Source organism: Phaseolus vulgaris, chromosome 9 (assembly GCF_051622355.1).
Source record: "Phaseolus vulgaris cultivar YP4 chromosome 9, ASM5162235v1, whole genome shotgun sequence".
Classification (NCBI taxonomy): domain Eukaryota; kingdom Viridiplantae; phylum Streptophyta; class Magnoliopsida; order Fabales; family Fabaceae; genus Phaseolus; species Phaseolus vulgaris.
In genome coordinates, this window is record NC_143506.1 from 4,048,590 (window position 1) to 4,109,537 (window position 60,948).

Genomic DNA, 60,948 nt, shown 5'->3' on the forward strand with positions numbered 1-60,948 from the left:
GTGTCAAGGTGTGACTTTTATCTTGTCCTTTATAATCCAAATTTTGTTGTCTCTAAATAACTTCCTAATATCAAACTTGGTAGCCATAATTCAATTCTTAATTTTTATGACATGACTATCTTTCATCTCTCCACAGATATGACATACAAGATAAACTCATTAAAAACATTAAGAGAAACTCAACGTTAAGGGAAACTCATTAAAAACATTGCACTATTTACTATCTATACATCACTAAACAGTACATTTAGTAAATGATAGACATAGACAATCTAATAGTTGACGTTCCTAAACTTTTCTTCAAATAATCTGATCTAAAGTCATTCTCACTTAAAAATGATGTTGAAATTAATTTTCTTCTGAGTCAAATGGCTTGCAATTCGAATTGAACTTCAAGTTTAACTAATGTAATAGATATATCAAATCAGAAATTAATTTTGAATGGTGAGATTGCTAATCAATCCTTAAATATAATAGACAAACTAAATAAGAAGTGTGAGAAAAATAAACTATAAACACAAATATATACTCAGATTTATTCATATTTTGAAAACCATTTTTTTTTAAATTACATTATGTCATAATATATAGGGTTCAGATATTTCTCTTAAATGGTGTGTCCGTATTAAACATATGTATCGGATACCGACACTCGTACGATACATATTGATGAAGTATCTAATTCAAAAAAATATTTGTTAAATTTCCAACAATTCTAACATGGTTCTAACATAATTTAAAAAAAAAAAAACATTAATTTTTTAAAAATTTAAATTTATTGTATGTATAATTTTTTATTAAGATTATAAAAATAAGGAACAAATTCTTTTGAATCTATGAAAAACATCTTTTTTTTCAAAAAAAAATTAAAACATATAATTCATAATTATATAATATATAATATTTAAAACATATTTATGCACATTTTAAAGTATTAATGTGTATTTGTGTCAGTGTTGGTGCTACATAACTCATATAATGAGAAATTTGTTTTTAAAATCACAACTTTTTAAGATAAAAATAAAATAAAATAATATATATATATATATATATATATATATATCCCTCATAGAACTATTCTTCTAAATATTATCTTAATAACTTTAATTAACATTTTGTATGTAAAAAATCTGAGACAAGAATTTTTCTTATTCCCATCATCACTGGAAACTTCAACATTATATCAAGCAAGAAGCTCAAGAAAGACATTAAAAACACCACACTTCAACACTGAACTGTGTATGAGTGGTGTTAACTTTGCAAATACTAGATTATAAAAAATTATAACTGTAAAGATTTAATTCAAAAAATTTAAACTAAAAATACTTCTAAGAAAAAAATACATATATAGACACTCAACTAAAAAGTTAATAAAACTATGACCTATATATTAAATTAACACTTTAATTTGGTTTTCCACAAACTTTCATATTACCTGACATACAAGATATTATTAAATAGGTACAAAGTAATAATGATACACAAGTTAGGGTGGGGATATGTCAAAATTGGTGTATTTCCTGTCTTCTGTTTCGCCTATAAAATTCTGTACTTTACAGATGCTTCTGCATTGCTAGCGGGCAACCCATCATTTTACTGCTGTGAAGATGTTGATGAACGATTTTCCCCTTGCTCAGTGATTGAACATCTTGAAGGTGGACCAAAGATGCTTAATACCACCTGCAGCACAAGGGGAAGAAAGGCATAAAAATATATTTCCAGTATCTAGAATGAAGTTCAAATATTATGAGATAAATTTAATGAAATCCTGGGAATTCAGTATAGCTGGGCACCTTGGCATCGATTTTCTGACAGAAATGTTAACTGTTATTTTTTTAGGTACAAGTATCTTATGAGTTGTGGAACGTTTTTTGGTTGTTAATTTCACACCTAGCGCTTGGCGTCCATCAAGAATAAACAATTGGTCCTTAACAAAATGGATTGAGATCGTATAGAGCACTCGTTGCATTTTAGAGAAGTAAAGGACAATAACTAAGTAGTGATAAAGCTCCATGCTTTAGAATTTTATAAATCACAAGCACCTGAATAAGACTATAAACACTAAATTAAAAAAGAACGAATCACTTCAGGCGTCGGTATCCTTTCACTATTAGTAAACAGGACAAATTGAGAAGACAATAATTGAAAAAAGGACGAATCAAGAATACATCACTGACCGGCAAAAAGACAAGTCCGTGCAAGAAACCAAGCAGCACCAACGACAAGTACATCCGAAAGTAATAAATCTGCAAAATGAAAAAGTTAGTTTTGCAAATATAACATACACAAAAAGAAAAGTAATAGAAAATATAACAGTCAGGCCATAAATTCATAATACCACAAATACTTCTGTTCTTGAGAAGCAAAGAACAATAACTCCAACCAGCTTTGTTAGAGTGATGCCACTGCAATCGCATGAAGAAGTAAATCTTGGGCAGAAAATAAAAATACAGCACATGAATTTAAGAACAATATGTGGATGCAGATGCTGACGTAGCACAATCACCGTGAAATTGGTGTTGCAAACAGCACAAGTTTATCATTCAAATATGTTGAGAAGCAAACTGGAAGGAATAAACTATGCACGATTTTGTAAAAAGGATCACTGCATCCCATAAGTCTAGATTAAGAATATGTTCATTATTTGATTTATTTCCTTCACTAATTACACTGAAGGACAGAGGGTGAAGAATGACGACTTCATTGTACGCATGCATGCGTGCAATTCAAGAAATTGAGCAATTCTAAAAAACCTAGCACCAAATCACCTGAACACTGAAGCACCCATTGTACTCAAAGCTTCCTTGGCACGTTGATCTCTGTCTCCACTTGCTACCTGAAATAACAAGATTTGGTCCTGTGAAACTGATAAAAACTAGTTCATAGAAAACATGATAATGACATGTAGCTCAGTATTACAGAATTCACAGCTTTTACTAATACTATTATTACTTAAAAATTACAGTAGTCATATAAGCACTTTTATCCTTCTACCACCTACAATTATGAGATCAAGTTTTAAGGGAAGACTAGAGGGGAAGGGACAAAAATATATAAAACAGAGAATGATGAGTTACAAAATTATTTCTCACTCAAATTCCAATGAAATCAAGGGAAGAAATTATAGATTTAAATTTTTAGATGATGACATAGGTATAGGTGCATCAAGCGTGCAATGTAAAAGGGAAAGCTGAGTAAGTAATACTAACAGTGAAAGAATGAGTCATATGCACACAAAACTCAACAGCAATGCCGACTGACATAACAAGGTTGACCACCGAGAGGGCATTCAACTGGATATTCAGAATAGTCATCACTCCCTACAAAGCATAATCTTGTAATTAAACAAAATAACTAGGTGATTCAAAATTCCAGATATCAAGCACCAGCATAAATGCTGGTATGAAAAATAACTATATCACTTGTCAATTAGCATGAAAGTGAAAAATAAAATAGCAGTTAAAACAAAGGTAAAATACCATAAGATCAACGACAACCATTGCCAAGATTAACAAAATGATTGATGAACTCCATAAACTGCATAAAAGTTGAAAACAAAAGAGGATAAAACCAATATTTGATTAATTCATTAAACAAGAACTTTGGTACCTCTATCTAATTCAGGAAGTTAAAAGTAAAAAACAGTTTAAACCATTTTGCAAAAATAAATTCATGCTCACCTGCCCGTGATAACCAAGCACACGATAAAAACTGCACCTGTTATATCATTGTATGATTAAGATAATGTTTTATAGGCTAAATATCAACATGCATAATAAATAAATTACAGTCAGTAACAATGTACAGCAACGACAATGCACAATAATATACATGCACAGAATTCTGATCAGACCACTTTGAGAATGCCACTCAAGTCTCAATACTAACCAATAGCTATAGCAAGGTTGACCAGTGCAGTCTTCCATATATGAAGGTATTGCTCAAAAAACATATAAAACACTGAATATGGAAAGATCTCAATCTGCATCAGAAAAGGAATGTTAGTTTGGATATAGAAAATGTGGTAAGGATCTAAATCTGCCACTTGACACTTTAGTTCAATCTAATTGTAATATCTTCAGTTTCTACATTATGTAAATGGCCAAAAATATTTTATTCAGATGGTAACATTACCTTTAAAGAATCAGAAACTCTTGAACTGAACTCTCGAGCAGCCCTCATAGAATTAACGTAGTCAATCTGAAACAGATTTACAGTTAAACATGGAATCCTTTGATACAGATGTAAATAACTAATTATAGAACAAGTAACATAGAAATAAAACCTGCTTGTTAAGTGGGGTATGATATGTACGAAATGATGAGGCTGGAATAATGCTATTGTTGTAGCCTGACAACCAAAACAGTCAAATAATTCATGTCATATTACACATTATACTGATTCAGACTTCAGGACTTCAGAACAGAATTTGAACCAGACTTAAAAAGTGAATAAAGTTTCTTTAAATCAATGAACCTTTCAGTTCAACACTGCTGGTGTATGCTCCATGACCACCTTTTGCACAATCAGCAGATGGCAGAGAACTAAGGAACCATGGCAGTTTCTCCCTAAATTGAGTTGTAGATGGCCGATCATTCTGGAGATCTGAGTGACGGAAACACTGCACAGTTTACAAAGTGCTGTAGTAAGGTCTCAGAACAGAAAAAGTAAGGTATTCAACAGAAAAAAAATAAAGAGGTTAAAAAACATATGTTCAGTTACCGTTGTGCAATCTTTACATGTTCCAACTGAATCACAGGAGCTGTCCCCAGGAGCACAGCAAGGAGGCTAGAAAGAAGAAAAAAAAAAACCTGTCAGCTACAATAAAGTTATTGTATGCTTTGACTGCTTTAGAAAAAAAATTATCCTCAATCTACATCTTTTATCTCAATCTTTTGTGCAGATTTTTTTTTTTAACCTAGCACCATTTCTTTGCAAATATTAATTTTTCATTTAAAAGTATTCTTAGCAAGAAATTAAACTCTAGCACATTGAGTAAATAATTAATCTTCATGCACTAGTGAGTACATTCCCTCTGATCAAGACAAGTTATCTATTAATTCATCGTGAACATTTTCATAGCAATCCTAACACAAAGTACAAGAAAACATATATTATAAAAGAATTAAGATTTTACACATTAATCACTAGCTTACTATCATGTGCACCTGACCTGATCATCAGGAGGGCAATAACTCCCATTTGTAAACTTCCTGCAGCACCCAAATGCTTCTGGAGATACCCACACTAGAAAATCATCAAGCCACGAGGCAGCTGGCTTGGCAATATAACTTGTGTCTGGAACTAGGGCCGCTTTAGCAATCTACAAGGTAAGGAGACATCATCCATTACAGGGAGTATCCAAGTTATCACATGTAGGAAAAGATCAACAATTAAATTGGCAAACAAGTAGATGGATAGCATGGCCTAGCCACTCATTACAGGCAAAAATAACTGCAAAAGGCCTCATTAAGAAATGATGGATTTGTAATAACAAATGTGGTGCTAACAACCAAAAGCATGGTTACATAAACACCCACACACATATGGAGCAAATAAGTCAAATATGCAGAATGATCAGAGTCACATAAGCCATCTGCTACAGGTTTATACCTCATTTAAAAGAGAGTCTGAATTGCATCGGCTAATGGAGCAAAGCTGATTCGTTTGTGGTGATTCTGAGCTGAGTTGAGGAAAATAGTATTAGAACAAATCATCCTTAACATCAGACATACTTAGCAAGGGTAAGCATCTGCATTCCTCATCCAGTGATATATTCACATAAATTCAACTTAAGTTGTTGAAATACTAATAGCAAATCTCTATTCATAAAACCATTGTTGGGGAAAACAACTTGTGATCAATACCACCTCGTAACCAAGGAAGAGATGAATTTAGAAAAGCACAAATTTCTATGATTCATGATATGGTAACAGTAGTTTTTTTATTATTCATGTATAAAGCCTATAAGCAAGAAATAAATATTACAAAAATAAAGCATTAAACAATAGATTAGAAGATGACAAATAGTCTATAATATGACTAGATGCAGAACTTGAAAGCATAACATTACATTATATCATGATTTAAGAAATTTATCCATTAGTAAGTTTGGGCCAAGACTGGCAGTTATCTATATTGGTAGTACAACTAAAACTAAAGGGTGCGAACATATACAAAATAACCATGCATTAATAATCCTACCACTTGCCTCCCTGCAAATTAACAAACTCTGCAAATATTAATTTTCTATGCACAACAGTGGATGGAGAACAAAACAAGATAGGTCCAGATTACCTGTAATTATAGTTTTTCACAACAAAATACAAAGGAGGTCCAATTCTGAGATATTCTGAAACATTACTGAAATAACCCTGCAGAAAGATAAATATACTATTGGATTGGAACACATGCACGTAGATAAAAATTCAAAGGAAACATGAAGTCTGAGGCAAACTTTAAACCTGAAGATATGAATCTCGAGGAAGAACAATCTCTTGCTCTAAACCAGGTTCAACTCTAGTGCTCAATGCCTTTGTAGTTCAGATATAGATAAAATAAAAGGGAGGCATAAGAAAAAGAAAGCAATACATTAGAAGCACAGATGTATAGTTTAACTAATTTCAAAAACTGTAGAAACATATACAAATACTTACAATACTAGCAAAAGTAAATCCCACAAAAATAGCAATGACAACTATTTTTACACCCCAAATACTCAGAATGGGAGCATGAACCTCCTGAAAGAGAAAATGAACAAGCAGGATAAGAAACTAAGTTAACTAATTGTCATTGAATTCAAAAGACGTGTAAAAACGCTAAAAATGACTAAATAAACTCAATTTTGACAAGATTTACAGTCTTTCATTCTACAAGATTACCAAAATGTTTAAAATGTCAAATTAGTATAGTAGTCCCTAAACTGTTCAGAAATTTTTAAATAGGTCCTTATATTTTTAATCATTTTATATTTAATATTTTAATTTAGAACCCCATACTTACAAAACATTCCTAATCGGGTTCCTAGTTAGTAGCTATGGTTTCATTAAGTACAAGGGACCTAACTAAAAATCTTAAATATTTTAAAGACCAATTCACTAGTTTAATTATTAAGTTCTTGAACTATTTGAGAATTTTCAATCAGGTCCTAGTAATTACCAAAAACCTTAACAGAAAGTTAGCTACAGAGCCATTAAAAATTATTTATAAGTTCAGGGACCTAATTACAAACTATGAAGGTAACCTAATTAAAAAATTTCAAACAGTTCAAGGACTAAAAGATTAATTCAGCATAATAAAATGTATGTCGATCACATTTGAATCCCAAGAAAGGATGTTAGCATACCAATTACTCTCTTAATATGGTTGTACAATTTATTATTATAGCTAGATTAAAAGTAAATCCTATAAATGTACTTCACGAAAACAATGTCAGATATGCTTAGTCCCCTCACAAGTATCACCAAACATTATTGCTGACAAAGATAATGATAATTACCTTCATATATCGAGTCAATAAGCCAGGTTTTCTTTGTCCAATTCCTGATAAGTTATGAAAAACACAAACTTCAATGAAATTGACCAAAACTTCCAATTTTTGAAAAGTAGAGTACCGTATTGTTCATCCAAAGATATAGTTATCAAACAGGAAAGTGGGAAAGCTTACGATAAAATAAAAATATGCAGTGATAAAACATAGAAGTCATCTTAGATTAAAATTTTAGTTATACCTATATCAGGGTCTGCACGTACTTTTATGCATGGAAAACAATCAACCCTCTTATCCTCTGCTCGCAAAGAGTCAAGAACTATCAAAGCTACAAAAGCAGTAACTTGCAGGAGAAAGTCCAAAAGAACAGCCAATGCTGTGAATGAAAGTGAGAAGGGAAGCTAAGGATTAGCATTAGACACGAAAGAAAGAACTGTGACAGTAGAAAAGGTATAGATTTCAAAAGAGGATAAAAACTTACCAGCAAACATGGAAAACACACGGATTGCAGGCATGGAAATAAAACTCCCAACTGCAAATGCTAAAACCTCTGAAACACTGGCCAATGTTATTGATGGTCCAACTTCAATAAGTGCATTGCTTACTCGTCCTTCTAAGGGCAACTCCAGTGGTTGTCTTTTTACAGCATGAACTAGTATACACATATTATCCACCCCAACCTAAGAGATTCAAAAAGAAAAACAGGAAGTGAAGAATGGTAAACAAAAAAGTTGGTAAATTGTAATATAATATCCGGATTTAACAGATCCTGACACTGGGTAATATATTGTTCTGCTAGAACACATCCATTTCTATAACTTAAATGATGACACAAATGCACTGTAGCCAATCAAATGACACGTTGGAATAGACAGGAAAACAATCATTTGAAGAAAAGTCTGAGTTTCATTAATGTTGTTTATTTGGCTTGAACAAAAGAATCATATATTATAGGAAAAGAGAGCATGATTAATTATCTTTGTACTCATAAAGATAATTCTTGGTAGCATTCTATATGGTGAATTTGTCTCATGTTCTAAATCCAACAATATGCACTTTACTTCAAATTCTGTCTCTAAACATTAAGGAAGCCTCACTATGTTGTCAACTTGTAGTTTGATTCCTCGTTTTCTACTCATATTATACAAAAAGAAATTCCTTTCAACATCATGAAACTTGCTTAAACTTAAACTGAAAGTTAGCAGTTACATTCTTGATAACATCAATTAATCAAGGAAAATACTCTATAGGCTTTTGTTAATGAAAATCAAATGACACACGAATCATTTAAACTATCATATCCAGCTAAATCAAACAGATCTAATTATGAGCAGATAAATAATAACTTCTAAAAAATAATGACAAAGCAACGCAAATACCATAAACTACAAAAATAATTACAAATATATATTTCATTAATAGCTATCATTTCATAACTTTGTAAGCAAAACAAAACTTACAGCTAGGACAAGAAAAGGGATAACTTCCATGATGATCAGAGTAGATTTTACACCAAGCACACTAAAAAATCCAACCGACCCAAGGACAGACAACATAACAAGAATGACTCCAGAAAGACCAAGTAACACCTGTAATAAAAAATTATTCAATAGATATTAAAATCAGAAATAATTTTCCATAAGTAAATACTAATGAAGGATTAGGGAGGAGGAAAGATAAAGACAAAAAAATAAAAAAAATAGAAGGGGGAGGAAAGATGGTTTGATGTTGTGGTTGAGACAGCACCTTTGAAGAAATATAGAAAAATGAAGGGTGCAGTGTATCCCCTAACGTAAGTGATATATAAGCAAACATCACAAGATAGCTGACCTGCAATAAAATAAGGTACAACAGAAATTAGACAAATTAAACCTACGAAAAGAAAATATTAATTTGGAAATACATGACATGGAACTTGTTCAGATAAATCCATAATCAGGCCTCACGCAAAAGAAAAATTCAAGTACTTAGGACAAGCATGTGTCAACAATAGAAAGCATAATATTACCAATATAGTAATAGCATCTGCAGTACTTTCTCTTTTCAACTCTTCTTCAACAGAGCTTTCAGATGAAAAAGCCAGTGTCAAATTTCTTGATTGTACCATTGGTAACAGTTCATCCTATCATAAAGGACACCATAGATGCAGGAAATCAGGAAAACTAGGATGAGTGAAATAGTAATGGCCTGATCCCGTTATACATGACCATATAACATCACAAAGGACAAACAAGCAGATTACTAAAACATTTAATGCACCTTTGTACTTTCCACAAAGGAAGACTTTGGACCCAGTTATGGAATGTGTCAACTAAACTACAAGTGCGAACACTAATACTCATTGGGAATCACACCCTGATAAAGTATTTCCTAGGAATGGATGAAATTGCAGCAACCTAAAGCAGTTATTTTCTGCTGATGCAAATTGGCAACCAAAGCTTTAAAATATACAGTTGACTGTTTGACTAACTAGGTGGGACTAGTGGTGCCTAACTGCAGCCCATATACAGGATACTAACCTTCACCAGCTGAATAAAGGTCTTCTCCCAAGCAACTGCCTTTCTTGTTCCATTACCTTCGTTATCAACAGCATTATTGACCGGATAAGTTACAACGAATGCAGATGCCTGTCTTGAATAAATCATATTATAGTTATCATATGCTCAACAGAATCCCAGTCATTCACAACATAGAAGAAAAGAGAGAGTACCCCAGAATAGTCATTTCCAGAAAAGCCTCCTAATACAGTGCTTGGATCAAGAGGAGCTTTAAATGCACTCATACATTGGTCTGCTGAGGAATAATGCTGAACGAACACAACATTAGAAAATAATTAGGCTATTTTGAAATTATATTATACAGACTTGACTCCTCTAAAACAAGGAAGTCAATTTTAGATAATAGTGCATTTATAATCATTGATCAGAAAATCAAGGATTGAGATTTAATAATTTCGAACTTTGTGATACTTCTATTTTATCATAATCTCAACAAATAATATTCTAATCAATCGTATAAATATACTTTTATCGTGTAAAGTCACTTTAGAGGAGTCAAATCCATAATATTTACACATCACCATTACTATATGAATCAAGGATAAATCTTCTAGATTGCAAGAACGAAAAAAATACCACTTATTATTATTCATATCAGACAGAAAGGTCTTTCCCTTGTTATTAGTCTGAAACTTCAGAGAGATCTGATGCAATATGTAGTGTAAAATGAAGTACAAGTTATCCAATCATGACCATCCACTTCCCCCAAATTCCAGAGAGAAAAAATTTCATAACATTCAACAGGATTTTAAATGACATTCACAGCAACAAGTTTATCAACCACTGATTTTCCTGTGTGACATTAAAATTTAGTACAATGCACCAAGAAGGTATTCCCAGTAGTTGTCATGGTTCTACTTCTCTAATTGCTCTACGCAAGAAATTAAAGCGTACTGAAAACGACTGCTGAATTTAATGGTATACAGCAGGAGGTCTTTCAAGTGAACACACAAAACAAACAGTAGAATTAAGAATATCTAAAGCTACAACCAACTTGAAGATGTAAAGTTAACATTTGGTACCTCGAAACAGTAATTGAGATGCTCAACTCCCCCGTAATCATCAAAATTTTTGGGATCCATTTTGAAGTACTGTCAATAAGGAGGGAGAAAAATGCTATTCATAAATTTTAAAATGCAAAATTGATTACCACAAAAATTATGAAACATTATAGTTCTGTGGCTGAAAATCAATAATTATACCTGCAGTACACTTTGAGTGGCACAATCTTTGTCTAGGGGCTTCATACAGATGTCTTGCAGAGATACCATCGAGCCAGAATAATTAGCACGAATTGCATCAACCTGAAAGCAAATCCCTCAATGCAACATAATGATCAAAATATTTCAGCAGTACTATAAGATGGAACACATACCTTTTTCTGTATTTCAAAAAGAAACCTAATGTTGTCCTCTGACACAATTCTTGGTGACGTACTATTCACACGATCTGGAACTGTTGCCAGTATGAGCTGTAAACAAAAAGTGGCAAGTGGCTGTCATTCATTAAGATAAATTAGCAAAAGTCTAGCCTGAAGATTATTTCAAATTGGCTCGTGTTGCAGAATGCAGACTAGTGTTGACTTATTATTGGGAAGATGAAATTGATATCAACATTAAGCTATAAAAGGAAAAATGACAAAGCTCTTAAGAGCGGATTACAATTATACTATTATACAGTTTCATCACCTCATGCCCTTTGATAAAGAATGCGTGTAGGGTAAAGCTTTAATAGAGAAAAAGGAGTTTTTGTTTCCTTACAACAAGTTTGTCTTTCAGTAAATGTTATTCACTGAAAATGCATGTAAGGAAGTTGAAAGCAAAATAAATAAGAAATACACATCTTTCTTTTTTCATGAGAGAAGCAAAGAATTAACTGAATAAAATAAAATTAGCAAAACTTTCACAGGGTGGAGTTGTTGCATATTGTACTGATAAACAAGCTTGCCTTTTGGTACAGGCCATCCTCTGAAAATGCATGTAAGGAATCTAAAAGCCAAATAAGTTAGAAATATACATATTTTTTTCCATAAGAGAAAAAAAAAGTAACTATAAAATAAAATTAGCAAAACATTCACAAGGAGGAGTTGTTGCATATTATACTGATAATGTAAAGGGGGTCAAAACAAGAACCTGTTCAATTCTGTAAAATGGAGCAAGATGAGTGTCAAAAAACTGCTTCTCTTGGGCTGCTTTGCTTCCAGGTCCTACCCACAGCTAAAAAGTGAAGGAGTTATTTTTCCAAATCCGAGTAATGTAAAGAAATATATCAAGAAGATAAAAAAAAAAAATCAGACAGTAAACCACAACACATGATAATAGTATGTTAAAGCTACTTCTTTCCAGCCTATATATATTTTTTATTACACCAGACTTCAAAATTTTAATGGTTCAGTTTTCTTCTTTATGCTCAAGCAAAACAACTTTTCAATGACCCCCCTCCCCCCAATTTCCATTTGAATTAAAAATTGCAATCAGTCATCAGATTTCTTGATACTCTTACTAGAAAAAATTTCAACCAAAAACGATAGTGGAAACTCAAGTTGAGCCAACAAGACAAAAAAGACCAGCAAAAGAGTTCTGCTACATGTACAAATAGCACTGAAAATCAATAAATAAAAAACAGTGTTTTTTTAACCTGAGACAGCTAGTTGCTTATAAGCTTCAGAAGTGAGGTGAAAAGATTCATTCACTAAATATGGAAATCAATTGCAGTTGTATCATTTAACAAAACCCAACAGAAAAAGCTTGTTCAGAAAGATAACAAAATGAGACAGCATTTTAAACAAAAGAGTAGCAACTACGTTATATTTACCTTCTCAGGTCGTGTCTCAACCTTGAACTGGATTAGACCAACACAGAGGAGAAGAACTATAACCACGGATGCAGCCAACACCATAATCGGATGTCTAGCTACATACAATCCATATTTCCTATTTGCAAAAGTGAGGTCAGATGACACTCTACATCAAATGATATATGTTGAAGCATAGAAAGTACCTGTAAAAGTTTGCCATATATCCCTGCACAGCAGAGAGCTGGACTTTATTTCTGTTTTCTTGGGCATCTTCCATCATCTTATAATCAACATCGGTTAAAACAAAGTTAGAATTGGAGAAACATGCATAAGGAAAAGAAGCAAAACTTATCCTTTTAAGTTATAAAAAAAGGAAGACAAACATGCTAAGATTAAGAAATAGCATACTAACATGAATCTGCATTGGGAGGTTCTCATCCTTCTCTCTGTTACGAGTATATAGTGCACCATCACTAATGACAGTAGACACTGATTTAGTTCTGTATGTAGGTTTTCTTTCTCTAATCCGATGATACAATCCCCAACCCAAGAATACACAAATCAGTATAATGTATAAGACTGCCAAAATCAAGTCAACACACTTAACCTGCAGATGCCAAAGGTTAAAAACCATGTTAGTTAATAATACACAGTAGCCTCCACAAACCACAATTCATTCATCATTATGCACAGCAAGCTAATACATCTGGTAAATATCATAAAAATTATAATATGCTCCCTTACGATTAAAGTCCCAACTTTCACGGAGCATGAATCCTTCTTATTGGTGGTAGTTGAAGATGAAATGGAGCATACTGAAGAGGAAGGACAGTCACCACAAGAACAGCCAAGAGAAATATCACCACATGAATAAGTTGAAACATTCATAGGTTTCATGCCAGATGACTCAGTTGCACTTGACCTGAATGTAATTGCATATGGTGAACCAAGACCGCGGGGGACTGCTTTTCTACCAATAAACGCAAACCAATCTGGCAAAAGTAATCTGAGTATAAGCATCAAACTCTCAAGCAATGAACTAAAAAATAATTTTACACAACTAATTCCCTATCAAAAAGAACCTTTATGTTGCTAGTATCACATGTCACAAATTACCATAATGATAGTCATAAAAGTTTTTTTCTGCATAGACAAGACTATACGAGGGTATCAAATTATGTTCAAGAGGAAGATCCTGCAAGGTCACTTTGAAAATAAAATATAACAAAAAACAAAAACAAATGTACACTACAACAAGTAAGATGCAAAGTTTGTTTCCACCATTGCATGTATGTTAGAGATACAAAAAATAACAAAGAATCACAAACCAATAACTCTAATGCATCAATGCATGCCAGTTTACACAGAGAGATCAAGAGAATAATTAAGGAGAGGTCCTGTGCATATATTGCAATAATATCTTTGGTACACCACATGCAGAGTATACAAAACACATTATACAAGTAAATTCAGTGACAGGCTTTAACATCTTCAGAAGAACTATTCCCTCCTTTCCATTTCTTGCATGTTTTACCCTTATATTTTTTTTCTCAGTTTTCTCAATTAAAAACTCTCTGAATTATTATAAATTTATGTGTCTTATGTTTACAAGAAAGTGGAATGCATAGAGCACACCATAACTATTTACAACACTTCGGGGGGAAAATAGTGAGAAACATGAATTGGACAATTTGGTCGGAAATACTATATAAATAAAAATAAGAAGTATGGTGGCAAATTTAGTACTAGTTCACATTTATTGTTATTGGAATTAGTTGAGAAAAACAGGAATTTGGAGTATTAATTCATTATTACTAATGATTGAGACACATTGTATTAAATAAGGGTTTTTTAGTCATTGTTTTCATCTATTAAGTATGCATTAATCTGTGCGCAATAACCTTAAACATGAAAAGATTAGAAGAGGAGAGTAACATATTTGTATGTTTCTATAATTCAACAATATGACATAAAATCATAGACAAGATATGAGTGAGGAGAAACAATACTTAGTTAGACTTTAAAGTACAATACCTTTAAAATTTTGAGCACCAGCACCAATGAACTGTAGAGCTCGAGAATTCATAGTGCCAAACTTTACCTCTTTGCATGATTCATATAACCCTTCACCATAAACATCGGTTATTAAATAATCAATCCCACCCACTGTCAAATTACCATCAACCTGTAAGTTGTAATAATTGGAGTGTATTAGAAACATTTGCATTGTAAAGGAAACACGGTAGAAAACTATGATTAGCATAAAAAATACTGACAACAATAATATACAAGAACAACAACATGAAATAGGCTCTTTCTCAATTAATTGGATTGAACCAATTAAGATAAATTTCTTGTTAAAAAGAATGATAAATAACAAAACTGAGCATACAAAAGTACAACACTTGGAATGTGTTGGATCTTACATTGTCAACTGAGGTCACATTGATGAATAAACTCTGGTTCGGAGAACATGTCAGCTCACAAAAAATATTCAAAAAGTTTCTTAAGCATGCTGGACAACCTACAAGAAAAGGAATGGCCTGCCATAATGTACAATGTGTTAAAGGCACGTTGCGCATAATTTCAAAATTTTGTGCAATATTAACTGGAAAGATGTAGACACGTATAAAGGCAAACTATGACTAGTCAAAATATTAGTATCCATAATTCCGTAAAAATCTTTGAAAACAGAGACAGAGACTGTGAGATAAACTCAAGTCTTAAACCATGACGAACATGCATCTATAATTAAAAAAGAAAAAAGATAGAAGATTGACCTGTTGGACTTGCGTCCTTAATGTGTCAAACTGAGCTTCTGTACAACAAACGTTCCCAGTAATTGTTGGACACAAACTTTGGATCTTGGATGAGAACAAATCATCTGGCTGGGGAAAAGAGACAGAGGCAGAGAGTTCACTAGATCGTGACAAATTTCAAGCTTTAAAAGTTCAAACTAGAAGATGTGAAGCACCTTTACCTTTATGCTTAAGATAACAGAAATCAAAGAGCGATACCAAATATCATATCACAGAATAAAAATCTAAATGCAAAAAAGAGTTTCAGAAAAAAAAAATCTTTTAGAAAGGAAAAGATATAGAGCAAATGGATGGACAATAAAATGCATCATAAGAAATACCTTCACAGCTGGGGAACCATATGGACAGTTCACTACTTTACCATCACTGCGCGTTCCACAAATGTCATACATTGCACAGTAATCCTCGAAATGTTTTTCCCTGTATAAAAATATGGAAATGAAATTTTCTTCTCAGATCGAAAAACACGGGCAGTCAACTCCTGTCTTGTAACTACGTTCAGCGAATGTATTGTAAGATTGCCGAAAAAAACGAAAAATAAAAATTATGTACTGTAGCTGCACAAACAAACAGGATTGTAGAATTGAAGCGACACAGTTATAGTTTTTGTTACATGTATAAAGAAAGATTACCCCGTTGTGTTGGCATTGGATGTCAAAAGAAATCTTGTGGACAAATTGTCGGCTTCTACCGAAGATAAGATTAGAAAGAGCTGCAAAACACGAACCACAGAAATTAGCTATCCAACCAAACCAATGCTCTTACTTCCAAAACAGTTCAAGCCAGTAAGTAAACACAGTCTGAGCCACGTGATGAAAGAGGCCATGCCGTGATCAACAAAAAAAACGTGGTTCCTTCGTACTTCAGCAAAGAGTTAGAGAACTCAGAACGTTTTTTTGATACTCGGCAACATTTCCGAAATCTTCAAGCAAATTCTTGGTAACGAATTCTTTCATCTCTATTTTAAATTTTCTCGGCAACCAGACAAATTATAAAGAGAAATTCAAAAAACACACGCGCATACACAAAACAAGAATTGCATCCTCTGAATCTGAGGAACGATGACCAGCTCAGCACATAATTCCAATTGAAGATAGTCCGAAACGAATGAAGGAAAGAAAAACGAGAGTTGAAGCAAAAGGTGTGTGTGAGAAAGAGAGAGAGAGAGAGAGAGAGAAATTGCCTGTAACAGAGCTAGCAAAGTGAATAACACTAGGCGAAGGTCCATAACGGAGAAGCTCGGTCGCAAGAACTCTTGGAACGGGTGAAAGAAAAGTGTAGAATCGCAGTGACAGAGTGAGTGAGTTTGTACCCGTTTGCGGTTGTGGCACACCGAGAGTCAAAAACCGCATTTATAAGATTACTGAGTGCCCAACTCATGTATGACTAAGACCAGGTGTATCTTAATGTTGAATTATGGATTAAGTTTCTTCGACACTCTATTATCTATTTATTTATGACATTATTATTTTTTTATTTTTAGATTTATATTTATCATTTATGTTTGCAATGTATGTACAATGAATAAAATATTTGATACTGATTCTGTGCTTTTTAGATAAGTTATTTAATGCTATTAAATATTGAATTTAATACGTGTTGGTATAAGAGTTAATCCATTATAAATACTTTTATATGAATTTTATGATACTTGTTTTAAATATACAGATTTTATTATATATATATATATATATATATATTGTAATTAAATAATAATGTAAAAAAAAGTTGCATACGGCATAAAAACTTTTATAAAAAAAAATAATAATGTAAAATATAATATTTATTTTATATATTATTGCTATTCAGTAAATAGAATAGATAATAATAAAAGTGACAGTACCTTGATAAATTTATATATATGAAACAGCTAGCATTTTTAACTAAATTTAACAGTTTTAGTATTTGTTAGCATTGAAATAAATATATATATTAAAGTTACAACATTTAAAATCAATTATTGTGTCCAACAATATCTACATGCATATAACTGAAGCAGGTGTGGGTTCATGTTCAAAATAATTTATGGAAAAAGTTGGAAGTGAAGTGGTTTGCTACAGTTTTGTATAATTTCAAAATAGATATTTTTACAGTTTCACACTTTTTTATTTTTCAAAATAATGATAAGTTGGAAAATAAAATAAAAAATTGATGGAATTTATTTTGTTACCTTCGTATAATTATCAACTATTTGTATAAAAAAAAGTGATTTTTTTATAATTGTAAACAAACATGAAGCTTTTTTTTTTTTAAATAATTACAATACTATTTTACACAAGAATCACTTTCTTTAATTTGTAACAAACTAGCCCAACATATCCATATTTAAAATATTGTTTTAATTTAAATAAAAAATCAATAAATATATGAGATGTGTTACATAATTTCATTATTAAATTTTAATTATAAACAACTGTTATTTAATTCATTTATTAATGTATCGTTGTGTTTGTTTGACTTTAAATATACAAACATCGCTCATGTAACTTTGTTTGTACGACTTTTTTAAAACAAATAGCATGGTTTATGCGTAACAACATCTAATTAATGTTTTAGATATGGTTGTAATAAACATACATGATTTGACATCAGACAGAAAAAAAAATGACAAAGGGCCACTTGCTCTTTATCTTTATTTTGTTGTTATAGCTTTAATGCATAATTTATTTTGGGAATTTCAACAACAGGCATTGTGGATATTTAAAATTTGGAGAGATTTCATAAATAAAGTAGAATTTTACATTTTTTTAAAACACTTAAAATTATGAACTAAATTGTGTTAGTCGTGAGAGAGTAAAATTTTAAATTGTTTAAAGTTGTGATTTAGCCTCTAAGATCGATCGAATATATTGAATTGTTTAATTTTTTAGAAACTAAATTATTTTAGTATGTACGAATAAAACTTTTAAATTGTTTTAAATTATAGGGACTAAATTATATCTTTGGCACTAATAAAAATTAAGAAATGATACACATTAGGTTGAATTTATTACAAATATTTTAATTTCTAGTCCTGGATTATGTCGATTAAATTACACTAATTAAGGAAGAGTTAGATGAAAGATAACTATTTTATTTTTTAAGTGAACTTATTCCACTTAATTCATGTTCAAAGTATATGTTTGTTTAATTGATGCTTTGTATTTTGTTTCAACAATTTTGTTTATAACATTAAATTTTGTTTGAGATTTATTATAAAAAATTAAATATTAATATATGTAGATAGTTTGGAAAAATAAATTGTAGTTAGTTATTATATTGTGTTTCGATATACCTAATAGTCTCATATATTACTTAGAAACCAAGGTTAAGTGTAATTTAAATACACATTATTTTCTTAACATTTTAAAATTTTCAAAGCAAAATGTTATATTTCAAATGTAGTGTTTGACTCTAATAATTACTTCAACTATCGGGACTTGTCTAGATACATATAATAGTCTCACATAACTTAGAAAAATGATGAGTTTTGAACTTTCAAACGAGTAATACCAAAACCGACAATATTTTTGAAATATAGTGTTTGACCTTAATAATGTCATGGACTTGAAACATATATAAATTAAGTTTAATCTTAAATTTAATCAATTTCAGTTTAAATAGTTGTTTGTTATTTTTGAGACTTAACTATGATGTGTTGTAGGTCATTGATTTCATTTCTTGTATTTTAGATACTAATGTGAAATGCTATTGAATTTATATATATTATATATACTACTGGAAACACAAACGCTATTGCGTTTTTGCATCCGTTTTTTTATTTTTATCATTTATATATAGTTATGTTTAATATTAAAAATTAAATAAAAACTATACTTTTAAGAGATATGAAAAAAAATTATTTTACATCATAGGATGTTTTAACATCTAATAAACTGTTTCAATTTAATAAATTGTTTTGTTTCAATTTTAACAAACACTCCATATTTAAACTTTAAACTTTGATAACTTTTTTTTTACTTAATGACAGTATATTAATTTTTTTAAACAGTTTTCAATTTATTATAAAAATAATTAGTTATTTAACAAATATTTTAAAAACAGAAAATGACCGAAATATCTAAAAAAATCACCCCTCCACCTCTCTTTAAATTCAAAACTGTCATTCTATGTATACCAAAATTTTAGAATAAATAAAAAATGACGCAGTGTCTATAATAATAAATTCAAATCAAATATTAATATAAGGATAAAATAGAAAAATAATTAAGAACGGTTAAAGAGAGAAATCTCATTTATTTATTTATTTATTTATTTATATATATATATATATTAATAACCTATGAATTTATTTTTTCTAAATGAGTTCAAGGAAGGAAGTAAGAATCTATACTGACGTTGATGGAGTTTGAAGTTTTCAAACGTATGTAGTTATATATCAATGTTATATAAATGCACATGATCTTAGTTAAAAGTATGTAAACAGAGTTGATGAAAACAAAATTAAAAACTAATTAAAGAGATATATTATTAATATCCATGCTCTCTTTATTTAAATTAGAGACATGAAATGAAATTGAGGAAATGCATTAAGATTGTGTGGGGGGAAATATAGTGTTAGAAACAATTAAGACAGAAATGGCAAAACACACATTACATTGGCACTTGTATATTCAATGTTGTTGATTGTTGGAATGTGGGAAGTGTGGTAGGTGAAGGAAAAAGACTTGTCTTAAATTGGTGCCAACAGTAAAACAGAGATAAGAAAGAGCCAACAATGGGACCAAACAAACTTCCCTGTATTAATTGCACAACACAAGTTCTTTTTTGTTTCCCCTGTTCGCGGATTTTAATGCTTCATCCTTCCCTCATTTACCCATATGTTTTTTATGAAATGAGAGCGACCTCTTTTATTTTATTTTAAAATAATATATTAACTAAGTTATACAAAAATAAAGAAAACACACTTTGTTTTTAAAATGGTTAATAATTTTTTTATATGGTTGTTTTCTTTTAGTCGAACATTAAATACGAGCTTCTGTTTTAGTAAGATTGTATCATTGATTTTGTCACTCTGTGAAAGAGTAATCTCTTTAAATAAACTTAGTAAGATGTAATTATTTTGAAACATATTAAAATCTGTCTAATAATTAAATTTAAAAGTTCAAAATTGTAACATAACGTGATTAAAAGTATAAATAAATTATAAAAAAATATGGGTTTATTAAAAATATTTTTATTTCTACTAATTAATATTTTAACTATAATAAATATGATTAAAAAATTAAAATTCCATTGTTAGTTAAAATACGCAAACCTATAAAATGGTTAACTAGGTCTTCTTAGCTAGATTAATATATATTATATATATCAATCAACAAATAACATGGATAATATATTTTAGAAATTATTAAAAATATAGCTCGATTAAAGATTATAACAGTGAATATAAATTTGACCTTATAAAGTAGTGTTCTAGACATGGCGGTCTAAACCAGAATATTTAAGGTAGTCAAGAACAAGTGGGCTCTTAACTTAAATTGAGATTTGTTTATCTGTGAGGTTTTACCTAATATACATGGAGTCAATCTTAACCTCGTGTCTGTCGTTATGATTCTTTCTTTACTGTCTGATTAATGCTAATTAATCCAAATCCCCTGTATTTCCATTGTATTATTCATGTAGATTGAATTTCTGCCTTAGTGATGATGGATCGGCCCAGACCCATAACCCAACATGCCCCCAGCCTTATGCGCAGGTAGATAAGGCTACTGCTGACTTCAAACTGTACTCGATCGTTAGATTGGACTACACCCGCTACATTTAGATCGCCCTCCTTCACACTTAATAAAGGATTGGTCCAGACCCATAACCCAACAGTAATTTTATAAAATTTAGTTAAATTTAAAATTGTATCATAAATAGTTTTAGTGTAAGAGAATGGTTTAGTTAGAGGTAAAATTCACTTTTTTAATAGTAATTGTATTAAAATTTACCTAGCTAACCATTGTATAGGTTTATATATTTTATAGATTGATCATCGTATATGCCTATCTCGAGTAATGTTTTAAGCGTGTACGTATTATTTTATATCTTTGACAGACGCGTTATTGTTTCTATAACAATTACAGTTTTACTTTGAGAGGATTGATTCTGAAATCATAAAACACTGAGTATGTTTAAGTTATATACCATTCACACAAATTATTTCTAAACTGATTAGCCCAAAACTTCACGCAAGAAACATAGACTTATACATCAATGATGAAATATATTATTAATTTGCTTGCTGGAATTGATATGATATGGGTTGAGAATGTGTTGATAATTGACGTTGTGACAACATTATGCATGGCTGTGATTTTATTAGAGAATAATATTTTTTTTTCTGTCCTTCGAAATTATCGTGGGAAAAGAGTTGTATATAATCTGAAGTGATAGATTTAAAAATATATATATATAGTAAAGGGTAAATTTATAATTAAATGATATAAAAAAATATTAAAATAATAATATTGAAAGTTGTAATGTGATTGTATAAAAAAAATAGAGTTGTCTGTATATGATCTCTTTATCGTGCATGTTCGGATTGGTTGGTTTTGGAAATCCGTGTGGTTTCATACGATAAAATACTGGTAATTTTTAAGGAAAATGATAGTGTGACAACTCAAAGAGTTGTATACAACCCTGATGTGATAGGTTTAGAAATAAATATATATAGTAAAGGATAAATTTGTAATTAAATGATATGAAAAAAATATTAAAATAATAATATTGTGAGTTGTAATGTGGTTGTATAAAAAAATGTGATTGTCCCATATATCATTGATCAATTTTTAACTTTCTTTTTCCATTGTTGGTAGATTTGATATTTAAAAACGCAACCATTAAATATTACTTCAACGGTTATATAAATGAAGGAGAAGAGTTATAAATGATGTAAGTGACCAAAAAGAAAGAATTAGGGTTTACAGAAAGGCAAGTTGAGTGAAATCATAGTATCCCTCATCATTCATTCGTATTGTTGAGGCTATTAACATCATCATTTCCGATTTCTGTTGCATTGATAGGGTGAATCGGTTGTATATTATAAGTAAAATGGACTTTAATTCCCTTATTGAAGAGGGACATTGAACTAACCGTTACTTCAAATTCCCCTCCAAAATCAAGATAAATAAATTAGAATAGTAGTGTGCAGTGTTAGATTTGATGAAAAGGGAATTGTAATAGAAGGTGTTATAGAAGGAGATGATGAGAAATGGTGAAGAGTATGGAGTGGGTTGTAATAAAGAGCATAGGAGGAATAATTTAGCTGCTGGGATACCTAATCAGCGTGCCCACACTTCTTCCTTTCTTTCCGCTTTTGCAATCACACCTTCATCGTTTTCTTTTGCCATATGTCTCCATGCCTCAAACTCATGCATCCAAAACCAAAAAATTATTTTAAACTGTTTAAAATTAACTTATATTTCATTTATATATTATTAAATATTATTATTTTTAATTTATGTAAAATTTTAACATACATCTCTCATACTTAAACGATAACTCGTAATATGATAAGCCTAACAAATTCTTGTTAGTATAGATTCTAAATGAGTCTGATAGTATATTAAGAAATAAATTTTAAGACTAACTCAATTTTATAAAATTGATTTATAAGATAAAGTTTATACACACTTACATATATATTATTAAATATCTTTTTAAATGTCTTTATTTCTAGTTTATGTAAGTCTTATGATTCGTTACTGTTAGGTCATGGGTCTGGCCCGATAGTTGGTCATTTATGATCGTTTTTCGATCTGTGTATCTAACATTATGAGGGAACACAAGTCAAGGAATCTCAATCAATTAGACTTAATCATCCTTAATGACTCAATTAAGACAAAATCATGACTAAAGGTGGAGAGTTTACAATTAAGTCTATACCTGAGTATACTCTACAGAAAAGAGATCATCTAATATCTGATCTAATCATCATCTAATACACAACACAAGGAGTACTCCCAGCTCTTATTTTATATTATATTCATTATATTTATGCTCTTATTGACTTGAGTGTCGGAGTGTCATCGCAGGAGGAGCCTCTCATTCTCATAAGATGCTTAAAGGGAGACCACAAGGAATTTATCCAGATTCCAACTAAACTCAAGTTGGCTAAAATAGTTATCCACTTATTTTCTTATCTGATAATGAAGTAAATTTATTATAGTTATCCTTAATTAAATGTGGATGTGGGAAATATAGGAAGAAGAGAGAGTTGAGTTGGTCAAAGGAAAGTATTGAGAGAAGTAAGGATGGAAAAGTTTGTAAGAGAAGGAGGAGAGATTTAAATGATTGAGTGGTGTAGTTAACAGTTGGGGAGGTAAGTAAGTGGGATTAATGATGGGAGTGTGAGAGTGGAGCCAGGGGGAGTGATTGTGGAAGGAGAGTGAGATTCTAGATGTGGGACTCTTATCATTTCGCATTGCGCCCCCACTCATCACTCACTCTTTCAAGGGGATTGGTTTGTGTTGTGTTGTGAGGGGTTGCACTTTATTTATGCTTTTGAGTTCTTTCTTTTGTTTGTGTTGAAATTTCTTGAGGACCCATTAGCCATCATAATTGCTCCTCATATGATGTTATTATATTTTTTTTTTGTCTCTCAACTCAAACAAACCTACACGCCTTGATCATGCAAATCGGCACACGCTGCTGCAGAGGCAACAACACACCACAACCAACCACGCCCTTCCAAAAGCAGATTCCGCTGTGAAGTCCTCAAAAAGGGGTCTAAAGTAGGAGAGGACTAATTTTATTATGATCATTTTAAAAAACTACACATCTTTTAGAACATGTTCACATCATTTAATTCAATTATATATTACTTCAATCATATATTTTCTCTATGCATTAAAATATCAAGTAATAATAATTTATCTAATTAAACAACTTACTTCATAGGTTATTATTTAAAAAAAAATATGTTTTTCCCTAAAATAAATTCTGACAAATGTTTGTTATTTAGTTTAACTATCTTTCTTTTTTCTTCTGAAATCCTCTTTACGTTCGGAAGAAAAGTTTGAATGAAAAGGTATGATTATAATATGTTGACGAGAATGTTTGTAACAGATGCATGAGATGAAAATTCAGATTGGGTGTAAGAATCGGATTTTTAACGGTTTAAAAGAAATGGTTTTAGAATGACAAATGTTATTATAATTGGGAGTTATGTTTTAATCATTTAATTTTTTTTAAATTATTATCTTTTAGATTTATTTTTACTAAACTTTTTCTATATGTTTTTTTTTTAATTTTTTTTAAGTAGTTTGTAATTTGTTTATAGTTTCACTGTATCTAAGTGTTCTGGTCAACTTGGTATATATAGATTGAATTGTAACATCTCCTCCTTTAGTAATGATTATGTCTCAATTGAATGATTTAGGCTAATTAATTGAAATTCCTTGATTTGTGCTCCCTTATACATAGGTCAGGAAACTACCCATAGATGACCAAACATCGAGTGAGACTCATAATCTAACAATAAGTTAATTAATAAAGTTACTATATCTTAAGTTCATTCAATTTTTTATCACTATTCTTAGGTTTCTACTATTTTGGAGTTGTTAAACAAGCAAAATAGCACATAACAGAAATTGAATTTAAATTTGTGTTGAACTATTTTTTGTAACTTTGGATTTGTGTGTTGACATTTTGGATGACTCAATTCTTAGATTAAGTGTGATTTCAAATAAGTGGTTGTATTATTTTTGTTTAAGTGTTGGGAATGCATATATTTATTGGTAGATGAAAAATGTTGTTGGGCATGTAAAAAGCAGGTTGCATTTCCCCTTAAAAACATGCTAGAATGAATAGAAGTCATTAATTTTGATATTTTTTTTAATTAGTTAGTTTTATTAGTTTTTCATATATCACTTTAACGTCATTATACTCACTCAATTAATACTTAAGTGATAACATTTTCTCATTGTCATTCAAACGTTATCCTAATCACTCAAATAATTAAGTTTCTCACTTAGGCTCTCTTTGGATTGAGGAGGGGATGTGTGAGGATTTGAGGGAGTGGATGTGTGAGGATGTATGAGGAAAGTGTGAAGAAAGTGAGGGTGTTTGGATTGAGGTATGTTAGGGTGGATGTGTGAGAAAAGTTTATGGGAGTTTGTGAGTGATGTGATGGTTATGATGAAATTTTAATTTTTTTTAAAGGTGTGAATTGTTACTTTACAGATTAACCCTTGCCTATTAAAAAAATTAATAATAAAATGAGTTGTTTTTGTTTAGAAATGAAAAACTTTCACACATTTCGTAAATTTAAAAATTATAATTAAAAATATATATGTTAAATGTAAATATGTATAATATAAAAACTATAATTAGAAAAAAAAATATGTATTCAACAAATTAAATAAAAACAGAACTTCAAGTAATAAAATTGAAAAATAAATCAAATCTTATATAAATAAAAAGATATTATTTTTTAATATTAAAAACCCTCTAGAAATGAAAAATAAAAAATACTACAACAACAAAAATATAACGTAATTAACAATAGAAAAAATTTTCATAAAAAGTTATAATAAAATAAATTATAACTTATAAACATAATAACTATATATAGAAATATATTAATATAAACATAACAAAAAAATAAAAACAGAATTTCAAATAATTTCTTTAAATATTAAACATATACTATAAAATTAAAAAATAAATCACATCTTATATAAATAAAAAATTACTATTTTTTAATATTAAAAAACTTCACAATAAAGCAATCTAAAAAATACAACATAACCAAAATATAACTTAATTAACCATAGAAAAGGATTTCATAAAAAATAAGGATAAAAACGTATTAGTAGTATAATCCGATATAGTTCAATAATTAATTATTATTATTTTATTTTATTAAATATTTGTGTTAATTAAATTTATTTAATAACTAATATTTATAATAAAGTGTAGTTTTTATTAATAAATTATGTAAAAATACGTGAAAATATATTAATTATATTTTCAGTTTCTAATGATTTTTTTGTATTAAACAAATTAAATATTTAGTATAAAATAAAATGAAAAATGTTTAGTATAACCTTTTGGTGATGACCATGATCCAACCCAGGTAATATTTTCAATTTTAATTAGATATGGTATATTTTTTTCTTTAAAAAAAACTAAATTCAACCATATTTAATAAAATATCTGATTAGAACTTGAAAAATAGGTATCACCCAATCTACTCTAATCACTAATATATAAATGAAATATTTTATTTAACTATATTTTTTTTACACTGATTTATAATATTTTATAAAATAATAAACAAACTTAAAATTTCCTTAAAATTTATTATGATTTGTTTCTTCATTTTAAATATTATATATATATATATATATATATTTTAAACATTGTACAATAAATTTTTTAAAATACTAATACATTTTAATGAAGCATTGTGATACATTCAAATGAGGGTAAATTTGGAAATAAGGAATGCTAACATGACTTTCCTTCTACATCTCTTCATTTTGAGGGGAGAGGATATTTACTGTTCACATGTATATCTTCTCCTTCACTTCCCTACACATCCCTTAATCCAAACCATGGATATCTAGTCACATCTTTCCTCTTGAACAGTACATCCATGGAAGCAAACAGGGGGTTAAGTTATTGTTTGAAGTTTAAAAAAGAGAAATGTCAAACCAATTTTCTTCTGCAAAATTTAAATCATGTGGAATTTTTCTATAAACACTATCATTAAGATAATACACTAAAAGAAATCATGAAATATAAAAAAAAAACACGAATTACATATGGATTTTTCCATATGTAACTTTTGTTGCCAAGGATCCGTGAATGGGATTCAAAATCAGGTTCCTTCAGCAATCAAAGAAAATTTAACCACTACACCAAACAAATTCTTTAGTATTATTATAATTTTTATTATACTTATTATTATTAACAATATTAATAATATTAACAATATTAATAATATTAACAATATTAATAATATTAACAATATTAATAATATTAACAATATTATATGAATATAATCTATACCTATATATAAAGGGGATTCCCCTCTTAACTGCTCTTTATTTTTTTTCCCATTTTACCCTTATATTAATATTTAATTTTATTATTGTATTATGGTCATTGTGTCATTTCTTATTTTTTCTACAATATTTGGTATACGTAGGGGCGGTTTTGAATTGAAAGAGAGGTGGAAGAGTGGTTTTAAATTGGAAGAGATGTGGCGGAACAATTATGAATTAAAAGAGAGGTGGATGAGCGGTTTGATTTATTTTCAAAATCAGTTACATTTTATTAATATTTTATATATTAATATTTTATTATATTTCTATTTTATTCTTATTTTTATTATTTTGTAATTGTTTTTTTATATATAATTTTTTAAAAGAACGGTTAAATATAAAGAGAATTCTCCTAAATAACCGTTTTTGGTTATTTTGTAAACAGTTTTGAATTTAATTTTCTATTTGTTGCTTTTCTTCCTAAATCAGCAGAACGATTTTTCATTTTATTTACAAAACAATTTGAATCAGCAGAACGAAACAATCAGCGAGAGCAGTTCTCGATTTGATACAGAACAATTTATCATTTGATTTACACAACAGTTTTCAATTTGATTCAAATAGATTTTTCATTTCCTCATTTCTTACCTTTTTATTCCTTCCATCATGTAAACTCTCATTTTCTCTCTGTTGATGTTGTTTCATCTCTCTGTGGATGTTGCTTTTGATTTTCTAGAGGAGAACAAGATCGAGAAGTCGATGTGGTTTCATGCGATTAGTCCTTTAAACTTGATTTTTTTTCAAGCCAAAAGAAAACCGTGAGGGGAGTCTAAGAAAAAGAGGGAGTAATCCAAGCACCCCAAGTCACGCGAAGATTTCATCATCTTTCTTAGTCACATTGTGCTTCGTTGCAAGTTCGTTTTGCATTGTGATTAACAAGGTTTTGCCTTCAATTTCTCGATTAATTTTACTCCAAAGTCAAGATGAAGACTAATGAAACTTTTTATTACAGTTCGTGTGTTTAATACATCATGACCTGTGCAGGCTGGACTTGCTAAGGCTTATTAAACTCGACTCAGATAAGTGTGTGTTTGCTTCTGCATAAATAAATCCATGAATTATAGTTTTTTTTATTTAATTATAGCTTTTATTTGTTTTCTATTTTTGGTGTGGTGAGATTTTAAGACATTGTTTGCAAATCCAAAAAATACTTGCAGTTAGGGATTCGTATCTGTCATAACAGTTTTATCTTTGTATTTGTGAGAGGTTTGTTTTGAATTTTCCTGATATATTCAGCCTTGGTTGCTTCATGAAGAATGGCCTACATGTACAGGAGAGGTGAAAAGTGCTTCCTTCAAGATGTGGTTTGTGGGACATGATTTTAGTGGTGCAAGTATTGCTGCTAAAGAAAACACAAAACCTGATATGGAGATTGTAACAAGGGTAATGGGAGTTGAAGTTGGATATCTGATCACACCAATAATTATTTTCCGTGTGCAGCCCACCGCAACAACATTCCAAATGTTCATATAATGAATTGGTGGTTGTCTTGCTATGTTTGAATTTAGGTTATTGAAGCAATTGATCAAATTCGAGAAGAACTCTGCCTCTTTTGTAGGATATAGTCCTTGGGGTACCATATAGACCATATGGAGGTAACCCTTTTGTAATGACTTTCTTGAATTGATTAGGATTAGTAATTTATTTTAAATAATGAATAGTTGTAGTTATTTTTATATTTTTTATGTTGAAAGGTGCTCTCTCTCCTCTCTTCCCTTTCTATCTTTTTTTTCTTTCTGTTGGTTCTTCTATAATAATTTATTATTTACGCCTCTCTCTCCTCTTCCCTTTTTATTTTTTTTGTTCGTTCTTTTATAATAATTTATTATTTACGTCTCTCTCCTCTCCACCAACTATACCAACCTTTTTAAAAATACCATTATCTTTGAGTTGATCTGAGTTTTAGTGGGATCATTCATTTTTTAAATTGTTTTTGTTCAATATTTTTGTAATATAAAAATGTGTATACTTAATTGTTGTATAATAACAGAAACGGTTAGTAGATTTTAATTTTTTTTAAAACAAAAAGAATTTAACCAAAAAAAAATCAATAGATACAAGTTTATTATTTGTTTTTTTAATTTTTTTTATTCGCTGTTAGTTTGAGATTTTATAGAAAATGGTGTTGATTATTAAGGTGGTGTTAAAAAGGTATTGATTATTAATGTTTTAAAATTAATATATTTTGATGTCATAGATGAAAATCTTTTATTCTTAAAAATCCACTTTTTTTGTGAGTATCATTTGGAAGTAAAATATTTTATTTGTTCTCAGTTAATGGAGAGATTGATACGTTAATTTCATTTTTTTGTTATCACCTAACTGGTAGGATAGTGGAGAGATTGATTACTTTTCTATTTTAAATTGATATTCTTCTTTATTAAATAAGCATATTTTTAATTTTAAAATTTTATTTTATGTGTTCGGCAGGAAAGTGGAGAGATTGGTGCCTTTTATTAGGGAAGAGTGGAGAGAGAGGGGTGAAATGTGGATTTATGGACGGTTACTTTTTTTTTAGGCAAAAGAGTGATATATAAGAAAACTGAGAGAGAAATAATATAAAAACATGTTAATGTCTCCAAAATCCTAATTTTGAGATTATGAAACTCTATTGTTGTTCTTCTTCACATTTCATCACCGCCACTTCCAGGTCTTCCGTCTCCTCAATGCTTCAAAAATCCTAATGTTGAGATTCTGAAATTGTGTATTGCTAATTTATTTCATCTCTTTTATTTATCTTATTTTGCTTTTCCTATTTTTCTAATGTATACATTTTATTTTATTTTTTTATATAAAGATGTTTAGTTTCTTTTATAATTAAATTAATAACTTCAATTTCTTTAGTTAAGAATCACATTGTTTTAAACATATTTAATTAAATATAAATATAAATATAAGTAATAAAAAATTAACAAAAATAATAACATATTATTTAATTTGATTAAATTTTGTATTTAATTATATAAAAATAAAAAAATAAAAAATGCGGATACACAGGCGCGAGAGCGCCTGTGTGCCCACTAGTATTAATAATATGAATATAATTTATTTTATTATTATTATTAATAATTATATTAATATGTATAAATTGTATTAATAATAATAAGTATAATAAAAATGATAATATGACCAAATAACTTGTCTAGTCAAATGGTTAATACTTCTCTGATCAATGAAAGGACTTGGGTTGGAGTCTTAACCTGCATTCAACTTTAAATACGAATTTCATTTAATAATAATAGAAACTAATATATAAGCAATTCAAAGTTTTGTTTTTGAATGCAAATAGGGTCTTTCCAAGTTTGTTTTGGATCACCTTCAAAGTTTGCACTAGTATGAACACATGGGAAAGTTCACCAACCAACTATCCAAACAAAGGAAACTGAAGCAATGTGAATACGACTCTGGGAAAGCTGACAAGTAATATTATTATGTTGACAGATTTGAAGTTCACACACACAAAAGAACCTTCTTATGTATAATGGAACACTGACATGGAACGTAAGAGAAAGTGACATTTAGAAGGAACCTGCTTTTGTGAAGAAAAAAATTCATTTTCTGAAAAACTTACTCCGAAATATATTATATACATTCTGTAAAACTTGTTTAGAGATCTTCTTTCAGAAAAGAAAAAAAACTTGTTGTGAAATGTCTTTAATGTGTTCTAGAAATTGTATTTCAGAATTCTCATTCTGTGTTATGGAAATCTTATTCTGTAAATTTCAGAAATTTCAAAAAGCATTTTGAAGAAAATTTTCAAGATGGATAGTGTATGAAAGTCACTTTAAAGAATAATAAAATGATAACTTTTTTAAATTGTGGAGTGAAGGAAGAAGAAACCTATTTTAAACATGTTTGGATCTTCTTATTAGGTTTTTGGAAAATGGTCACCATATCAATCAGTCAACCTGTTATTATTGAAAATGACAAAATTATTCTTAAAGTAACAAAAATAACCTTTAATAAAAAAATTGTATAAATAAAAAATACTTTTGAAACCTTTTATTCGAAAATATTTCAGATATACATATTTTTGAATTTTAGAAATTTTTATTCGGAATGTATTTTTAATTTTGTGTTCGTGGATTTTTTCATCTGGAATGTATTTTTTATTTTTGAATTATATTTATTATTCTGAATTTTTAAATTCAGAATAAGGATAATTTTAGAAATTTAGAAAAATATAGAGTGCAGGTTAGAATTAATATGGTGCAAGAAGAAATTGTCTAAGTTTTTTCTGGTTTTGTTGGGCCTAATATTAAAACGAAGTCAAATTTAAATTTCTTCATGCACTTCCATTGCTTCAATCAGCACCGTAATAAATTTGCTAATTCCCATTCGTCATTCGTATAATCCAGAAACTCCTGGAACATTAAACACATTTTTTTATAAAAATATCAAACGTATAAAAGAAAACCAAATAAATTATTTGACTTTGATTTTAAACCTAAATGATGAAAGATGAATTTATTATTTATTAAGTTAAAATAATCAAAACATTTTCGAGTATTATCAACAAATTTAAACATTTTCGTCATTTTTAATTAAATTTGAATAAGTTGCACTAAACATTATGTAATTTTAAACTTCACATTTAATCGAAACACTGGATTTTCTTTAAAAGTTTCAACAATGTATGAAAATGTTAAACCAAATTCGGTTAATTAGTAATTAACCATAAGATAAAAACAGACCGTGTAATTTTACTGATAATTTCATCATACAGGATAAGTAGTGTAAACAAAAACTATACTGTGATTTAATCATAAACTTTTTATGCATATTAAGATTATTTATTTAAAAATAATTGTTCTAAAAATCTTGCACAAAAGGTTGTGACTAGATACACTATTAAACTTGGCAGGAGGAGAGTTTTGTGGGTATTAGGTCACGAGCTTGTAAAAAAAAAACTTTGGATTTGACTATCAAATTATAAAAAATTTTATGTTAAGTATATTTCACATCTCAGCTAGCCTCAATACTTGTTTTAATCTCTAAAGTTTTAATTTGTTTTAGTGCAGTGTAAATTTGCAAGAACTAAAAGGGATTAAAAAATAAATAAAAGTAGTAGTTTTTATAACTGATATAGTGAAATGTAAAATTGTAGAGGTACAAGATTCGAAATTCATTATGAATAGAAGTGCTTAGAAAGGATAAAGGTGGGAAGAGTGTATGTTGGTGAGAAGGAGAATGAGTTGGTAACCTAATCGTTGTTGTAGTGAAGCGGTGGTGGTGACCGACGTGGGTTATTTGAGTGATGCACCTCTGATGTTTGACGAATTGCAGAGGCTTTATTCCCTTTGGGTTTGTACTTCATAGTTTGTGCTTTTTCTAAGGTTGCCAAAACCTCCACCATGGAGGGTCGTTTTCTGTGGTCAGATTCTAAACATTTGAGGATAAGTTGGGCTACGTGAGATGCAGCTCTAAGTGAATATTGGTCCTCCATTTTTTGGTCCATTATCCTTTTCAGTCTCTTTTTGTCATCCAGAGATGACATACTGCACTGCACCAAATTCTGCATATCCAAGGGTTGGCTTGTGTCCAGAGCTGCTCTGCCCGTTAGTATTTCAAGCAGAACAACGCCGAATCCGTACACATCGCTTTTAACATACAGGTGCCCTGCAATTTTCGCATCAACAAATTATCATTTTTACATTTTTCCTTAGCATATCTCTCTCAAATGCCATGTTTAGAAACAGAGTAACATCTAAAACTACTATTTTATTTGAAGTGGGTATACCTGTGGCGACGTATTCAGGTGCTGCATAACCATAGGTGCCCATGACCCGCGTGGTTACGTGGGATCTACCGTTGACTGGGCCAAGCTTTGCCAGTCCGAAATCTGATAGCTTGGCATTGAAATCCTAATGGATGGTCGCAGCAGAACAATGTGACCAGGTTAAGTTAATGATGGATTTTGCCACCAGTGAGTGCACTTATAACTAACTCATTGGCGTGGAAGAGAAGAAAAAAATATAAATAGTAATTTGATGTGAGAAAGAGGAAAAAGGGTGTGATTATTGACTGAATAAGGAGAGAGATACACACCCCATCAAGCAAAATGTTGGAGGATTTGAAGTCTCGATAGATGACAGACTTCTCTGATGTATGCAAGAAAGCTAGTCCTCTGGCTGCTCCTATTGCTATCTTCAGCCTTATATCCCATGAGAGTGGTTCTGGACCTCCTGCAAGTGCAACATTGCAACAACATCATCATCGATGAGTAATTTAAACAAACAGTTTATGTTTTAGTGTTATTTCTTACTTCTGAACAGGTGGCTTTCAAGACTTCCCTTTTGCATGTATTCGTATACCAGCAGGAATTGATTATCCTCCCAGCAGTAGCCAATTAGTTTAACTAGGTTTGGATGAGAGAGCTTCCCCAAAAACTGCACTTCACTCTGCATCCAAATATTATAAATATCACTATTGGATTACAAAATCAACGTTCATTAAAACTATGAAAAACTGAACATTAATGTTTTAGGAAAACTGGTGCATTTTTAGGAAAATTTCAACATTAATGTTTTCTTTGGCATGTAGTAAAATAGTGCAGCCCGTAGTGAGCCCTTAGTTTTATATATGGGGTCGTGATTCTTGACACCGACACTTGTAAAAGAAAATATACACATTCGGAGTCCTAGTTATTACACATGGACCAATTCTTACAATGGAAAGATTTAGCTAAAATCCAAACAACTTCGAGATAAGCTTTATTATTTTTTTAAGATATCTTTTGATATTAACTATGCCTGCGATTTTTCTTAATTTAAACACACTCAAACACTAAATATAAACACTTTTTTAACAGAAATTAAAATTTAATTCATCGCATCACCAAAGCATAACTTTGTTTATACCCAACCCTTTAGGTATGAGATTTTGTTCACATGAAAGCTGCTCCCAAGATTCTCTCTTAATTTTTCTCAAGTTTTCTACCCATTTTTTTTTATACAATAACAAGAATGTAATATTCAATCTCACGCCAACTGCTCAAATTTCTTCAAAGGTGATAGATTAACGATCGAGGAGGCAAGCCAACCGGCAATTTTTGTCCAATACGAACTTTTGGAACAAAGTGGAGACACAATAGAAGTCACCCAAATTAAATAATCTCAGTTTGAGGTGGGTTATGAATCGGTTATATACGTTAACTCAGCATTCATCAAGGAATAACGTTGATATAGATTCAAATCATGTAATGGAAGTTGCAGTAAGTTAAAAACGCATAACTTATCACTTATCGACACACGATCATGAAAAGCAAAAAGACTTTATGCTTTTGGCGTGCAACCACAAACACGAAATGAAATTACTGTGACAAGAATCTTGAAGAATCAGAAGGGAACATACCTTCCATTCTTGTAGACCCTGAAGGCTATCGGGGTTAGATTTCTTCACCGCAACTGGAATTCCAACACCAACTCTCGAGGGTTTGAACGTGTTCTTATCAATCCACCCTTTGAAAACTCGTCCAAAACCACCTTCACCTAAGACTGTGTCTGGTCTGAAGTTTCTTGTTGTGCTTTTCAACTCATCCAATGTGTAGTTTATAAGTTTTCTCACCTCTTCTTCATTTCTTCCTTCCGTGGTTTCCTTTTTCTCTAATCTTCCTGCATTAAATCACTTAATGCTTTCATTTCTAATGTGGGTTTCAACATCAATCCACACTAATAATCCTATATTTCACCTATGATACTGGAAAAAACAAAAGGGTGAAGAGAAACTATATAGCTACACACACAAACCCACACAATTTGTATATACCGGATCATGATCGTATGTGTACCTTGGTGAGGCTTATTGATGGTGGGAATCTTGTACTGAGTTTTGTTACCATCATCTTGCTTTCGAAGACAGTTTCCCATGAGTGAGACAAAGTGATGATGCTAAAACTGTGCCAACAACGGAACAAGTCTTTGCGATTGAAAAATGAAGTTTATGTGATTGAAAAATGAAGTTGACAAAGTAGGGGAGTTATGATAAAAGTAAGGGGAGGGTTTCCAGGAAAGTGAGGAGAAGTTGAAAAGATAGGGCTGAGGGAAATAAATTTAATTAGCAAACTAAAAAAGGATAAAAGGAAGAAGAATACTGCTTCTTGACTTTTTCTTTGTCTGTAATATTGCTGTCTCCCAAGTTTTGATTTTGTGCTTGTAAAGAGGTTACTCAATGGGAATGATTCCCTAATCCACTTGACTTGTGTACTAATTGGTTAGGGCTTGTTTGTTTTCCACGTGTGTCCAGTGACCAGAAATTGTTGTTGCAAACTGGCAGAAATTCTGGTCTGTGAAATGAAAGATTAAGTCCCCATTTTCCAAATTAAACCTCACGGTAAAGAGCATCTGGGACCAATACAATAAGAAGAGTCAGCCTCTGCGTCACTCAACATTCACACACAGCATGTGAAGACTTTGTGCATATTTTGGTTTTGAAATTGTACTGTTATATGATAAATGGCTCCTTCGATCTTAACCTCTTAAACTAGTCAAGACTTGACTTGGCCACTTATGTTCATACACATAATGTAACCAAAAAAATATGCCAAAATAATTATGAGTTTAATCAATATAGAAATTAGTTTTTTTTTTTTACAGAATTCGTGTAGTACATGTACAGCTGATGTATATAGTATGACGGAAATAGGTCAGAACGTATATTAATTTTATTGAGCTTTGTGCTAAACGTGGTTGCTTTATGCTTGTGTGACGCACAAAAGAAATTGAGACATTTTTTAATTTCATACATTAGAGGAGAATTATAATATGAAAATCTTGTGATTTCGTCAGCATTTCGTGCAGTGAAGAAACAATGTGAGCAATGCATAGTTTTGTTTTCCGTTTTCATGATGTTGGAAAGAAAAAGTGATGCATGTGCAATGAATGAATGTAGGACATTGCCCAAACTCATGCATCAATTCATTTCGGAGACAAAGGGAAAAGGGGTCGGTGCCCCTTTGAAGTCCATTTTCATCTTTCAAGAAACTTTGAATAGGGAAACTTTTGATGAAAATTTCTTAATGATTTCCTAAATTAATGCTTTAAAGAAAAACCCTCTTTTTCTCACTAAATACCATTTATGTTGTTACTATACTCTACTTATACACAATAATATTTTTTTATAAAACTCATTTTTGGACAACACATGAAACTCAAGAAAAAAATAAATAAATAAACTCTCAGAATATTTCTGAAATTTAATAAAAAAAATATTCTCTTTCAAAAGGAACAAAGAAAAACATTGAGGGTGTGTTTGTTTCCAAGTGGGAGGAGGGAGGGGGGAGGAGGGAGGGAGTGTTTTTTTGTGTTTGTTTCCATGGTTTTGAGAGTGGGGGAGAGGATGGAGGCAGAGGGTGGAGGATTTTTTTCTTTCTTCACAAAATGAAGAGATTTGTGGGGATTTAGTAGGATTATTACATTTTACCAAAATACCCTTGTGCATGCATTTTATTTTAATATATAAAATTAAATATTCCATAAATTTATTTATTATTTATAATTTAAAAAATATTTAATTATACTATTAATAACAACATATAATTATAAATAATAAAATAAAATTATAATATCAACAATATATATAGTTATATAAATTAACAAATGAATATTATTTTCATAAATTTTAATGTATTTAATAAATTTATTTCAATTTAACACCAAAATATTTTATATTATATTTTTTAATTTTTTATTAAAAATTGTTCCCGCCGGTTGATCTGGGTCGTCTTTATGCGTGGCTTGTCCTCACGAGCTAGGGCACCTCCGTTCTGCTCCGTTTGTGAGTACCTGAAAAGAAGTGAACAAAGGGGCGCCCTCGCGGCCATTTGCACTCCGACGATCAAGTCAGCTAGCGAGAAACATCAAAGGTGACGCACCTCCGTATCGAACACCGTGACTGAATGCTCTGAAGGTGGTCGAAAATACTGAGTAACTAATGTTGTGTTGCCCTAATTGTCTGTGCGCACAGTGGGTGCGCCGTGAAACAACTAGGGTTTTGTGTGACTCTGTGTAACTGTCAGAATTAGGTTAAAACTTTGATCCCTTTTCAAACGTCCCAAGACTCCTTTTTATACACCTCTCGCATTTAAAGCGCGTTAAAGCGCATTGAAAGCGTATAAAAATATCCCTTGAAACGTTCGAATCTTAACTGAATTAACGCGTACCTTAGCGAACTTTTAGGAAAGCCTTGATGTTTTCAGTGTTTATTGCCACGTGTTCTTCTGACTTGATCGTTACGTTTCGTGGAGGGCCTTACAACGTCGTAACCCAACTTAGGGATAATCCATCGTGTAAGTCCCCCCTTCTTGTAGTGCATTTGCGCAGGGGGTGATTTTCTGGGTGCCAACTCATGCACCCCAGCCTCTAATCAGTTGTCCTGGGAGCGTATATACCTTTCTCTCGTACCATGCACGTGGTTCTCCCCTAGGCGTGACCCTCTCATGGGTCGTATCTGTCCCAGGGTCTCCCAGCGGTGGCGTGGGTGCTTCGTGAGTCAGGTTACCCCCTACTAGTACTAGAACTATGGCCTTGAGGCCACCTTTCTCTTCTCTTTATTACTGTCCAGAGGTACTGAGGTTTCTCGCGGTGTCGCCCCCTCCACGGTCTTTCCTACCCATGGGTATCGGGGGGTGATACCGTCGATGCCTTAACTTGGCGACGCCTCGTCTTGGCGACGCCTACACTTGGCGATGCCTTTATCTGGCGATGCCTACTCCTTGGCAACGCCCTACCTTGGCGACGCCTCAAGTGGTCAATTCGTTGACTTTCTTCCTTGGGTCACTTGAGGGGGTCCACCATATGTTGACTTTTGACTTTGACTTTGGTCAACGTCCGAGGACGGGACGGTACAAAAATATAAATAATTATGGATATTATATATTAAAAATATTTAATTAATTCAAACCTACAAAAAAAAATCATAATTCATTATTTAAATATTTTTTAATAAGAAAGATAATTTTGTTAACTTACAATAAACCATCTTCACAAATTCACTCCATCATCCCTCAATCCAAACAACCTCACATATCCTCACACATCTTCTTCAATCCTCACTAATCCACTCCCTCCCCTCCTCACAAATCCCTTCCTCAATCCAAACAAAGCCTGAATGCTAATAATCCAACCTTATTGACCCAGCGTAACAAAAAATTAGAGATAATCACGCACCATTAATTTTTTAACTACTTTGAAGGTTTTTTCATTTATCTTTACTCAAACTTTAAGAAGTCGTCTGATCTCCTGAAAATTTAGACATGTTATTTTTCTTCACTTGAAGATTCATTACAAGAAAATCATCAAATAGAAACTAATATTTAGATACCAAAATAATTAGTTGTAATAGTAACTAAATTAGAGACCATTTTAGAAACTAAAAGAAATATTGGTTTCTAAATTAGTTTCTATTATTGTAAAATAGTTTATAAATTGGTATCTAATTAGCTACCAATGTTTTAACTACCAATTATTTGGATTCTAAATTAGATACCAATTTAAAAATCATTTAACAATAATAAAAATTAATTTAGAAATCAAAATTTATTTAGTCCCTAAAATTGTCTCTAATTTAGTCACTATAACAACTAATTATTTTTAGTCTTTAAAATTGATTTCTATTTCATGATTTTCTTGTAGTGATTTATCTTTATCCATTTCTTTAACCCAAAACTTAACATCAAATTGATTTCTTTTAAGAAAATATAATCGGTTGTAAAGATGATTCGGATATGACTTTTTAAGGTTCATTAAAAACTAAAAAAAAATATTTTAAATAGTTATTTATTATAATTTTTCAATTATTATTTTTTATTTAATATTAAAATAATTTTAATGTATAATAAAAAATAAAAATATAAAGGAAATATATCGAAGACTAGTTGACGAAAACAAAAAAACTAAAAGACTACTGTGTTGTCAAATTCATTGTAAATGCATGCACTATTGGAGGAAAAACAATCTGTAGACTTATTCTTTGAGTGGGATCCACCAATTTTAGGATCAGTGTTCCAATGTATTTATTTGAGATGAGGTAAGCTATTTAGGATAGCCTTTTACATAAAAAATTATATATGTGAAATGTTAAATAGTCAATGATAATACAAGTCTTTAATATATTATTATTCAATTATAAATTAATATATGCATTAATTTTGTTAATTTTTATAAAAACATTTATGTTTTATTTGTAGTAGTTAGTGTAATAGTCAGATGACTAAGTTAATGTTAAACCTTTAGTCACAACATTATTGTGCTATTAGTTATTAATTAGTTATGAAGGAGACTTGTACATTCAACTTTGACTCACTCCAAATAATATAAATAAGTAAAATATAAAGATATACATTATTAATTTATTAAGCAACACATGGATCAATGAAATAAAATGGATGTATATTAATAGATAAAGACTTATCCATATCACTAAAAAAAGTTAACAGTATAATTTTTTGAGCTATAATATTTTCACAATCAACCTATTATATACCATTAGTTTAAAATTTAAATAATATTTAGTGTTGATTGCTATACTTGTTAACTTATGATATTTTATTATTAAAGTGAAATTCTCATAATATTGTTTATAAAAACTTGGTAGTTAAAAGATAATTTTTCTTTTTTTTATATTGATAGACAATTGAGTTTAATATACAATTAAGTTTGTTTTTTTTATGAGTTTTCATTATTATATATTACATACAATTTATCTAAATTAAGGATCATCAAAATAGACTTAACTAAGAAATTGATCAGAGTAATGTATAAACAAAATTTATTACATCTTTAAAAAAGACAACCTAAATAATATAAATAATTTTTTAGCTGATCTATTTAACTTGATAACCCGTTCAAACTTAAATATATATTATAAATATTTCAATTATATCAAAAATAGAAACTCTCGTTTCTAATTTCATTTTTCTCTTTTCTTCTTAAGTTGCACATGCACAAAGAGTTTCTTCTTCTCCATACCACTTCTCTTTTTTCTTAATTATCTTTTTTTACTAAGATATTAATGAAATCTCATTATCATCCCTACTACATTACCTCCTCCATCCAAATCCTTATCATGAATCGCAATCTCACTTGGTGTGTGGTCAAGTAATTTATCTTAGCAACCTTGTCATTATGTCCTCTTTGATGTCTTCAAGTCAAACACCCTTTAATATGACTCTCCTTGTACTCATATTTTAAATACATGTTATGAGTTTATATATAAGTGTTTATTTTGTTGTGTGTTGATTTTCTTAGTTGTTTGACTTTGATATATACTATTGAAATCAAACATGTTTATAATCTTAAAGCACAAGCTACATAAGCCATTAGAATTCTATTATGTATTACTAACACAAAAGTTACCCACCACACATTTGTTAATTGTGTAGTTTTGTTATGCCTAGTAATAGTAATCTGGATGAAAAAAAATGTTGAGGTTAAGAAAACCAAGACCATTACTTCTCAAATGTGGAATTATGCATTTTGAAAATATCTGTCTAACTAAGGGGTGGAGATGTGTAAATGTAATGATTATGAAAATTTGTGTACATGTATATGAACTTTAGGGTCAATCATTTAAGACAACATATTTCTAAATGTAGTGTATTTTATAATATTAAGGTATAAATTATTTGATACATGGATAGACCATCAATCATGAATCGTCTAGTCTCCATCAATCAATATGGTTTTGTCAAAAGAATACCAATGATGATGGTAATATAATACTTGATTTTTATCTTAAGGGATATAAAGAGCATAGCTAGGAATGATTTTGTATACTTAGTGTAAGCTAGGAATGATAATAATTTTAATCGAGATTTAATTAGTTGTACCTTTTACAAGTTGTGAAGGAGAATCAAACACAAATCAATGTTAGGGTCAACCAATATAAAATTCTAGGTGTTGCATTGTCTCGTCTATTTCTCTTATACTTGTCATCGACTATCTTTTTCAAACTTTTTGCAAAAATCCTTTTGAAACATTTCTAACCATTAAATGATAATTCCAATTTCATATGATCATCATCGTATTGTGAAGAGTTTTTAAAGCATTTTAAAAAGCTCTACTCAAGATCTCTTTTCTAGAGTTTAGTATTTCAACTAAGTACCATGATGTGGGAGTTATGTTGGATAATAAATATAACTTGAGGAAGCAATGGAAAGTTAACTCCTAAGTTTACAAGATGCACATACTAGATGTATTATTAAGCATGACATTTTATTTAGCTATATAGAGTATGGGAGATTCCAAAGATAATTGAAGTTTTAATCATAATTTTAAACCAACTACTAGAATCATTTTAACTATTTACGTCGTGTATCTAAGTGAAAAAATAAAGCTAAAAGGATGTGTATCTAACTTGTGAAAAAGTATGTTTAACTTGTAATATATATATATAAAATTGTAACTACTTGCTAGTGAATGCTCATTTTGTTTATCATAATTGGAAATTAAATAGTAAGTTACTTTCAACATATGTCACTTGTATAATTTACCCATTGGGTTAAAACTATTAGAAAAGTTGTCATAAATACTTAAGAATTAAGAATAGAAAAGAATAATATTTTCTCTTACATTGGATTATGTCTCTTCTAATGATAACATGGATTATGTCTCTTCTAATGATAACATGGTGAAAATTTTCAAAGAAATTTTTAGTTTGTATAATGTTTTGTTATGTAGAAGTTAATATTTTCATGAGGTTTTATGCACATATCTTGAATCTTATAGTTCAAGAAGGGTAAGGGTTGGAGGTATTGAGTGATGATATTTGTCGTAAAATTAGAGAAAGTGTTAAGTATGTGAAGATATTGAAAAGGGAGAGGTTAAGAGAAAGAATTACATAAATGCTTCTTTTTGAGTTCCAATGCCGGAGAGCACCCTTGTCTGCAACCAAAATAATTCAGCTCTTGTAAAGACTCCATAACCCATATGGCATCGTATCCTGTATCATTCTTCTTCTCCCATTTTCCTACAAACTTCGGGGAGTATGAGATGTGGAAAATTTTTCGTAGATGGGGCAAAGTGCAGGAGGTCTTTATACCTCGAAGAACAAATAAATATGGGCACAGATTTGGGTTTGTAAGATTTATTGGAATCTCTGATTCAGATAAGCTTGAATATCAACTGGATAACATATGGATCGGAAACATGAAACTACATGTGAACAAACCAAAATATAGAAGAAGCTATAAAGGGGGTAGAGTGGAAATTGATAGAGGCCAGCAAAAACGCAGGGATGAAAATGGATCAAAGAAGGTGGAACCGAGAGTGAGGAAAGTATGGAGGAGAAAAGGAGAAATATCATACGCTCAGGCCGTAAAAAATGGTATACACACAAGAATCTCCTCTGAAAAGTGGATGGGGCAAATTATGCAAGTAAAGGTTGAAGACAAAGAATGGATGAAGAGAAGCTGTGTTGGATATCTAAATGAAACAGCAGATATTGAAGATATTAAAAACAGTTTTTTCATGAATGGTGCAAACTTTATTCGCCTAAGATATCTGGGTGATAACGCTATGCTACTCACACCGGAAGGAGATACTAGTGTGGAAGATTTGATTAAGGAAAACAAGGAATGGCTAGAGGAGATCTTTGATGAAATTACACCATGGGACAATTCAGTTCGGGTTGCACAGCGGAGGGTTTGGGTTAGAGTTTGGGGGTTACCGTTTCATCTTTGGGAATGGTCAGTTTTCGTAAACGTAGTAATCAATATTGGAAATCTCCTTGCAGTAGATAAAACCACTGAGAATTTTGATGAACTGCAGTACGCACGCGTCCTCGTATCCATCCCCTTCGTTGCCGAAGCTCGCACCTCAAAACGAATGATGATTAACGAAACGATTTATCAAATACGCATTGAAGAAGATTTAACTTGTTGTGATAAATCTAATGAAAGGAAGGAGAATGAAGTATCTTGGTCTGAATCATTCGTTGGTGATGAGGAATGCGAATCAAATTATGATAATGCAAGTGAGAGTGAAAAGTTGATGCCTACGAATCAAAATATGAAGTCGGAGTTCAACCACATCGGAATCTCGTCGGAGATGATGTCGGAGGATAGGTACGATTCACCCGTTCTTCGAGACGTTCTGAAAAGCTGCTTTTCTGACACTGTGGTCCCTGACTCTCTGTCTCATGGTAACGGCTACATAAGGCGCTCTCAATCGAACATGCTCCAAGTCAGCCCTAGTGCGGCCCAAGAATGTGGGCTAAGTGAGTCACGAGCCCAGTTTGGGGAACAGGTAGATGGGAAAAATTTGCAAAATGGGCTAGATGCTTGGCCCAGGTGCACCCTTCAGAATGATGCCCTCCACGTCATACCTAACGTGCACGGCTCATCCACGACTCAGGGTGATAGCAGACAAATGCGCAATGGGCCTCAAGGAGCGAATTCAGTCCAAATGTTGGAGGAAGGGGGCGAAGGTGACAACCCACTCGTTCAATCTGGCTGCCCAGAATGGCCTAAGCAGAAATGCGTTGCTCATCAGTGTGAAGGAGAAGCAAAAAATATTGACTTTAATCCTCATGTTATACAGCCCTTGTACGAGACCATCAACCCTAGCGGCGGAAGGCATGAGAGGGAAGACGAAGCACTCATGATTGGTGGGGCAGCGACGCGCACACAAACGGGGGAGGCAAAGGAAGATAATGTGCTAAAAGGAAAGGACGCTAAAGAATTTCAGGGAAGCATGGATGTGATATCCACCCCCAATTCCGGCTTCATGCGGAATCATATGTCCCTCATCAAGCAAACCAACATCAACCCCAACTCTATGCTTCAACGGTCAAATATACTCATTGGGGAATCCAGTAAAATACAGAAACAATCGTCTCAAGCATCGCGGATAGGGGTGAGGAGAAAATCCAAGAGGTTAGTAAATAAACACACATCTAATCGTATCTCTGATTCTGGAATTAGAAATTGCAATAGGATGTTTTGGTTGAAAAATAGTCCTATGGATGCGGTAAATTTATGGGATCTTGCAAAGAAAATGGGGTTTTCTTATTCTGGGGATGAGGAGGATGTTATAAACAGTTAAATTATATGGAAAATAGAGATCAACAGAGTAATCTGAACAAAAAAGATGGGAATGAAAATGGTGTCTAATGAGAATGCTATGTTTTAATTGTAGAGGATTAGGCTCACAACAAAAGCGTACATATATAAAAAATATTATAGCAAAGGAATCTATACAATTTGCATGCTTGCAAGAAACTAAAATGGAAAATATAAAATCTGAGGTATGCCAAAATATGTGGGGGAGATTAGATGTAAGCTGGATACATAAAAATGCAGAAAACAGTGCAGGGGGAATTCTTACAATTTGGGATGATAGTGCTTTTAAATTAGAACACCACTTTTTAGGAAATGGCTTTGTTTATGTTCAAGGAATAATGCTTGATAAAAATCAATTAGTCGTTGTGGTAAATGTGTATTCTGCGTGTAGTCAAAGTGAAAAAAGAATTATGTGGGAGGATCTCTTAAGAATTAAAGAACAGAGTAATATTACAATGTGGTGTATGCTTGGTGACTTTAATGCTGTGAGAAAACAAGACGAAAGAATAGGATGTCAACCTTTAGGATCATATAAAAAAGATATGAAGGAGTTTAATGAGTTCATTGAAAATATGGAATTATTTGATATACCTATGATAGGTAGGAGATACACTTGGTATAGAACAAAAGGGGAGGCTAAATCAAGATTGGATAGAACATTAATGTCTCTGGAATGAATGGATGTCTGGCAACAGTGTAAACAATATGCTTTAAATAGAACGGTCTCTGATCATTGTGCTTTAATTGTAAAACAATCTCAACATGATTGGGGACCAAAACCTTTTAGATATTTAAATGTGTGGCAAACAGATAGGAGTTTTAAAGATTGTGTTAAGAATGGCTGGGAAAATCAAGCTTTAGAAGGAAATGAAATATGGAAAATGAAGGAAAAACTGAAATCTTTAAAAAAGAATATTAACATCTGGAATAAGGAGGTGTTTGGTTCACTGCATACAAAATCAATTGATATTGAACAATCAATCAGTAGACTAGATATAAAAGATGAACAAGATGGTCTAAATGAGGATGAAAGGAAAAGAAGGAAATCTCAAATTGCTGATCTGAAAAATCTTTCCTTAAAAATTGAAATGCTTAATAGGCAGAAATCAAGAATTAAATGGCTGCAAGAAGGGGATTTGAATACACAATTTTTTCATAAGATTGTAAAGTGGAGATCAAATAAAAACAGATTGAATGGGGTGCTTATAGGGAATGAGTGGTGCGAGGAACCATCAAGGGTAAAGGTGGAAGTTCTAAGATTTTACAAGGAAAGATTTACGGGTTCAAGAGATGTCCATGTGTTGTTAGATAATGTTTCCTTTCCGATCATAAGTAGTGAGGATAATGAGGCTTTGGTAAAGACAATTTCTATGGAAGAAATGAAACAAGCTGTATGGGATTGTGATAGTAACAAATGTCCTGGACCAGATGGTTTTAATTTCAGTTTCTTTAAAGAATTTTGGGAGACTATAAGTATGGAATTATATAAAGTTGTATGTTGTTTTCATAAATGGGGGAGATGGCCAAAAGGATGTAATGCCTCTTTCATCACAATTATTCCTAAAATTGCCAACCCTGTTAGATTAGAGGATTACAGACCAATCTCCCTAGCCGGCAGCCTTTACAAAATCATAGCAAAAATTCTAGCTAGAAGGCTGCAGAAAATCATGCATATCATTATTGATCATAAACAATCGGCCTTCATACAAGGAAGGGGCATCCTTGATAGTATAATTGTAGCGAATGAAGTTATTGAGGAGGTAAGAAAGAAGAAGAGTAAGTGTATCGTGGTTAAAGCTGATTTTGAGAAAGCTTACGACTCTGTGGAATGGAGTTTTCTTTTTTATATGCTACAAAGGATGGGTTTTGGTAATACATGGATTAAATGGATCAGGGGCTGCTTAGAGTCATCATCTATATCCATACTTGTTAATGGCAGCCCTACTGAGCAATTCCATCCTACAAAGGGTCTACGACAGGGTGATCCTTTAGCACCATTATTATTTCTTATTGTGGCTGAAGGATTGGCAGGAGTTATGAGAGAGGCCCAACAAAAAAGACTCTATGATGGGATTAAAGTGGGAAAGGATCAGATTGAGGTTAGTATGTTACAGTTTGCGGATGATACTATATTTTTCTGTGAGGATAATGTGAAGAACATCACAACAATTAAATGTGCTATGAGATGCTTTGAACTTGTATCTGGGTTGAAGGTGAATTTTAGAAAGAGTAAAATTGCAGGTATAGGTGTACAAAACACTGAAATTCTAAGATATTCTGCAATTTTAAATTGTAATCAAATGGATGTGCCCTTTAAATATCTCGGGGTTCCTGTGGGTGATAATCATAGGAAGAAAGTGTTTTGGAAAGACATGATTTTAAAAATAAAAAGCAAGCTTACATCTTGGAAAGGAAAACATTTATCTTTTGCTGGAAGAGTTGTTCTGCTAAAATCTGTAATTTCTGCTGTTCCCCTATATTACTTGTTCCCCTATATTACTTGTCTCTCTTCAGAATACCCAAAGTAGTTGCGAAGGAAATCACAAAGATACAAAGAGATTTTTTATGGGGATGGGGAAGTGACAAAAGGAAAATAGCTTGGGCCAAATGGGATCTCCTATGCCAATCCAAATCAGATGGAGGACTAGGAATTAAGGATATAAATTTATTTAATTTGGCTCTTCTTGGAAAATGGAAGTGGAGACTTGGGTGTGAAAAATCAGGACTTTGGAAACAGGTACTGGAATCTAAATATGGATCTTGGAGAGGGTTGGATGTCAGTGCTGTGAAAAAAACTGAATCTTGGTGGTGGAGAGATATCAAGAAGTTCTGTGGAGGTAATTCAGACTCCTGGTTTGATAATCATAGAAAGTGGAAGGTAGGTGCAGGGAGTAATATTTTGTTTTGGACAGATTGTTGGGTAGGGAATGATACCCTTAAAAACAGATATCCCAGACTGTATTCAAACTCTGTACTTAAAGATAGATCTGTTGATAAATTTGGGATATGGCATGTGAACCAGTGGGTATGGCAAATAGAATGGAGAAGAGAGTGGTTCTCCTGGGAATATGAAATTATAAATACCTTTATGGATGAATTGAAAACTGTTAAAATAGATGCCTATAGAAATGATGAGTGGTTGTGGCTAGGTGATAACTCAAATTCATTCACTGTTAACTCTGCTTATAATGTTCTTTTGTGCCAAAATACCTTGTTGCCTCAACTCTCTCCTTCCTTTAATTTTGATTTCTTTTGGAGGTTAAAAGCTCTCCCATCAGCACACTATTTTGCTTGGCGTGTTCTAACTGGGAAAATTGCAACCTATGATAATTTATTACATAGAGGAATTCAGACTGGTGGGGGAATGTGTGTCATGTGTGGAATTGAGCTAGAAACAGTAAATCATCTTTTCTTTATATGCAAAGTAGCTTCTAAAGTGTGGTGTATGACTGATGTGTGGGTTGGTAGAGCTTTTGTACATTGTGATAATGCTACTCAACATTTTGAACAGTTTGGCTTTATGGACCTAAGTTATGTGGGTAATTGTGTTTGGAAATGTATGTGGATATCCATTATTTGGGGAATCTGGAATCATAGAAATAGGATTATTTTTAATAGTGCTGTGGTAGATCCTATTGAAATTTTTGCTATGGCACAAGTAAAGGGGTGGGCATGGGTAACTTATAAATTCCCAAAATCAAACTTCTCTTATTCTGATTGGTGTTTTGATGTATATGAATGTTTGAAATCAATGCATTGACGGTTAACAATCTCCCTTCTCTTTTATGGTGGATTCTATTTTGGATTAGAGCACATGTTGCTGAGTGTGATTCAACCTCAGATGTTGGTGGGGAGGAGCAAGGAACCAACATACCTTTGTGGAGATGTCGTGCCTTATATAATTGACATGGGTTATGTTGTTGCTTTATTTTTTGTATTGTTGTTTATGTACAAACTTTGGCTAAGAACTAGGCTTTTTGTACATGGGTTGGAATACCCCAAGTATTCCCATTTATATTATTCTTTATTGCTGATTAAAAAAAAAAAAAGAATTACATAAATGTATTGAAGAAATGGGCCTAAGTGACATTAATGGGGGTTTCTTAAGGCTAGTTGTGACAACTAAATGGAATGCTACTGATTCAAAATGCTACTAATTATTGTTATGCAATTACTATGTTTTTTTGGGATCTAATGATAGAAGTAACATGATTTGTCTTACTTATAAAGAGTGAGAGAAAATGAGAAAGGAATGTGAAGATTTTTTTATGATATAACTAAGTAACTTGATGTTTATATTGTAATTTGGAATAATTTCTTGCTACATAATTTAAAAGAATATATTGTTAAAAAAGTTAACTTTAATATATATATATAGGGAAAAGTTGTTATTTATATTTATTTTGTTATTATTTAGTTCATTTTAATAGCATAAAATAATATCTATTTTTTATTTAATGATAATGCAAAACAAAAATTACACGTAAATGTGAAATTGTAATTTGACTGTCCTCTATTTTTTTTTTCATCAAGGATCTGTTTATTAGTTTTTTTCTCTCATGACTTTAGTGTTTAAATAGTATAAATTTTATAATTTTGATCTAATTTTCAAATTTGCATACATTGTTTTACAACATAATATATTTATTTAAGGTGTCACCAATAAATAATTTACTAATTAAAATATAAAAATTAAATTTATGAATTTTTAACATATGAAAAGTAATCATAAAAAATGAAAGTAAGAAATAGTGAATCAAATATTAAAACAAAATTATAATTTAGCCAAAACAAAAATTATTATAAATTATCTTATTAGAATAATCTATCTCACTTGCGGAAAACTTAACAAAAGAAAAAATCTTAAGATGGAAAATAATTAAAATTTTCTATCATCATTTAAATTGAAAATTTTATAATTGTTAATGTAAATAAATAAGAAGAGCTCGCAACCTTATTTTTTTATTGAATTAAATTTATAAAACTAATTCTTTTTTTAATTTTAATAAGTTAATTAAAATATTTTATACATATAATGTAAAAATAAAATATAGATCAGTTTGTTCTCTCTTATAACTTGATTAAACATATGTAAATAAAATAGGATAAAAAAATTAGAAACTAAATAGGTTATTACTTTACCAATATATAATATGTTAAAAATTCCATTTAAACATGCAATGGAATCATAATTCCATTTTACTCATCAATTATATTTTTATTATTACAATATAATTATTAAGTGGTGGTTTTTGTTATGAAACTATTTTTTTTCAACCTTTTACCCCACAAAATAATTACATGCAAGAGATGGAGAAGAGAATTGACACGAAATGATTGAATCTGTATGAACGCTTCGAATGAATCACGTAATACACGCAATTTTGCTTCATTTTACATTTGAAATATATCCCACCATCAATGCAATCAAGTCAAATAATTTTGATGCCAAAGGCAAAAATATCTTTAAAATATAAACACCAAGCTGCAGCAGAAAAGAAAAGGAGCATAGTTTCATACTAAGTGCCATTCTTTTGTTTGAAAAAAAAAACTTAAATTCAATTTATAGTTATTCAAATTTAAATTTATTTTAATAAAATATATCTAAAATTTATATCTATATTTCTGAAATTTAAGTTTGATTTATTTAATGTTGAATTGTACAATATATTTTAAATTTTAAAAATTCAAAATCAAAATAAATTCGATTCTATTCAAATTATAAAATATTAAGTTGATGCATCCAAGTAAAATAGGACGAAGTTGAATTGAGTCATTTCATAATAGTTAGAGTCGTCTTATACTCGTGTTATGAAATGTTGGGTTGGATTGGACCCAAAACAATCAAATCAAATCACACCAAAGTCAAATTATCTTAGGTTAAACTCAGGTTAATTTGGATCAAGTCAAACCCAAGTTAGGTTAGACTAGACTGAGACAAATTTTAATTCAAGTCAAGTTGAATTAAGTTAGAACTATATCAATTTTAACTAGGTAGAGCTCAAATAAAATTAGATCTCTCAGAGATCATGTGAAGCTCATTTGGTTGAACTCATGTCAAGTTACATTGTTTTACAACAACGTATTTTAATAAAAACACAATTAATTATTAGTCGGATTATATTTCAAAACATGATGATTATCTTACTTCATGAATGAAACTTTATCATCACCTTATAGCATCGAGATATTTTGATCTTTCTCTTTATTTCCTTTCGAGCCATTTCTTTAAATTCGTGTTTCACAAATACATGTATCAAAGAGAGTGTCTCTCTCAAATCCATTTGAGTGAATAATACTTAGGCAATTGCTTCCTGCACCATATAACTGCACCCGATTCCAGTGGAAAAGACGAAACTATCCTAAAAAAATTCCAAAATATGTGTTCTGGATTTTTTTTTTCGGAACAAAATTTTGTATTACGGATTTTTTTATCCAGAATGGGTTTTTCATTTTTGTTTCTGGATTTTCATTTCAGAAACACAATAATTTCTTTTCCAGATTTTTTTTTCCAGAATGTATTATTTTTCAATTCCAGATTTTTTTGTCCGAAATAGAATTTTAAGTTTTTTTTCCAGAATTTTATTTCCGAAACTCAATAATCACTTTCGGATTTATTTTTCTGGAATATATTATTTTCAATTCCAGATTTTTATTTTCGGAATTAAGGGTATTTTTAGAAATTAAAAAAATATGTTGGGTGGAGGTTAAAAATGATTGGGTGTAGGAAGCATTTGCCTAATACTTATCTTAAAACAAACATACCATAAAGCATTTCCACCCAAATGGTAATTTTGGAAGAGGCCAAAAATTCGACGATGAAATGAAAATAACATGCAAATAACAATGTTTTTATTTGATTCAAGAAAAAAAATTAAAAAGACAGAGCACAATATGAATTATATATATATATATAATATCTTTTTATATTCTTCATTCTATCTTCAATTTAAATGTAATTTTTTTTTCTTTTAACCATCATTTGTACTAATGTATAATCAAGATACAGAATTTTGGTATATTTTTTTCACAATATCCAAAGTCTCGCATTTTTACAACTTCTTTTATAAAAAAAGTTGTCTCAACACTTATTTCTATTCTAGTAACTACGACAAAAAAAATATAAACTCACACAAACACGAGAATAAATTTCCGCTACATGAATATAAAAAAATTATGTCAAAAAAAACTTTACAGCCATCACATTTTGGCTATACTTTTGAAGTTTTTTTTTATTTGGATATAAGTCAGAATTATTAAAACCCGTAAAATTACATTTAATTTTTGAAGATGTAAATGATTAATTGTTTTAGTTTTAATATGAAATTGGATTTAACCTTAAAAGAATTGAATTTAATCAATCTGCATGTAATAGACTAAAAAAGACTGATGAACTAACAATGAGTTTAAAGATATAGTTTGATAGATAGTTGTTTTTTTTTTAACTGAGAGACAATCAATTCTATACAACTATTATACGATGCATCTAAATTTCAAATAACATTTTTTTATTTGCTGGCTGACTTACTTTAATATTTTATTATTAAAGTAAAGTTGATGGTTTGTGTAAACTTGTTTATCAAAGAAAAACTTTCTTTTTTAATCATGTGCATCGCAGGTTCAAGTTTGTAATGTTATTATGAAAAATATTGTTAAGAGGTAAGATCTATCTGGGTATTCTTAACCAGTGAATATTAAGTTTATTACATATTATGGAAATATAATATTTTCTAAAAAGGAAAAAGAAAGTAAAATGGATGACGATAATAATGAAAATATGTCTTCAACAAATCAGCCAAGCTCATTAATATATATATATATATATATGATTAATTATTTAAATATTAAAAATTAAACAAAAAGTTAAATATTACTAATTAATAAAGAAGTAATATCATAATATATTTACTTTGAAGTAAATAGTTACTTACAAAATTAAAATTACTTATGTAAATTAATCAGTAAATAAAAAAAACATGAAACTTAATAATAAAAACGTAACATTGAAAAGTTTATGATAATCATTCGTAAATTGCCGAACAATCAAAAGACAAATCCCAAAATATATTAGTATATAATAGAAAAGAAGTATGTTTTAATCTCCAAAATTAATATCACTTTTATAAATATACATTAAATCGAATTAATTAATTAATTAACATAAAAAATTAAACAATGAGTAATTGAAAAGTGAAAGCATAATATTAAAAAGTCAATGATGAATACTTAATCACCACTAGACAACGAATAAAAAAGAAAGTCTAAAGTAAATAATGTAAATATATAATAAATAAATATATTTGTATTTTATAATTTAAACATTGAATGCTTAATTAGTTATATATCTTAATTTTACGACTTTTTTATAAATATAGAATAGATAATTTAAATAGAAAACAGTATATAATCTGTAGATGACGATAGAATTCTCAAAATTGTAGTTATGATGAAAATATTTTATTGGATGGAATTATTTTTCAATAAAATAACTGAATATATTTTAGAAAATAAACTAGATATTCATAAATATTAGATATCATATGATAGATTTAGGGCTTAGATAAACTTAGTAAACAATTAGAAAAGAAAATAAGATAAAATACAGAGTGGCCAGACTGTGACCACATTTGAGATTTCTACTGAAGATTATGGTACTAGAAGTATAACCCTTCACCACTCCTGGTTGGGGAAAAAAGAGACCGAATGAAAGATAATGGAAGACAAGAAAATTGAGGAATTACAATAATGATCGTGGCGATGCACATTGAAGAGTACCAATTGCTGCTAAAAACAAGAAAGCCAACTTTATGAAAGCTACTAGCTTTTAGCATACATTGCAAAAACCTCTCCATGAGTCTCTGCAAATTTGTCTTTTAGTTTATAAAAGTGAGTTGGGTAATAGCAGTCCTTTATAACAAAAAGCTACACTTTTAGAATACAACTGGAGAAGGAAACTCTGTCTTTCACAGAGCAATTCTTTCACAACAGAGAGATTGAAGGATCATAGTCCAAGAATACTCTAAAGACTAATACAGCACTATTTCACAGAGGGGGGAAAATGACCAACATAGCACTAAGAATATGTACAAGCTGCATCCAAAGAATAAAGAAGAACGTATTTGGAAGCATTTATCCCCTCTCTCTCAACTAAAATATATAAAAATAATTAAATACCCTTCATTTTATACCGTCACGCAATAACCCTCCAGCTCCAGCCAATCTCGCTAAAACCAAACACCAAAACCAACAAGTAAAAACACTCTTCACCCCACCTTTCTCATTTGGTTGAAAAGACAAGATGCGTGTCAGAGGTGACTCGAGGAAGTTTAAGCCTAAACAAGAATAAAACCATACGAATTGTAATTAAATCGATCCACATGTTTACTCCTGCTATATCACGAAGTTATTTTCAATACTGCTATGTCAATAAGTTCATTAAAGCAATAACACGACACTTTAAATAACCAAGTTGGTAGTTTACGCTGACCAAACCGCTAAAGAAATCATACGCAAATGGAACGCGGGCTAGAATCAGATACCTGTGAATATTAATTTCTATCGATTTCAGAAGATGGTTGTTGCGGTGAGCTGCGCCCACCATGTCTATGCACTTCAGCAATACTCTGAGAAGCTAGGTATTCCAGTGCAACAACAATATCACCAATAAGTGGACGGAATTTTGGTTGCTCCTGGAGACACATAGCAGTTATTGCAATTGCCTGATGCAAACAGCGCAAGGGGAAGTTGCCTTGTAAAAGAGGGTCTACCATATGTACAAACTTTCTCCGATCACTAAAATATGGGCGAGACTGGAGAAAAAAAAACCAAGTATAAGAAGCAATCCTATATGTGAAGTCATCCACAAAAATAAAAAGAAATTTGACATGTCAGTTAATTCCAATGATTTATCATAGTTAATGGAGAAACATCTAATGATCACACGTTGTAGGTTTCACAATGAGACATGATCTACTTTCTAGTTTTTCCACACTTTTCCATATAATGTGAGGATTCTCAATAGTAGTGAAAATATGAAAATCTTAAAGGAACCACTTACATGCAAAGCCAAGACAAACTAACACGCTTAACTTAAAGGGGAGTCTCTTTTAAAAGAAACTGTACAAATTAAACACTAACCCATGAAACCAAGTTTTGCTCTCCTGGTTTTCTACTGGCATCTATTGCTCTACGTCCAGTGATCAACTCCAACAAAACCACACCAAAGCTGTATATATCAGATTTAAGAGTTAATTTGCCACTCATGGCATACTCGGGCGCACAGTAGCCATATGTTCCCATTACTCTGGTTGAAACATGGGTATTGTCTCCAACAGGTCCAAGTTTAGCAAGCCCAAAATCTGACAGTTTTGGGTTGAATTCATTATCTAACAAGATGTTAGCAGATTTCAAGTCTCTGTAGATAACAGGTGGATCTGCTTTACAATGGAGATACTCGAGGCCACGAGCAGCTCCAACAGCAATCTTCATTCGAGAACTCCAACTTAGGGGTTCTTTGTCTTGGGTAGGATCTGAAAGGAGAGATAAAGTGGTAACCTGATTAGTAATGGTATATTTAATCATTAAAGGTAGGAGGTAAAAATCACACAAAGGAGAAACTGATTTACGGATATATTCCAAGAGGATTTCATAACAATTCAACCTAATAAAAACTACACTAATCTTGTCATAACTTCACATTTAGGCCAACATATCTATTATCTTAAATTTACCACATATTGACCTACACAAAAATAACCGTGATCTATTTTTAGTAAATACAGAATAATTCAAGCACAAAACTACCCTTGCTTAAAACCAGGTGTGTGACTGCAGATTGCAGAAAACCAATAATATGCTATAGAGCAAATACCAGTTGAAATATAAAAATGTAAGTTGTGTGCAAATAAAAATAAAATGCATACCATTATCATGATATTAACTAAAAAGTTCAAAATTTTACGTAGTCAACCCTGGATAGCAGCACACAACGGCCAACTCCAAGATTTCTAAAGCAGGACCCCAGGAAGTAAGATGACCACTATTGCAAAGTCTAGAAAAAAATAACATAATTTATATCATACACATATATACTAAAAGTAAGCAAAATTGAAGACATGGTCATAATTAATAAACAAAATCCATTGTCATTGTCACTAGCATTCAAATCCAATACTAATCAGAGACTCGCTTTTGACTATTTGTTCAAATGGGAGAAGGGTCAACCTAATAAAGCTAAAAGGAGTGCCGAAAAGACAGAAAAATATAAAACCCAAAAAAAGGGGTAAAGTTTGGTTTTCAACGCTGCTTCAAAATCACAGACTCTAAAGCACACGACCTCTGTCATTTGCAGTGAAATAGCAGCTGCATTCCACTTCTTCAAACCTGCAACACTATATCTATATATATATATACCTTTTTGCATCAAATAGAAGTCAAATTCGCTACTGCTCTTTCCTATTTGCTGCAGTAACAGTGTGTTTGCCAACATAGGATCAATTGGTTGGTGACTCGCCAGAGATGACAAGAGGATGTAGGACACTTGCCACAACCACGACAACCATTGTGGACGGAGCTGTTATCAAAAGCATGAAGAATTTCACACCACCATATAGCAGCTATTTTGGAGTTATCAAAGGCATGAAGAATTTCATACCACCATATATATTTAACGACACTCTCCAGAAGCTGCTTGTGACCCCTACTCTAAAATAGTTAAATCCCAGAACAAGAAAACAACTAACACCCTTATTTAGAGGGAGCAAAAACCTTTTCTTCATAAGGCCTATGCTCATTCATATATTTGCATAAATACTAGTGAATCGGGGACACCGTTGTGATGTTGTCAATGACAAAACTTAGAACGCAAAGAATGCAATTTTCCCTCCATAGTGGACTAATTTGATTGGTATAACTCTCCTTAAACCAGATCCAGTCAGTTTCATAGTCAATTTACATTCAGTAATTGAGAATCTTTTCATGAAGAAGGAAGTGGACAAAACTAGAAATACTAGAAAAACTAAAAAAATCAACAGAAAACAAATGAAATATACCTAAGGTTAAAATAATCTAGTACTGCTAACACAAATGAACAACCCTTATCTCATAAGAACAGGATGTGCAATGTGCATAGTTGCATAGACTCTTGATTAACAAATACTGGGAAGACAACTTATCCAGAAAATTTAACAGCGTGTTTGGTGTTGCGTTTTGAATACGTACGTATGAGTTGACATGTTAGCATCAAATTATTAAAAGGCCAAAGAAACAGCTTTGTTATGCTTCAGAAAGACATGCGTGCAAAGGTGGAAAACACGAATCCAGACACATTAAGTTTGTATTACTTCCCGCAGTCAAACTTGTAATGTAGGTTACATACAATACAAAATAATGAACTAGAAAACATGATATAAGAAATCAACTTCTAAATGCTGAAAGTACACCACTCGTGGTTACTAAAAATAAGTTTACCAAAAAGATGATCCTCCAGTGAACCCATGGGCATGTACTCATAAACCAAAAGCCTTTGATCTCCATCAGTGCAGTAGCCAATTAACTTCACAAGATTAGAATGGTGCAGCAGGCTCAACATAAGAACCTCCGTAACAAATTCCTGAAAACCTTGCCGACCATCATGACTCAATTGTTTCACGGCAACAAGCTGCGCAAAAAAAATTTAATTAAAAAAAATAATCACAACCACGAGACAACAACCGAAATATTCAAATGCCCGAAATCCAACAGTCAGAAACTAACATTCCAAAAAAATAAAAAATAAAAACAGTCAAAATAAAACTTGCCTCGCCCGTTGAAAGTCGACCCTTGTAAACCCTTCCAAAACCACCTTCCCCGATTAAATTCACTTCCTTGAAACCCCTCGTTGCCGCAGCAAGTTCGCGAAAACCAAAACTAGCCGCTGCAGTACTTCCTTTACTACTGCTAACACTCTTCCCCTTTGCCTCTGAGGATTCTCTCTTCCTTTCACCCTCTGCAGTTAAAATTAAACACAGCATTAACAAATTAAACTAAAAACAAAACAAAAAATTAGTCTCGTAACGAACCTGAGGAGGCAGCAGTAGCAGCAGATCGAGCGCCATTGTCAATTTCAACCCTCCTGACATCTTTCCGGCGAGAAACAAAGCAGGAAAAACAACTCATAGCTACAGAGAACTGAATTTGGTTTAAAGTAAATAAATAATAATAGAAATTAAGAAGAAATAAGATCCGAATGAGTGAATCGGAGAGAGAATGTTTTGCATTTCTGATACCCCTCTCTAGGGATCACTGAGGGCAGTCCCCAAAATGATGATAATAATAATAATGGAAAGTGTAATAATATTAAATAATAAGAATAATAATAATAATAATAATAATGAAGATGTGCAGAATTGAAAGAGAAGGGAAATGGCGTTTGTGGAAGATAAAATTTAAGACGCGTTGGAAACAATATGAATCTGGTTTTATTTTGTCTGTTAGTTGAGGGTTGTTTCTGGAACTAGATGGAACACTGTATCTAAATTACTGGATAACTTTTTTTCATTTTTATTATTATTATTATTATTATTATTATTATTATTATTATTATTATTAATTTTGAAATTGTCTAAGTATGAAGGTGTTTTGGCCTTTTGTTTGGGTTTTGAATTATTCGAGTTCCACTTTGGTTGCATTTATTTCGCTGCGTGATTGCTGGCGGTCGCTCTCAAGCCTTCTCTTTCAATCTAGTGCGCATTTATAAACGTTACGGTCCCAGTCATCATCGTTTCCTTTCTGTTTTGACATTTCCACCCTCACTCTTCCACTCCTTTCCCCAATCACCATCCAACCGTTGCCAACACTTCTTCCATCTTAAAAGTGTGGTGTTGGATACCAGAATCAGACACCGACACTCATATAATACTTATAAGATAAGTATCTATAAAATGTCTAATTTAAAAAATATTTATTAAATTTCTGACCATTTTAGTATAGTTCTAACATAATTTTAAAAGAGAAAAATACATTAATCTTTTAAAAAAATCAAATTTTATTGTATAAATTGTTATTATGATTATAAAAATAATAAACAAACCCTTGTGAACCAGTCATTGAAAATATTTTTTTGCTGCAAAAAAAAAATTGAAACATACTTCTGCACATGAATCTTTATTGTCAATTTATATAATTCATAATTATATAATATATAAATTTGTGTCCCATGTCCTACATTTTAGAAATTTTATGTATCTTTGTGTCCGTATCGTATCCGTATCTGTGTGAGTATTTGTGCTACATAACTCATATATGCATAAACGAGAGAGTAAATTTAGAGTTTTCATCAGCTACTCAAAATGTAGAGAAAAATTGTTAATGTCATTTAAATTTTAATTGATTAAAAAGTAATATTATAATTTTTTTCTTTAATTATTTTAAAATAATTAAAATTAAAGCATTGTTCTCATTAATGTGTAAAAACTGACATTGGAAAAACATAAATTATGTGAAATTGTGAGAAAATTTATTTGTTTTAATTAAAAATACAAATTTTAATTGTGCGATTCTAAAATATGTTTAAGGAAATTTGGAAATGCGGTAGTATTATGTAAGAGCTTACTTTGAAAAAATATTTAAAAATTATGAGAAATTATCAAAAACATAAAAGAATTTAAAAAATTGATTTGTTTTAATTAAAAAATACAATTTTAATGTGTGATCATTAAAAATATTTGTGAAATAAAAAAAATAGCAATCAATTCAATAATTGTTTCAATTAAAAATACAATTTTAATTGTGTGATTGTAAGAGATGTTCACGGAAATTTGGAAATACAGCAGTATTGTGTAAGAGCTTACTTTGAAAAAAATAGGAATCATGCAAAATTATCAAAACATAAAAATTTGTTTAAAAATTGTTTTATTTCAATTAAAAAATACAATTTTAATGTGTGATCAAAAAAGATGTCTATAAAAAAAATAAAAAAATAAACTCAATAATTGATTGTCTATACACACAACATAGACAATCTTCTAAATAATCAAACATAATTATTCTGAATAACGTATAATTGATTACTTATAAAAATTACATAATCAATTATATAAAGATAATTAATTATTCATACAAAAATAAATTCTATATATTTGACAATGTGACATTACAAATAATCGATTATCTGGTTGAATTAGATTTATTAATTCTTTTATATTTTTAATCATTAAACTTGACCTTCATATATGAAAACGAAAATTCCACCATCAACAAATCACAACTTAAACACACAAAAACCAACCACCATAGTACGCACAAAATCAAAAGTAATTGAACTCCACCATCTAGTCAACAAACTTGTGAACCAAACACAAAACTCAACCATTACCAAATCTCAAACTCAAGACACGAGAACAAATAACAAAGATGAGACTTTGTGTGCATTAACTCAGTTTTTAACTCACAGAAACGTTCAACTCCTATTCAAAATTCAAAATGGTCAACAGATTTTTTTGGCACATTCAAGAATCTCCAGTGCATGCATGCATGATGTAGTATCTTAGCTGAAAAGAACACAATTACACTGAACATGCATGGAGAAGCTAATAAAATCAAAATCCAAACAACTTAGTTTCTCACCTTTTCATTAAGGAAATGAGCATATTTCCTGTGTTAAAGAAAATTTAAAAAAATAGATACTAAAAGACAAATTATGAGAGAATTGTAAAGAAATTACTTTATATATATATATATATATATATATATATATATATATATTATAATTATTTAAGTTTCTCTTTATTATAAATTTAAATTATTATTATTTTTATTTAAAATAGAATTATAATTCAAACATATAAAATATAATTAAAATTATAAAAAAAAATTATAAAATAATATAATTAATCATATTATCTAGAGTAAATTATAAATATAAATAACAATAAATATATTTTTTTAATAATAAAAAAATAAATTTATATAATAATTATATTAATTATAAAAAATAAAGATAAATATAATAATATTATTTAATTTATAAATAAATCAATTCAATTAATTTTTAATAATTTTTAAATTTAAAAAAAAAATTATATTTTTATATCTTTATATTTTTATCAATTAGAAAAATATAATTTCAATCACATTTATCACATCCTTCACAAATTTTCATAAACTTTCTCACACTTTCTACTTTATTTATCTTAATCCAAACAATTTTACTTTC

General features: G+C 30.6%; 4 protein-coding genes across 11 annotated transcripts; 1 reads left to right on the forward strand and 3 right to left on the reverse strand.

Moving 5' to 3' along the window:
• Window positions 1-1,360: 1,360 nt before the first annotated feature.
• On the reverse strand, window positions 1,361-17,056 carry LOC137820332 (Patched family protein). 7 transcript variants are annotated; one of them, XR_016515540.1, is made up of 39 exons: window positions 16,846-17,056; window positions 16,295-16,374; window positions 15,983-16,082; window positions 15,624-15,731; window positions 15,270-15,386; window positions 14,878-15,028; window positions 13,588-13,835; window positions 13,256-13,450; window positions 13,047-13,123; window positions 12,862-12,979; window positions 12,180-12,263; window positions 11,423-11,518; window positions 11,250-11,351; window positions 11,070-11,138; window positions 10,200-10,295; window positions 10,009-10,116; window positions 9,498-9,611; window positions 9,236-9,319; window positions 8,950-9,078; window positions 7,971-8,169; window positions 7,731-7,865; window positions 7,499-7,542; window positions 6,657-6,740; window positions 6,465-6,533; window positions 6,298-6,374; window positions 5,614-5,678; window positions 5,174-5,323; window positions 4,723-4,788; window positions 4,477-4,621; window positions 4,286-4,350; window positions 4,135-4,200; window positions 3,889-3,982; window positions 3,681-3,717; window positions 3,480-3,537; window positions 3,210-3,320; window positions 2,769-2,836; window positions 2,339-2,405; window positions 2,178-2,246; window positions 1,361-1,680 (listed from the first exon to the last, which is right to left on the reverse strand). XR_016515540.1 is itself a non-coding variant. In XM_068624363.2 (39 exons), the coding sequence occupies exons 1-39, from the start codon at window positions 16,888-16,890 to the stop codon at window positions 1,594-1,596; spliced, it is 3,882 nt and encodes a 1,293-aa protein (XP_068480464.1). In that variant the 5' UTR covers window positions 16,891-17,056; the 3' UTR covers window positions 1,361-1,593. The 7 variants fall into 7 exon arrangements, 4 of the variants coding, with proteins under 4 accessions (XP_068480464.1, XP_090151316.1, XP_090151317.1 ...); XR_011082608.2 differs by having other exon boundaries at window positions 3,210-3,334; window positions 5,614-5,683; XR_011082609.2 differs by having other exon boundaries at window positions 5,169-5,323; window positions 5,614-5,683.
• Window positions 17,057-32,755: 15,699 nt separating this feature from the next.
• Window positions 32,756-36,148, reverse strand: LOC137821798 (putative serine/threonine-protein kinase PIX13). Its single transcript, XM_068626553.2, has 6 exons — window positions 35,490-36,148; window positions 35,054-35,313; window positions 33,966-34,101; window positions 33,749-33,885; window positions 33,441-33,564; window positions 32,756-33,319 (listed from the first exon to the last, which is right to left on the reverse strand). The coding sequence occupies exons 1-6, from the start codon at window positions 35,566-35,568 to the stop codon at window positions 32,904-32,906; spliced, it is 1,152 nt and encodes a 383-aa protein (XP_068482654.1). The 5' UTR covers window positions 35,569-36,148; the 3' UTR covers window positions 32,756-32,903.
• Window positions 36,149-42,528: 6,380 nt separating this feature from the next.
• Window positions 42,529-48,927, forward strand: LOC137821797 (uncharacterized). Its single transcript, XM_068626551.2, has 2 exons — window positions 42,529-44,570; window positions 48,566-48,927. Exons 1-2 carry the CDS (start codon window positions 42,625-42,627, stop codon window positions 48,660-48,662), a joined length of 2,043 nt encoding a protein of 680 aa, XP_068482652.2. The 5' UTR covers window positions 42,529-42,624; the 3' UTR covers window positions 48,663-48,927.
• Window positions 48,928-53,647: 4,720 nt separating this feature from the next.
• Window positions 53,648-58,268, reverse strand: LOC137821799 (putative serine/threonine-protein kinase PBL21). 2 transcript variants are annotated; one of them, XM_068626555.2, is made up of 6 exons: window positions 57,815-58,268; window positions 57,554-57,741; window positions 57,225-57,414; window positions 54,894-55,285; window positions 54,296-54,565; window positions 53,648-54,088 (listed from the first exon to the last, which is right to left on the reverse strand). In XM_068626555.2, the coding sequence occupies exons 1-5, from the start codon at window positions 57,909-57,911 to the stop codon at window positions 54,305-54,307; spliced, it is 1,128 nt and encodes a 375-aa protein (XP_068482656.1). In that variant the 5' UTR covers window positions 57,912-58,268; the 3' UTR covers window positions 53,648-54,088; window positions 54,296-54,304. The 2 variants fall into 2 exon arrangements, with proteins under 2 accessions (XP_068482656.1, XP_068482655.1); XM_068626554.2 differs by having other exon boundaries at window positions 57,210-57,414; window positions 57,815-58,231.
• Window positions 58,269-60,948: the final 2,680 nt, after the last annotated feature.

Coding starts and splice junctions, on each gene's coding strand:
- LOC137820332 (XM_068624363.2), bottom strand. CDS start 16,890: ATGGACCTTCGCCTAGTGTTATTCACTTTGCTAGCTCTGTTACAG. Junction 7,543..7,730: donor ACGTGCAGACCCTGATATAG/GTATAACTAAAA, acceptor ATAACTTATCAG/GAATTGGACAAAGAAAACCT. Junction 5,684..6,297: donor GTGAAAAACTATAATTACAG/GTAATCTGGACC, acceptor TCCTCAACTCAG/CTCAGAATCACCACAAACGA.
- LOC137821798 (XM_068626553.2), bottom strand. CDS start 35,568: ATGGGAAACTGTCTTCGAAAGCAAGATGATGGTAACAAAACTCAGTAC. Junction 34,102..35,053: donor AGGGTCTACAAGAATGGAAG/GTATGTTCCCTT, acceptor ATTTGGATGCAG/AGTGAAGTGCAGTTTTTGGG. Junction 33,565..33,748: donor CCAACATTTTGCTTGATGGG/GTGTGTATCTCT, acceptor ACCATCCATTAG/GATTTCAATGCCAAGCTATC.
- LOC137821797 (XM_068626551.2), top strand. CDS start 42,625: ATGGCATCGTATCCTGTATCATTCTTCTTCTCCCATTTTCCTACAAAC. Junction 44,571..48,565: donor GTGAGGAGAAAATCCAAGAG/GTTAGTAAATAA, acceptor ATTTTGGATTAG/AGCACATGTTGCTGAGTGTG.
- LOC137821799 (XM_068626554.2), bottom strand. CDS start 57,911: ATGAGTTGTTTTTCCTGCTTTGTTTCTCGCCGGAAAGATGTCAGGAGG. Junction 57,742..57,814: donor TGCTACTGCTGCCTCCTCAG/GTTCGTTACGAG, acceptor TTTTAACTGCAG/AGGGTGAAAGGAAGAGAGAA. Junction 55,286..57,209: donor TTTTGGTAAACTTATTTTTA/GTAACCACGAGT, acceptor CTCTCCTTTCAG/ATCCTACCCAAGACAAAGAA.